Below are 72,089 nucleotides of genomic sequence, written 5' to 3' on the forward strand. Positions count from 1 at the left end.
AAATATATTTCATAATGTAAAGGGTGAATGTAACGTGCACTTTCGTTGACCCATTTTATCCCTAGACCATTTCATTTTTTGTGTACTGTATATAAATTTAGACTCAGATTATAAAGGCTAATCGTAAAGAGCCTGTTTAGAAATTTTACTTCATTGGCAACTGCGTATGAAGAAGCGCCTGAAGTGGTATTAACTTGATTCTTGTGAAATTCAAATATTAACGTCTACTTCAACAACAGTCTTCTTTTAGACGGAGTGTCTTCTTATTTGCCACGTGACAATAGTGGTTTGAATTTCCGCATCTACAGATTCGCTATTTGGGTGGATAATGTGTTAGCAGCATAGTTATTAGTGATATAAGGAGACACTGTGTAGAAGCGGCGCACGGATGCTCTAATTAAGATCTCCTGGTGTCACCGTTGACATTAGCAATCTCTAAGAATCCATGTCATGAGAGTTCGTTTTCTGATTGATCAACATTCCTATACCTGAATTTCTGGGCACGGGCTTTAACTAGCTCTGGCATTAGGAAGTGAAGTGATGTACGTGAATACACTACGAAATCAGGGTTCAGTTTACATGGAAAACTATATTAGCCTGGTACATCGTTTTAGTACATTCTATCTTCTTGGCCTGGAAATTTCTCAGAATCTGTGTTAATGCCAAATTTCAGCACGAGTCATACACAATAGTTTTAAATGAAGCAAGGGTAACTGGTAAGTCATTCTGTACTCAGCTAGTCTCCGTTTACTAGCTCCTGGTTTGGTCTACTTCAGTTATCTGCACGTTGATCACAACTCCCGTAACGCCCCATCAGAGGACCCATTACGCTGCATGTCGGAACGCACCTCTGCACACCGACATTATTAAACGTTTCTGCAGACAGCAATGCGTAAAACCGTGTTACTGCTGAAGTGTGGCCACGTCGCAGTTTGTAGGATCAGTTATCGGCGTCCTGTACCTTGCGCCCAGTGAAATATGTTCCCAGAAAAGGTCGATGAATGGTCCACTAATACCCCGTTAGAAATCCAGTGATAAAGAGGCTCACAAACGTTCGAACCAGAACTAAAATGTCAGAACTTAAACATTCGAAAGAGATCATAAATTGTTTTATTTTCTGTCTGATACAGTCACAAATTTTATAACATTCGAAAGAGATCATAAATTGTTTTATTTTCTGTCTGATACAGTCACAAATTTTATAAAAATTAACATCAAATAAAATATTGTCGTGTACTGACGACTTACTGACCTACTCATGGTTAAGCTTGAGGCTGTTAGAAGTCAGTGAACATAACGCAGGCGGCCAGCGTAAAGTATAGCGTTTAGGTTGTACTAGGGAAACTGTAACGGAAAAAACTTGCGACTCACATATGTTCTGAACAGCTGTCGCAGGGTATAAGTTCCAGTTCTGAAAATTAGCTGGTAAGTCTATGCACCGTCTACACCCTATTGTATAGTGCCACAGTGGGTGGTAGTCACAAATAAATACGCCTTTACATATGCAGCAAGCATGATCGTCGAACCTGAGAACAGAAACGTCAGTGTGTTCATACAGGTTAAAGGGCTGAAATAGCGACCCCCACTCGCGAACTGGAAGTCCAGCCTAGCAAGGCCAACATGCCCTTCAGCTAACAATTACATTGCGCTGCAGCCGCGCCTCCTTTCTCTATCACAAGTCACACACGTCCAACCATATCTGTTTTTTAAAGTTCTGTCGTTGAGCCGTACCTAGCTTTAGCCTCACACTGTTTGTAACATCATTTATTATATTGGAACTGGGTATGCATTATAAAAAAAAGGGAAAAGAGAGATTTAAACGTTGAAACAACTAGAACTAGTTGAAAGTGCGTATGTAAGAGATTATATCGTAGAACATTATGTCGACAGTTGGTGGCACTTTTCTTCTGGCGGCAGGATATTTATATTGCTGGTCATTTGCACGGTGGAATTGATGCGCCTTGGACAGGGCGCCACCGCACCTCACTGTGTGCACCAGCAAACTCTTGCACCTGGCTGCAATGGCTTGGCTGAGCAGATCGTGTAACCGTTAAAGCAGCCATTAACAGCAAATTCATTTGGCTCCCTGAGCACTCAGTCTGTTTCCTTTTCTTTCGACTTAGATATCTAGTTTTTTCAAACATAGATTCGCGTGAATTTTTATATTTTCTGCTTTGTTTCCGTTTCCTTTTCGATGTTATCTGCGCAGAGTTTCTTTCTATTAAGATTCTTATCTATCTTAGATGTGCTAAGGGTGATTATTAAAATGATTATCCACTGGAGTGGACGAGAATTATGGGAGTCTAGGTAGACGAGTTTCCGGTGGAGGAGGGCTCTTAGGATGCACGTAGGCTGTGACATAGTGAGCGAATAACCCAAACAAGATTAGGGTTTAACATCCTGTTGACAACGAGGCTATTGGCGACGGAGCCAAGCTCCTATTAGACAAGGATGGGGAAGGAAATAGGCCATGCCCTTTTAAAGAGACCATCCCGGAATTTGTCTTAAACGTAAAGCAGATGCCAGACTGAGACACATTGGAAGAATCGTAAGGAAATTCAGTCCAAAAACAAGGGAAGTAGGTTACAGTACACTTATTTATTTCAAGTTTCTGCTACCAGTCATTTTTAATTTTATACTTAATCTAATATAATGCAACGCGTTTCGAACATGTTCTGTTCATCTTCAGGCGTTTATACATACATACATACATACATAGTGAAATGTTACTTAAAAATAAACAGTCTTAAACTAGATTAATATAGAACACTTTGTGCATTTTTTTTACTGTAGCTTCTGGTGTGGCATTTGGGGGGAAGGAGGGGGCAATATACTGCTAGAAATCGAAATCAGTGATGTCTTCTGCTGGTTTTCTTCATGGTGGTTGACTATGCATATCACAGCAATTTCATCATCTTGCTGCTTCACTTGCATCACTAGTGTAATGGCGGATCTTTTGCTTGACATTGCACTATTGCGCATTATATGTTGACACTGACTGCCAACGTAATTCACTGCCCAAATTGATTCGATGTTGTGTGTTGCTGAGTATGGATGTAGATGTAGATTTACGGAAATCACGGAAAACTTAATTTGAATGGTTGGACGCGGATCTGAAACGTCGTCCTCCCGAATGCGATGCCCGTATATTAAGCACTGCTCGAGCACCTTTTTGGCCTTTTTAGTGAGTAGTTCGTCTCAAGGAATACTGGCCGCAAATTTCAAAGATTTTTGTTGGTCGCAGATTTCACTGGGCGCATATATCCCAATCATCAACATACAACGGTATTTGCGAGAAGTTAAACGAAGTCTAAATTACAGTGTCTAATGGCAGTCAATCAATTTGCTGCCTTCCGACGCGACTACCTCTATAGTATCATGTGCTGAAACTGTATTTTACTACCACTTGTGCATTTCTTTCACAAATACGAACTGCATTATGATATTCTCTAACTTCATTAATCTTGTTATTCCCCATTAAGCATATTTCATGCTACGTCTTCTTGGAAAACAAATAGTAATCACAGCAGAAAATACCATACAGTTATGGATTCAGAAACGAAACTTTTATTCCTAAATATCCCAGACGCACCTAACTAAGAGCACATCATAATCAACACTCTCTTTCTTACTATTGTGGACCAAGTGCTGTTGCAGGCTTCACTACTTATCACTATCATAAGTTTCATAAATATACAGACCATTGATAGTCACCGGGCCAAATATCTCACGAAATAAACATCAAACGAAAAAACTACAAAGAACGAAACTCGTCTACATTGGAGGGGGAGACCAGATGGCGCTATGGTTGGCCCGCTAGATGGAGCTGCCATAGGTCGAACGGATATCAACTGCGTTTTTTAAAAATAGGAACCCCCCATTTTTATTACATATTTGTGTAGTACGTAAAGAAATATGAATGTTTTAGTTGGACCACTTTTTTCGCTTTGCGACAAATGGCGCTGTAATAGTCACAAACGTATAAGTACGTGGTATCTCGTAACATTCCGCCAATGGGGACGGTATTAGCTTCGTGATACATGACCCGTATTAAAATGGGCCTCTTACCAATTCCGAAAGAGGTCGATATCGTGTTGATGTATGGCTATTGTGATCAAAATGCCCAACGGGCGTGTGCTATGTATGCTGCTCGGTATCCTGGACGACATCATCCAAGTGTCTGGACCGTTCGTTGGATACTTACATTATTTAAGGAAACAGGAAAAGTTCAGCCAAATATGAAACATCAACCATGACCTGCAACAAATGATGATGTCCAAGTAGGTGTGTTAGCTGCTGTAGCGACTAATCCGCACATGAATAGCAGACAAATTGCGCGAGAATCGGGTATCTCAAAAACGTCGGTGTAGAGAATGCTACATCAACATCGATTGTACCCGTACCACATTTCTATGCACCAGGAATTGCATGGCGACGACTTAGAACGTCGTGTACAGTTCTGTCATTGGCACAAGAGAAATTACGGGACGATGACAGATTTTTTGCACGCGTTCTATTTAGTGACGAAGCGTCATTCACCAACAGCGGTAACGTAAACCGGCATAATATGCACTACTGGGCAACGGAAAAACCACGATGGCTGCGACAAGTGGAACATCAGCGACCTTCGCGGGTTAATGTATGGTGCGGCATTATGAGAGGAAGGATAATTGGCCCACATTTTATCGATGGCAACCTAAATGGTGCAATGTGTGCTGACTTCCTACGTAATGTTCTACCGATGTTACTACAAGGTGTTTCACTGAATGACAGAATGGCGATGTATTTCCAACATGATGGATGTCTGGCACATAGCTCGCGTGCGGTTGAAGCGGTATTGAATGGCATATTTCATGACAGGTGGATTGGTCGTCGAAGCACCATAACATGGCCCGCATGCTCACCGGATCTGACGCCCCCGGTTTTCTTTCTGTGGGGAAAGTTGAAGGATATTTGCTATCGTGACCCACCGACAACGCCTGACAACATGCGTCAGCGCGTTGTGAATGCTTGTGCGAACATTAAGGAAGGCGAACTACTCGCTGTTGAGAGGAATGTCGTTACACGTATTGCCAAATGCATTGAGGTTGACGGACATCATTTTGAGCATTTATTGCATTAATGTGGTATTTACAGGTAATCACGCGGCAACAGCATGCGTTCTCAGAAATGATAAGTTCACAAAGGTAAGTGTATCACATTGGAACAACCGAAATAAAATGAACCTACGTTCTGTATTTTAAATTAAAAAACCTACCTGTTACCAACTGTTCATCTAAAATTGTGAGCCATATGTTTGTGACTATTACAGCGCCATCTATCACAAAGCGAAAAAAGTGGTCCAACTAAATCATTCATATTTCTTTACGTACTACACGAATATGTAATAAAAATGGGGGTACCTATTTTTAAAAAACGCTGTTGTTTCCCCCTTCAAGCTAGACAAGTTTCGTTCTTTGTAGTGTTTTCGTTTGACGCTTATTTCATGAGATATTTGACCCGGTCACGATTAATGAACCACCCTGTATATATGTTCCGCTTCTTTCCTTATGTCTATACTTGAATAATTCATTTTCTATGTCATTTCTTATCACGTGAGATTCCCTGTATGCACGAGTTACTGTTTCGTCCTGTGCATTGCGTCACTCTCCACCATTTTAATTTCAGTTTCATAAAAGACTCAACAAGTTTTAAAATAGATCGCACAATGGCAAGACAGAGATTTCGAAACAAGATTTTATACTACAAAACATTTCCAGGGGAAAATTGGATCCTAATCATAATTAATCGGCTATAAACTGCAGAATTAAAACAGAAGAAACTGAAGAAAGTTAGGAAACTGAGGAGAAGGAACATGGATAATTTGAGCGAACTAGAACTTTTGCGAGTTTCGGAGGGAACATTAAGTATAGACTGACTGAAACAGAGGTAAGGAACATAACAGAAAACGCTTGGTGGCCTTGAGAGACGAAATAGTGAAGGCGAAAGAGGATCAAACAGCTACAAAGACAAAGCCCATTAGAAATCCTTGGTTAACACAGGAGATACTGAATCTAATTGACATAAGGAGCAAATACAAAAATGCAGCAAATGAAGCAAACAAAAGGGCGTACAGAGTTTCAAAAATAAGATTGAGAAGAAGTGCAAAATGGAAAAGCTGAAATAGTTTGAGGCAAATATAAAGATGTAGGTACATCAACAACTAGTGGAGAAATAAATGCTGAAGGGAAATCTGTATGTTGGAAGGAATATATTTGAGAGCTATACAAGGGAAACGTACTTGAAACAATGTTATAGACAGGGAATCAGCATTCTAAAAATGTGTCTCCGGTTACTTGATACTGGGAGACTAATTTGACAGGTCACTGAAAGACAAAAGTCACAAAAATGCCCCTGGAGTAAATGACATTCCCGCAGGATTACTGGAATCCGACACAGCCAGCCATGACAAAACTATTGAACCTAGTGCTGAAGATATACAAGACTTGAGAAATACCCTCAGACTAGAAGAAAAATGTGAAAAACGCAATTCCAAAGAAGGTAGGTGCCGGGTATTATGAATATAGCCAATACATCAGTTTAATATGTCACGCTTGTAAAACAATGATACGAATTACTTACAGAAGAATGGAAGAACTATTAGAAACCGACCTCGGAGGAGATTAGTTTGGGTTCCAGAGAACGGACGGTCACAGGAGAAAATACTGACCCTTCGATGTGTATTAGAAGGCAGATTAAAGAAAGGTAAACCTGCTCTTATAGCATTTGTAGATTTAGAGAAAGGTTTCCGAAATGATGAAATCTTCTCGGGCTTCCATCGGGGTGGCTGCTTTCAAATTCCGCGACGTTTCGATGAGTTTCATCTCATTATTTTCTGTCGAAGTGAGAATGACACTTATAGAAACGTCGCGGAATATGAACGCAGTCACCCGCCTGGAGGGCAGAGAAGATTTCATCAGCAGTACACGTCATGAAAACCTAGATTCATCGTTTCGCAATGCTGACTAAAATACACTCTTTGAAATTCTGAAAGAAGCAGGGCTAAAATACAGGATCCGAAAGGCTATTTACAACTTGCACAGAAAGTAGACCGTAGTTGTAAGAGTTGAAGGACACGGAAGGGAATTTGACAAGGGAGTGGGACAGGTTTTTAGCCTTTTCTGGGTGTTATTCAATTTGTTCATCGAGAAACCAGTAAAGGAAATCAAGGAGAAATTTAGAGAAGGAATAACAATTTTGGGAGAAGAAATAAAAACTTCGATGTTTCTGATGACCTAGAAAGTCCGTCAGAGACAGCAATGGTCTTGGAAGAGCAGTTGAATGGAATAGGTGGTATGCTGAAAAGATGTGAAATGAGCATCAACACAAGTACAAGGGTAATTGAATGTAGTCGAATATAATGAGGCTATACTGAAGGAATTAGATTAGGAAATGACACACTTAAAGTAGCAATTTAGTATTACTATTTCGACAGCAAAGTAATTGATGACGATCCAGACCAAGACTATATAACCGGCAGAGTGGCTATGGCACGAAAAGCATTTCTGGAAAAGACAAACTGATTAACATTTAATACGAAATTAATGTGTCAGGTAGCACTCTCTGAAGAAATTTGTCTGGAGAGTGACCTTGTACAGAAGTGAAACGTAGCTGGTAAGCTGCTCAGACAAGAACAGTATAGAAGCTTCTGCAATGTGATTGAAGATTAGATGGGTAGACCAAGTAACTAATAAGAAGGTACTGTATCGACATAGAAAAAAAAGAAATTTCTGGCACTACTTGACTAACAGAAGATATCTTTTCATTGGACACATCCTGACACATGAAGGAATCGTCCCTTTGGTAAGGGGAGGAAGTATGCGTATGTGCGTGGGAGGGGGGGGGGGAGGGAATTATAGATGCAGGCCATGGCCGTGGTTTAAGTACAGCAAGTAAGTTAAAATGGATGTAGGTTGCTGTAGCTGTGGACATATGAAAATGCATAGATGAAGAGGTACACAAACTATCATGGTATGCATTCCCGTACCTAACTATCGTACTTCTATCATGAGTGTCCAAGACACTAGAACGTTATATTTCTCAAATTGGAATGGCAGATTGCATCTTCGCTATTCAAACGATGTGAAATGTCTGCTTTCAGTTATTACAGATCTCATTAACGCAAATGACATTGTACTGATATCTTTTCTGGTGAAGAATAAGAAAAATAAAATCATTCTTTGATTCCTTAACCACAAGCTCCGTTGCCCTGAGAATAACACACATTTAATATTTCTAAGAACATCGACAGTGATGCGACATTTTCTCCTGTAGATACAATCTATTCACCTACCGTCTTTCACCCAAGCACAAAAAAACAACAGCAAGCTGGCGATTTATTATTTCTGTTAAATCAGGTACCATCTTACAGTTTATAGATAGAAAACGGCTAGAGCCGTTGCATTGTTTAAATAACAGTTGCTGAAACATTATTAACGAACTTTGCCCAAATATCGTTTGTGTGTACATATTAAAAATTCACGCTGCTTATTAAAAGGTTCATTAAGTAACTATAGCTCCTTACTTGCTGCTGTCGTGGACAAATGACATTAAAATGTGCTGCAAAAGTACCTAGGTCTACTAGCTTAACGCGAGCAGGAAGAAGTTTGCTGGGATACGATCCATGATTTAATATGAAGCTGCGTCATGATCTGGTTGCTTCTGTGATAGAAAGGTGATAAAAAAGTGGCAAAACACTAAAGTAGATACAGTTACGCATTCCGTGACCGATAAAATGCACTGAAAAATTAATTTTCTCAACTTTTTTTTTTTTTTTTTTTTTTTTGTAAAAAATCGCTCGTTTAAAAGCATTTTGTGGAAATAAGTGAGTTTTATAGGGAAAATTATCTACCAAATAGAAAATACATCTACACTATATTGTCATAATACTTTGTAAGAAATGCCTTAGATAAAAATCCTGACTAGAAAAGAGGCAGTACTGTTACAGAGAAATCTGAAGTGAGTACCAGCAGAACTGTCAACAAGAACTGACAGTTTCCATTTAAAACACTTTTATTTAGCACATACGAAAATTTAGATAGAGATGACTGCCTGCCTCGGCAGACATTTCTCATACTTATATAGGATACAGTTTTAAACTGAAATATACCACAAGGAAATAATTCATGTTTCCTGAACTCATGTGTATTGAACGATAAAAAAAAAAAAATACTAGACGCGAGAAGCAAACTAGTACTCCCTACTGACCCCCACATCTCTCACCAGCGACTACAACCGCTACACCGTGGCAGACGACTGACAACACTTGGAGCTGTTCCCACTATGGGCAAAAAGAGACCCACCGTTACAAAATCGACTATAGCTTCCTGGATCTGATTCTGGACATTGATCCTTCGCATGATAGCGATAGTGCATCGCTTGCTGTTAGTGTTGTCATGTCCTCTTGGTCACTCCAACTTGTGAACGGAGTTCCTTCCATCGTGGTATCACAATCCTCAAGGAGTTCTTCAGGGCCATTGTACTGGAATTCCTATTGTCGATCTGCGTCTCAGGACTCTGATACGGCTTCATGAGAGGGACATGGACTATGTCTCTGCGGTTTTGTGTCCTCAATGTAGGATCATCATCCTCGAATTCATAGATGACCTCTAGCGACCACCGTAGGATTTGTAATGAGCAACAGTTGCTCAAATGGTTCAAATGGCTTTGAGCACTATCGGACTTAACATCTGAGGTCATCAGTCCTCTAGAACTTAGAACTACTTAAACCTAACTATCCTAAGGATATCACACACATCCATGCCCGAAACAGGATTCGAACCTGCGGCCGTAGCGGTCGCGTGGTTCAAGACTGAGCGCCTAGAACCGCTCAGCCACATCGACCTGCACAATTATTGCGCTTTAATAATTTTTCTGACAGCCTCACAATCGGTACATGTGTAGAAATCGATACTAAGTCACATGGGATCTAGCTTGCATGTCGATGTCTAGCGTCATTATACTCACAGACCTCATATTGGGCGGCCAAGCTCTGTATGCTTGCCATCTGTCTTGCTAATTCCTTTTTACTTGTTCTATTATGATGAAAGTTATGTAGTGCAGGATCCTACCCAAGTCTCTCTGTTCAACGTCGGCGTACATCAAGAAGAAATCTTCCATCGTCTTAGTAAAACTTTCCACGAGGTCGTTTGTCTTTGGCTGGAAAGTTGTTGTCATCCTGAAAGGCTGTTACATTAGGAAACTACTTCTGATGTTAATCTTGAATGAAACCCTTTACTGCAGTGTAATGGAGCTACTTGCTTCAGAATTATATATATCACGGTAATCCTGGGTACTTGTTTGTAGTGGATAAGGTAGTCAGTGCAACTTACTGTCCATTTATTACCATTTGCCGACTTGGGAAGCCTCCGCAAGAGGTCAGTTCTAGTCTGGTGAAATGCTGCAATTGCAGGAGGAATTGGTATCAGATGTCGTGGGGACTGCTGAGAGACCAAATTCCGACATTGGAGCTCCCTATAGTGACTTTCATAATGTCTGACAGGTCAGTAGAGACTAGTCAATGATACAATGGCACAAAAAATATTACACCCTTTTAGAGGTTTCCAATTTACTCAAGATTTATTGTCGCAACAGTGCATGTAGAGTACATGAAATAATTAAATTTTCAGATCAACAGCATTAGTGGTTCTGAGATACTAGGTATCCACTTAAGCTGAAACCTCATGTTAGTATACAGTGCAGCCTGCACCGGCGGTGATGCAGGCACTGACTCTGGCATCCAGTCGATCGTACAGATATCGCATGCTGGCCAGGGATACATTATTCCGCGTCTGATCAGCCTGTTCATGTAGTTCTGTAAGAGTTGTGGGTCGGTGAGACGCACGAGTCACTTCTCGTCTCATCGTATCCCACAGTTTCTCGGTTATTAGACAAGTTCGAAGATCGTGCTGGCAAGGGAAGTTGTTGCTCGTCTTGCAGAGCGTGTTCAGTTTCAGGTGCAGTGTGTGTGCCAGCATTATCTTGTTGGAACAACACATCAACTTTCCACAGCAAGAACGACAGAAAAAGGCTCTAAACAACATTCTGCACGTACCGAGCGCTGAATAGCGTCGCCTCAGAAACACCAAAGGTGAACGAGATTTGTAGCTTATTGCACACTAGACCATCAAGCCTAGGATAGGGCCAGTGTGTCTTGGATGAATGCACTCACCAGGTCTGCGCCGTATGTGCAAATGACCATTTCTTGCGTACAGACACAGTCTACTTTCATCGCTGAAGACAACGGTGAGCCATTCCATCTTCCAAGTGATCCTCTGATGGAACTAGTCGAGCCATGCATTTCAATGCTGTGGCATGAGTGGAAGATTGGCTAGATGTGTGCGTGACCATAGTCATGCTGCTAGTAACCTGTTCGCAACAGTTCTTGCTGATATCAGTGGGCTCACAAACTCTCTTATTTGTGGTGTGGTAGCTGTTTGATCTTCACTGCTGTCCCTGCAATAGTACGATCCTGTCGGGCGTCAGTGCTGCATGGATGTCCAGAACATCGTCTACAGGTGTGAAAATGTTCTCGTGACCACTGATACAAGCTTCGTTGCACAACTGACGCAGCACCTCCAACTCGTGTGGCAGTTCCCCGAAAGGACAATCTCGCCACTCAGAAGGCTACAATTTAACCCCCTTCAAACTTACATAGTTGGCTGTAGGAAGCACGAGTACATCTCCGTGGCATGGTTGCCATCTTGCTTCACAAGTTTGCACCACACTGAGCCTTCTGACTGTGAGCATTCTGTGCTTTCGTAACTATGTCATTACTCTATCTGTTGTCAGACGACGTTGAAATCATTATCAATGCATCTACTATCACCCAGGTGGCATGTGCTGTCATCAGATCAAAATCGACGTCATCTTTCCAGGGGTTATATTTTTTTCCAGTAGTGTGTTTCCTTAAGATCCTTTGAACTACCTCCACAAATCCCTGATGGGCTGCTGCGTGAGCATTACGAAAATATGTACATCAGTATACATAAAAAACAAGTGAACTGGTACGATGAGCAACCATTTCCACTCACTGGGTCATAACTAATTTTATAAAATGTTCCGTACAGTACTATGAATTCTCTTTTGAAGCATCTTCTCTCTCTCAGGGGCCCATGGCCTTCATCAATGGTGAATCTTCCGTTTCTTTGGCAGCAGTATCATATAGAGCAGTGATGACTGGTATATCACCAACAATCTGATGTTCCTACAACGGATTCTACTAAATGCAGTTGGCATCCTTGCGCTTATGTCCATTTTTGCACACTACTGTAACACTTTAATTCTGAAGCTTCAGTGACCTCATACCAATCTCGCTGATGAATGCTTCAAAGTTCTAAGGCAGTATAAACAGTGGTAGTCAGTTCGAAATATGAATGGCCTGCCACGTAAACAGTGTCATAAGTTAGTGATTGCTCATATACTTGCAAGGCACTCATTCTCAGTCATAGAGCAATTTTTCTCGCATATTGAGGTATAAATAATCACTCATTCAGCACCTTCCTTGATTTGTACAAGAGCTGGCCTATCCCATAACTACTATCACCAATGTGTAGCTATGTCGTCATAAAAAAGAGAAAACTAATTTCGTATCTATAAGCAAGAACTGATTTAATAGCATAAAATTTATGTATGGCAAATGTTTCTTAAATTTTCAGTAAACAAAACAACGTAAGAAGGAGTGATAAGCTCTTCAAAGAATGCATCAGCTCTGTCTGAATTAGCAAAGAAAAAAAAATCACCAAATAACTATGAAAAACTTTAAGCAAATATTGATAAATTATTACCGAACACGAATAGTGGTAACCAATAATAATCAAATGACAAACCCATGAACTGTGAAGATGTTATTATACTATCCAATACGTCAATCATCATTATAAATCTCTTGTAGTTTATAGACGTAAAAATATGTATGGAAATATTATTATAATCCACATGAAAGAAATAAGACAATTCGAAATACTCACTCCGAATTTCAGTCAATGGAAATACATTGATCAGTCAGAACATTACGTCCACCTATTTAATAGCCGATAAAACCACCTTTGGAACGGACAACAGTGGCGATACATAGTGGCGTGGAAGCAATGAGGCCTTGGCAAGTCTCTGGATGGGGTTGGCAGCGCATCTGCACACAAGTCATCTAATACACGGAAATTCCGGGGAGGGAGCCGATGAGCTGTGAAGCCACTTTCAGTCACATCTAATGTGTCTTGAGTTCATATCTGGAGAGTTGGGGGCCAGCACACCCATTGGAATTCGCCACTGTGTTCCTAGGACAGCTCCTTCATACTCCTGCCTTGTCACATGGAGCATTATCTTGTTGAAAAACGCCACTGCCGTCTCGAAACATGATAGTCATGAAGCGGCATACGTGATCTGCAACCAGTGTAAAATTACTCTTGGCCGTCATGGTGCTTTGCCCGAGCTCCATTGGGTCCATGGATGGCAACATGTATGTCCCCAAGAGCGTAGTGGAGCCGCCGCTAGCTTGTCTCCATCGCACAGTACAGGTATCAAGGAGGTGTTCCCCTGGAAGAAGACGGATTTGTGTCCTCCCATCGGTACGAAGAAGAAGGTATCGAGATTCGTCTGACAATGCAACGTTCTGCCATTGCGCCAACGTCCAATGCCGTTTCACCTTGGTTCCACCACGGGTTGAAGACGCTCACCACAGCACCCCTAGAATACGCAACAAGTGATGCAAATACCGAAGTGCTTGTGCCGAGCCTCCAGGCCATCACAATCTGCCCTCTGTCAAACTCAGATGGATCGCGCGCCTTCCCTATTCTACACACGGACAGCATGCTCGCTGATACTACATGCACCGTGCGTGTGTCTGACTAGCAGTCATTCCTCGTCAAGTGACGCTGCTATCGCCTGGACGGGTTTATATTGATATCAGGTAGATGATTATAATGTTCTGTATGATCACTGTATTTACTTATGGTGTAAAAGGAACTAACAAACATTCAGAGGATATTCTATTACGTATACCAGAATATTTAAAATCAGACAGAAAATTTTTACATGTTACATGAAACTTAATTAAGAATAACTGGACTACAAAATAAGTAAGTGTCTTGTCCAGATGTATTTATACAAACTCTCCAGATGGGATGCAAATCTTCATGATACTAAATCGGCTTTGTAATTCCAAATATTGAAGATAAGACATGTATTCAGAAAAGAAACGGAGGGTATAAGGATTATAGCCCCATTTAGATTTCTAACTTTGTCTTTATAAAAATTATTACCGGAGTTGTCCAACAATCAAGTGAGAAATATTTTTTCTAGAAGAGAAGTTAGACTGGGTTATAAGAAAGTTTTATCCCTATGATCACTAGGACATTTAACAGATATGCAAGAAATAATTTTAGTCCAAGAGTACGTTATACAGTAAACGATACACCTCTGTCGTAACTGCTAAATGTCGTAATTTTTATTCAATATGCATAATCTGCGAGATATTGACTGTTTATGTGTAAAGGTGATTCTTTAGTCTTTATGGAATGTGTTCCAATATTTCATTTCAAGTCTCTGTTGTATAATGGCTAACTATGAATCCAAAGGTCTCAGCTTAGGTTCCTGGTGATTCCCAAGATTTTCATTTGTTACTTATTACATCTTTTGCCTCTGACAATGTTTATTAATGTGAATAATGCCGCCTTGCACCTTGGTTTGGAGTTCATGTTAAATTGTATGTCCCCTATAAGCGGATGAGAAAGTCAGTTCATAGATTGTAAGAAGGCAGTGGCAAACCACGGCCACTACAACCATGCGCAGTAATGCGCTGTGATGTTCAAACTAACCTTTGGATTGATGACAGCTTCAATTTACTGTATGTATAAAATTATAAAAATTAAACAGTACACAGTATCATATGACAACAGGACAGTTTGGGACACAGTTTAAATAATCACTACCCAGCCGAACTACTGAAGATTGTGATATGATATAAAACTCTCTGACAGATTAAAACTGTGTGTCGGACAAGACTCCAAATCTCTACATTTTGACGACAAGTGCTCTACACAAGCAAGAGTCACGAACCGTCCCCACAGCTTTAGCTCCGCCAGTAACCTAAATTTCAAAAATCACAGATGCTCTTCTGCGAAACTTGCAGGACTATCGCTCTGGTGGTGGTGGTTAGTGTTTAACGTCCCGTCGACAACGAGGTCATTAGAGACGGAGCGCAAGCTCGGGTTAGGGAAGGATTGGGAAGGAAATCGGCCGTGCCCTTTCAAAGGAACCATCCCGGCATTTGCCTGCGCTCTGGAAGGAAAGGATACTGCGGAGGCATGGCTTAACCAGGGGCTAGGGGATGTTTCCAGAATGAATTTGACTCTGCAGCGGAGTCGGTGCGGTATGAAACTTCATGGCAGATTAAAACTGTGTGTCGGACCGAGACTGAAGCTCAGGATCGTTGCCTTTCGCGGGCACGAGATTTTCCGACTGAGCTTCTCAAGCACGGTTGAGGAGTCCCCCCCCCCCCCCTTCTCCCCTCCTACTTCCCGACCTTCACAAATGTTCTTGTACGGAACTTACAGGACTAGCACTCTAGGAAGAACGGAAACAGAGGAAACGTCCACCAGGTTGTGGATAAGCCATGCCTCCGGAATATGCTTTCTTCCAAGAGCGCTAGTCTTGCAAGTTTCGCAATGGAACTTGTGTGAAGTTTGGAAGGTAGGAGATAAGGTAATGGCGGAAGTAAAAGTGTGAGGAAGGTTCCGGAGTCGTGTGTGGGTAGCTCGGTCGGTAGAGCACTTGCCCGTCAAAAGCGAAGATTCCGAGTTCGAGTCTCGCTCCAGTAAACAGTTTAATCTGCCGGAAGTTTCATAGTAGCACACACTCGGCTGTACATCAATGTGACCACCTGTGAATATCATGAATAAACATGTTTTGCAGCGCCGAACGCTGCGAGACGTGCAGGAAGAGTGTCAGTGAGAGCCATGCAGACTCCAGTGCCGTGGTCAGCTACTCTAGGTTTCTCGGTTGAGGATCTATGGTGTGAACAACCCCGCTGAGGTGGAAGCACAGATTCTCTATTCCTTTTAAATCCGGGGATGGTTCAAATGGCTCTGAGCACTATGGGACTTAACATCTATGGTCATCAGTCCCCTAGAACTTAGAACTACTTAAACCTAACTAACCTAAGGACATCACACAACACCCAGCCATCACGCAGCAGAGAAAATCCCTGACCCCGCCGGGAATCGAACCCGGGATAAATCCGGGGAGTTTGATGGCCGGTCGAGTACGGTAGACTCATACAGGTGCTCTTCGAACCACGCACGTACGCTGTGAGCTATGGGACACGTTAAATTTTCCTGCTTGTAAATGCCATCGTGCCTAGGAAGAAAAAACTGCGTGTAGGGAAGTTCACGGTCCGCTAGAATAGATGCGTAGTTAGTTTGATCCACTGTGCCCTCCAGAGTGACGAGATCATCCAGTAAATGCCACGGAAACATTCCCCGCACCATAATATTTTAACAATGGGGGCACGCGAACAGTTTGCATACTTAGCCGTTTCGGAAATGAATCCACCCTTGGCTCGAAAGACAATGATCACGCCCTTTTGGACGTCAGAGAAATCGGTACGTTTCCACATTACAAAAGACGACTGCACTGTTGGCCGCGCTCTCCACGTCTACCCTCCCCTCCCGACACGGTTTATGTACCCTCCACGGCTAATGCCGTCTGTCAGTGGTTGTTGGATGTTGACTTCGAACATACGCGATGGTCACTTTAATGTGACTGGATCGTGTATACTTTAAGGGATACAAGTTTGTGAAAGATAATGATTTAAATACGGAAAGCAGTTATGTTGTATATCCTGATTAATATAATACCGTTTCACATATTTACAAAACTTTTCTTTTTCCTATTATCCATGTAATCATTGGGAGATTAAACTGGCCAGGAAATTTTGAAACATTGATGGTTATGTGAATAAAATAAGACTTTGTTTGGTTTTTCTGGGCCACAGAATCGCAAAGAGAGGCTTCACTTTACTGACTGGTTTTCAAATGTATGATACTTATGTTTGTGGTGCATACCTCGCCAGGAACGCTGACTGTAAGTTAAACACATCGAGTTTATTGAGAGAATCTCCTTCTTGAATACTTATACTGTGGTACTGTAGGATTTTCCATCGAGCAATAGTCACTTGCCACGTCTGAATTCGCTTTCCATTTTTAACTTTGTTCCGTCAGTGAGGTATCGTAATGAAGGAGCTCAAGATATTCTTCGCTCACGTCACCATAAATCAGAAGGATCACACCCAGGTGAGACTGAAATGTGCAATTACAGTTATTCATAGGAGAGCATCAGATCACAAGCAAGTTACGTTTAATTTTCTATGTTGAGTTTTTCGAGAAAATCACTGAAATATTGTTGAAGGACAGACATGAAGTTGTTTCTATGTAATTTAGTACTATTCAGACTACTATCTTGAACGACTACATTCACCCACGTGTTATTGATTGCTGAACTGCTCGTTCAGTGCAATGGAAACGTATTAACAGTGTCTCTCACTCCCTAACCCCTCCGCTTAACTACACTGCGCAACAGAATTAAATGATCTCTTTTTCGAAAGCCCGTAACTGTCTCCCACTGCGACGCTTAAGTTTGAAAAATGGCTCTGAGCACTATGCGACTTAACATCTGTGGTCATCAGTCGCCTAGAACTTAGAACTAATTAAACCTAACTAACCTAAGGACATCACACACATCCATGCCCGAGGCAGGATTCTAACCTGCGACCGTAGCAGTCGCGTGCTTAAGTTTGAAATTTGGGTTAAAGGTACCTACAGCATTCCTCTGTAATTATGCAAAAGCGTGGCTCTCTGCAACGTCACCCTCGGCATCGACGACGCTTGAAGCAGCAAGGTGTCGACACCTGCGAAAAAAGGTCAAAACAAGGATCTCATGTCACGTGTAAAGTGGGTTAATGATCTCTCATTGGCACAAAATGTCACCACAGTTATGCCCAACGCCGCCGTTGACGTGTCACACGATGGAAAGGTCGTGACACGCCGCCTAAACCACATTTCACCCGTTCTTTTGACGCCTGTGCGAAGGAGATCAGACACGCGATGCCCAGCGTTTAAATCACGTGGTTATCTTATGAATGTCGGAGGAAACCATTACAGACACTCATCGCCGCTCAGAATCGACACGAAAAGGCCTACGGGGGTGGCATAAAGAGCGTCAATGAAACCATCCATTTCCTTGGGTCGTTAATGCCCACACATTTCAGCCGGTCGGAGTGGTCGAGCGGTTCTAGGCGCTACACTCTGGAACCGCGCGACCGCTACGGTCGCATGTTCGAATCTTGCCTCGGGCATGGATGTGTGTGATGTCCTTAGGTTAGTTAGATTTAAGTAGTTCTAAATTCTAGGGGACTGATGACCATAGCTGTTAAGTCCCATAGTGCTCAGAGCCATTTTGAACCCACACATTACGCAGTCGAAAACGGCAGTCTGCAGTGTGAGAAGCATCAGGAAGACGTTTTAGACGGTTTTTGATACTGCTGATATCTCCCTGGCGCTTCAACATTCCTCTAAGGACGTCGTGGTAGCAACCCCACTGAACGCGATATCACCACTTTGGACTGCTGTGCTACAGCAGTTTTTGCTCTGATGTACGTAGAGGCACCACTAGGGACCTTCTAAGCGCGTTCGACGAAATTTTGACGTGATTCGAAGCAGCAAATGATTCTTACGTTTTTTCAGTGCTCCTGTTTCACGCCATCCATTTCGAGAACATACCTTCACCGAAGAGTCAAGCAGTATATTGCTCCCTCCTACGTATATCTCGCGAAGAGACCATGAGGATAAAATCAGAGAGATTAGAGCCCACACAGAAGCATACCGACAATCCTTCTTTCCACGTACAATACGAGACTGGAATAGAAGGGAGAACCGATAGAGGTACTCAGGGTACCCTCCGCCACACACCGTCAGGTGGCTTGCGGAGTACGGATGTAGATGTAGATGTAGATGTAGATCCTGTGGTTTGATGACGACGGCTGTGACATTGACATATGTGTAAATACAACGGCAAAGGTCCGTCTAAGACCAACCCCCGCCCCATCCCCCTCCCCAATTTACAAAAACCTAGGTGGCTAAGATAATTTAGTAAATTAATAATTTAATTTAAACTATTTCTTCTCCCACTAAAACATATCCATCACGATTTGGTCACTTGTCCCAAAAATCATTAAACGTTCTCTTTTCGACAAATTAACATGTAATAGGACCATGTCTATGTCTTACTTTAATCTACATCTGCGTCTATAAACATATTCCTCAGACCATCCTATGGAACGTCCCACAGGGAACATTGTACCACTGACTGTCATTTCCCTTACTGTTTCACTCGCAAATCGAGAGAGGGAAAAACGACTATCTATACACCTCCACACGAGCCCTGATTTTCCTTATCTTATATTCATGGTCCTTACGCTTAATGTATGTCGGTAGTCGTAGAATGGTTCTGCAGTCAGCTTCAAAAGCCGGTTCTCTAGATTTTCTCAGTAGTGTTGCTCGAAAAGAAAGTCGTCTTCCTTGTAATGATTTCCACTTGGATTCACGAAGCAGCTCCATAATACTCGCTCGTTGATCGAATCTACCGATAAAACATCTAGTGCCTGCGTCTGAATTTCTTCGATATTTTCCTTTAATCCGATGTAGTGAGTACCCCAATTCCTCGAGCAGTATTCACGAATTGGTCACACTAGGGTTCTAGTGGCCGTCTCCTTTACAGATGAACCACAGTTTCCTAAGATTCTACCAATAAACCAAAGTCGGCCATACAACAGTCAGCTTTAGCTAGTGATATGCAGTAAACACATGTCTTCGAACCGACACTCGCGACGCCCAAACAGCAACGGGTGCCTGTCCGATCTAAGTAAATGGGTGCAGAGCATTTTTATGTTGAACATATTAACATATGTCTTCAAAAGCCCCTATCTTATATGTATTGCCACATCAACAATTCGTGTGGCTCTATCAGTGCTACATGCACAACATTTTCCTTTCCAGGATGACTGTCTTTTCAGCCAACCTTTCTACGAACAGCGTTTTTACCTAGACGGCTAGCACAGGAAACAAGAGCACTACACGTATGGTACTACAATCCTTATACATGGAAGAGCCAAACAAACTTGTACACGTGCTTAATATCGTGTAGGACTCTCGCGAGCACGCAGAAGTACCGCAACAGGACGTGGTATGTATACCGATGCCTCTTCTTTAGTCTTCTTCTTGTTTCTTGCTTATCCCGGTTTCTTGAGATCTCTTGTGAAGCGACACGATACAACACGTTCTGTCAACAGATTTCGTGTAACAGTTTGTATGTGTAATGGGACTTATTACGTCGTTCTTACGAATTAATTAAACTGTATTACAGTGTTGCTAGGCAACGTGGTCAATAAGGTGATATTTGTCTCTATTAAAACAGGACCTCGATATTTTGAATAAACTTTCGGTTAATTTTGTCAGAATCAGCACTTGTCTCAAAATTAATTTCCAACTTCGTGCATTAAGTCGCGTTTTCAACTATTGTACACGATTCACAGGACATCTCGATTACGCACTAGCGTGTAACGTATTTCAAATCGACCGCGCAGGTTTCAGTTTTCCCTAATGGGCTAAACGACTCTTTTATAATAACGTGATATCTCCATATCACAAAAAGTCTAAATAAAACTGGATTTGTCTCCATTCGAGTCAAAATCACAAAAAATAAAGTTCGTCGTGCAGGTCAGCGAACTGTACACGAGCACTTCTTGCATTCTAAGTGATAACTCGTCTTAGAGTAAAAGACGCACATAAATTCACACTTTTTCATGCACACAAAATTCAAAACACCTTTATATTAAACAGATAAATTATGGTCTGCAATTACTAATTAACATTTCCCATTCTGAATAAACTTCAAGAGCTTGTATTTCATAATTAACAAAATTTTATCGCCTGAAGACACTATTAGTTTGCTAAAACGGTTTCAGATTACAGTCAACTCGTGTCTACACGATGACGTCACGAATCGATACTTGCTTGGAATGAACGAAATACCTGTACTGAAAAATACTGTCCGTTAAGTAATTTAATGACTTTTATAAAAACATTTGTTACCCTTCGCATCGCTACATCGCTACACTGCCCCCCAGTCTGTAATGTCGCGATAAGATCGAAGACCTCACAGGATTCACTGGAGCGTGCTAGGGTTGTATACTGTGCTATTATATCTTATTTCAGCCATCCCAAGATACATACTACAAGTTTTAACCTACACTTTACATCACATTTTACATGAGTAATTGTAAATGGCGGCGTAATAGAAATTTAAATGAATCTCGTAAATTGGATGAATTTGTTCGAATTTCACTTTTTGACACGATGCACTTCACTATTTGGTGATAGTCCCTTTCAACTGACTGCACAAGGCAGGGATTGCAGCAAGTTCCGACAGAAAATGGAACCTGCAACCTCCGCCGAGCCGTATACGCAGCTGTAGTCGGCTCGGTCACCTTCTTTCCTGCTCTTCCAACGCACCGCGAACAGTGTCGGGTTGAATATTATATCAGGTGGTAACCTCATCTCTGCATCTCCACCGTGTGTCTTGCGATTCTCTCTGGAGCAAATGTTGTGTCTTCGCCTGATATAGTTTTGTCAATATTTTTTAGAAGCATTAGAAATTACGAATTATTTGACACACTTAATTACGAAATCCAGGACTATTTACTATGTTTATTCTGGATTCATTAATGAAATAATAATCGAAATGAATAGAAATTCATTTGTAAAGGAAAATTGTAAATCGTTTGGAGTATGGTTATTATTATTATTATTATTATTATTATTATTATTGTTTGCTACTCGACCAGTATTTTGCTAACAAAAGTTGTTCTAACTCCGCGCATTTATTACAGTTCTCACTCGCTTCTGCAGTCCACAGTGCTGCTTCACATGTGACCTTGGGCACAATAAATTGAAGTCTATCATGTTCACACCAACTGCAAGGAAAACTACGCTTAAAATTGTTGATGAACATTTTTGGATGGATGTTATCTTTTTCAGTAGAAAAGGTAGGAAACTGTCTGCTTTTGAATATGCTTGTCTCAGCCTTTAAAGACAACAAGCACCCTCTTTGGACAAAAGTATCAATTTCATTTCCATAACTGTCACTAAATTTATCGGGTGTATTACCACAACAGTTACATTTTACTTCACTACAGGGTTTATCATTCCTAAGCCTGTCTTCGGAATAGTTGCCTTTAGTCAGTACATTTCGTAAAGACTTTTGTTCCAATTCTGACAATTTACAATTTATTTTACTTTGCCACTTAGGTAATTCTTCAATTACTTTACCTTTAATAGCCTGAAACTCACTAGTAAATAACTTGATAAGTTCATAATTTCCCATCTGTTTTTCCTTAACTACCTCAACTTGTTCCATCTCGAGAGTGGTATTGACTTTATCTTCGATTTCCTTATTTTTAACTTCTATCCACTCAGGAAGATCATTATCTAATATTTTACCTCTAACACGATCCCACTGTTCATCAAGAGTAGTGACTGGCGTATTGTGACAAGCCAATTGCTCGGCCACCATTGACCGGACGTTTTCAATTGGTGAGAGATCTGGAGAATGTGCTGACCAGGGCAGCAGTCGAACATTTTCTGTATCCAGAAGGGCCCGTACAGGACCTTCAACATGCGGTTGTGCATTATCCTGTTGAAATGTAGGGTTTCGCTTTGATAGAATGATGGGTAGAGCCACGAGTCGTAACACATCTGAAATGCAACGTCCACTGTTCAAAGTGCCGTCAATGCGAACAAGAGGTGACTGAGACTTGTAACCAATGGCACCCCATACCATCACGCCGAGTGACACGTCAGTATGGCGATGACGCTTCCAATGTGCGTTCACCGCGATGTCGCCAAACACTGATGCGACCATCATGATGTTGTAAACGGAACCTGGATTCATCCGAAAAAATTACGTTTTGCCATTCGAGCACCCAGGTTCGTCGTTGAGTACACCATCGCAGGCGCTCCTGTCTGTGATACAGCGTCAAGGGGGTAACCGCAGCCATGGTCTCCGAGCCGATAGTCCATGCTGCTGCAAACTTCGTCGAACTGAACGTGCAATTGATTGTTGTCTTGCAAACGTCCCCATCTGTTGAATCAGGGATCGATACGTGGCTGCACGATCCGTTACAGCCATGCGCGTACGATGCCTGTCATCTCGACTGCTAGTGATACGAGGCCGTTGGTATCCAGCACGGCGTTCCGTATTACCCTCCTGAACCCACCGATTCCATATTCTGATAACAGTCATTGGATCTCGACCAACGCGAGCAGCAATGTCGCGATACGATAAACCGCAATCGCGATACTCTACAATCCGACCTATATCAAAGTCGGAAACGTGATGGTACGCATTTCTCCTCCTCACACGACGCATCACAACAACGTTTCACCAGGCAACGCCGGTTAACTGCTGTTGGTGTATGAGAAATCGGTTGGAAGCTTTCCTCATGTCAGCAAGTTATAGGTGTCACCACCGGCGCCAATCTTGTGTGAAGGATATGAAAAGCTAATCATTTGCATATCACAGTATCTTCTTCCTGTCGGTTAAATTTCGCGTCTGAGCACGTCATCTTCGTGGTGTAGCAATTTTAATGGCCAGTTGTGTAATAACAGTATCATCTTTAAGCGCCGTAACATTTGATGTAAGATTCCCACATCCCTGTGTAACTTTGGTATTTATAGACTCCTGTATATTACTATTTCTACTTGTCTTGGGTCTGCATCTACTGTGACCTCCACAGCAATGATATCACTATCACTTAAATTATGTGATTGCTCTACTGCATTTATTACATTTGGGACTCTTTCACCGAGATTTTCCTCACTCAAATTATGCGATTGCTGGTCCATAATTAGTTCCTTAGTTACCTCCTCATGAGAAATATATCCACTTTTACTCCCCTCACCCGCCACTTCCAGACTCTGGGTTGCATTATCTCGCGCTCTCCTTGTTCATGTGTACAGTTTTCCTAGTATCTTTATACACAGTTAAAATATCAATATCAACGCAACACACAATTATTTGTTTATTCACAACATATATGAACAACTCCGCTCTGTTCAAAGATGATTGTTTATGATAAAGTCAAAATATACTTTCAACAGCTGTAGAACTGTTTTATACTATGTCTATCCTACTCGTACCTGCGAGTATCTCACATTAACTGTTAGTACTTATCCATTCCAGCGGGTTGACGTTCTTGCCTTGGGCCTGAAGTTGTTAGTATATCCTTTTCGAGCCCCACGTTGGGAGCCAAGTATATACCGATGCCTCTTCTTTAGTTTTCTTTTTGTTTTTTGCTTATCCCGGCTCCTTGCGATTCCTTGTGAAGAGACACGATACAACACGTTCAGTAGCGACGCGGGACAATCAATGGCGTTACACAACAGTTAATAATTTAACTTTTGAAACTGACGGTTTATTGGCATTTCTGAAAATAAAATCATTCTCATACTCTCATGCTGTCAACAGATTTCGTGTGACATTTTGTATGTGTAATGGGACTTATTATGTTGTCTTATGAATTAATTAAACTGCATTACGGTGTTGCTAGGAGACGTGGGCAACAAGGTGATATGTGTCTCAATTAAAACAGCACCTCTATATTTTGAATAATCTTTCGGTTAATTTTTGTCAAAAACTTGTCTCAATATTAATTTCCAACTTCGTGCATTAAGCCAAAGGCCGTTTGCAACAGTTACACACGATTCACTGGACAGCTCGATTACGGACTACTGTGTCCCGTATTTCAAATCGAGCACGCGGGGTTCAGTTTTCTCTAATGGGCTAAACGGCTTTTTTTATACCGTGATGTGTCTACCTCACAAAAACTCTAAATGAAACTCGATTTGTTTCCATTCGAGTCAAAATCATAAAAAATAAAATTCGTCGCGCAGGTCAGCGAACTGTACACGCTCACTTTTTGCACTCTAAGTGATAACTCGTCTCAGAGTAAAAGCCGCACATAAATTCACACTTTTTCATGCACACAATATTCAAAACACCTTTATATTAAACAGATAAATTATAGCCGGCAGTTACTAATTGACATTTCCCATTCTGAATAATCTTCAAGAGCTTGTATTTCATCATCAATAAAATTTTATCGCCTGAAAGAAACTATTAATTTGCTAAAACAGACCATGAGGACCTAAAATGTGAGAATTTCAGCTTCAAGGAGCAGACCCCTACACAAAAAGAACTAGAGCCACCTCTACATGAAAAGCTAAGTAAAGTAGACAGTTTATTATAGTCCTCGCTCCTTTCAAATTATCCATAAAAGGCTTTGCTTATTGTGGACAACAGCAGGAATTAGGAAGGATGGGGCAGATTACAGGTTGCTATTTTTGCACGTTGAACGATTCTTTTCAGTCGTCGTTGGTCCCGTTCTTGCAGGATCTTTTTCCGGACGCAGCGATGTCGGAGATTTGATGTTTTACTGGATCCGTAATTTTCACGGTTCACTCGTGTAATGGTGGTACGGGAACATCCCCACTTCATCACTACCTCGGAGATGCTGTGTCCCATCGCTCTGGCGCCGACTATAACACCAGGTTCAAACTCACTTAAATCTTGATAGCCAGACATTGTAGCAGCCGTAACCGATCTAACAACTGCGCCAGACACCTATTGTCTTCTAAAGGCAATGCCGACCGCAGCGCCGTATTCTGCCTCTTTACATATCAGTGTATTTGAATACGCATACCTATACCAGATTCTTTAGCGCTTCAGTGTAAAATGACATTGAATTTAAAATTCTCACAATCTTCCCACTGCTAACTTGCATACTCTGCACCTACCTGATCGTTTCCTGTATATTGGTAGTATAATAGGTAGTAATAAAGGGAAAATTGTTACCATTGTATAGCACTATCGCTTTGTAACTTTTCTTCCAGCCGTCCTTGAATACGGATCTTCGTTCAGGACTATGCATCATATTCAGTGCATAAGGAAGTGCTCCAGATGCTTAGTTAGTTGGAAATTTGAGGTGAATTGTGTGAGTACTTCCACCGAATCGTTTAGAGGAACCAAATAAGTCTGGAATACTTAAGACATTGCGGCATTAATGGATATGTCTGGGGGTAACACACAGTGTGTGTAGAAATTATTTTAATCCGGTTCCTTGTCTGAAAGATTCAGGGGCATAGAAAACTGCAATTACTACATAAATAATGTCAGTGAGTCATGGATTTTCTCCCTCAGTCATTACATGGCACCACAATTTTGTACCACGCTGCTCCGTAGACAAGTTGCACATTAAGCATGACTGTTACTATAAAAGTTATTTAACATTCTCGTCAAATTTTGTAAAGTGTTCTGTTTATTTGATATTGGATTTTGTGAAATTAATGTTAATAGTACACCGAAGAAGAGGAAATGCTTCAGTAAAAATTATAGACAACATATCAGATTATCAAATGTATATAACCAAGAATATTAAAATTGGTAAAGTGGCATCATTCCAGGAAGAAAAAGAAAAAGTTGAAACTATTTCAGCAGCATGCAGGGTCTTTTGTTTTCTTTTCCTTTGCAAATTAAATAATGGATAGTCAGAAGTGATCAACACTGTTAACTGATTCAAAACCAAAGATGATCAAGATATTCTTCTGAAACAGGTCCTGCAGAAGGAAAACGCATAGGAGTGAAAAATTCATAGTAACTCTCCAAAACCTCGCTCACCCTACACCGAAATACAGTACTTCGTCCATTCCCAAAGAATGACTGCTCACTGAACAGCCATAATATTATGATCACGGACCTACTATCGATATAATCCCGCCCAATCTATAGCAGTGTCACCTGGCGAGGAATGACTGCTAGTCAGACACACGCACAGTGCATGTATAGTAGTGTGTGAGGTGTTGTATGTGGACATAATGGGGAAGGTGCGCGACCTACCTGAATTTGAACGAGGGCAGATTGTGATGGCCTGGAGGCTCAGCACTAGAATTTCGGGAACTGCTTGAGTTGTTGGGTGTTCGAGGCTCGCTTTGGTGAATTACGTCAACACGTGACGAAACAAAGATGAAACCACGTCCAGATGTCATGGGAATGGGCGGTCACCTCTCGTTACACATATCAGACGCCGTTGACTGCGCAAATTGCTAGAACAGGACAGGCGTTGTTAACACCACACTATCGGCAAATTTCGGCTGGAATGGGCACGTGATCAGGTGCACTAGACGTTGGAATAGCGGCAGAGCGTTGTGTGGTCCGATGAATCTCGATACCCTCTTTATCATGTCGATGGGAGGGCGCGAATCCGTCGTCTTCCAGGGGAATATCTCCTTGACACCTGCTATGCGGGACGGAGACAGGCTGCGGCGGCCCCATTATGCTCTGCAGAACATTCACGTGGGCATCCATGGTTCCAATGGCGCTCGTGCAAGGCACCATGACTGCTGAGGAGCATCGCACACTGGTTGCATACCACATATATCCCTTCATGGCAATCATTTTTACCCGACGGCAGTGGATTTTTCAGCAAGATAATGCGCCATGTCACAAGGCTAAGAGTGCGATGGAGCGATTCGAGGAACACAATGGCGTGTTCCAATTGATGTACTGGCCCCCAAACTCGTCAGAGCTGAACCCGTCGAAGACATCTCGCCTGTGGTTCGACGTGGCGTTAGAGCTCATTACCCCCCTCCCCGGAATTTCCAGGAATTAGGTCATTTATGTGTGTAGATGAATTTCCAATTCCCTTCAGCGACCTACAGAGTACTCAACGGAGTCCACAACGCGTAGCCGCTGATATCCGTGCCAAAGTTTGATATACCGACTATGAGGTAGGTGGTCATAATGTTTTAGCTGATCAGTGTGTACAAAGTATAATTTATATGAGTGCATAATGCAATGGAAAGCAGGGTGCGACAGTTAACAGAACTGTTATTGAAAGGTTTTACCTCTCACAACAGACGGAGGAAAATATTAAGAATATTGCAGTTAGTCAAGAAATCTGCTCTCAGATTACAGATCATATTTAATCGTTTCCAAATAAGCTAACGTAATTATGGTTCTCTAATCATAAAGTTCTTAGATAGTATACTAGAGGTGAAGAAAATACATTCATATTCGTTCGGTTTTATGTGGAGTCTAATGTGAAATGTGAACAGTAAATTCAGTATTTTAGTGCATACTTCAGCTTGCAGAGTAGTCGAAGTTGACACCTGGATGAAATATGAGGAGTTCGTTACCAAATGTGGAGACTTTTATTAATAATGGTGTGTAAAAATAGTTCAAAGTTCACAATATGGGAACAAAAAAGCTGCATTTTGGGAAACTGAATAACATATAGGTATGGAACTTTCCTTTATTGGACATAAACGTTCATGACCTCGTCTACTTATGTCAAATATGGGTCAAATGCTTAAGTATCAACAGCGAAAATACTATCATATCCAAGGTTTTCTTTGCCGGCCGCTGTGGCCGGGCGGTTGTAGGTGCTTCAGTCCGGAACCGTTCTGCTGCTACGGTCGCAGGTTCCAATCCTGCCTCCGGCATGGATGTGTGTGATGTCCTTAGGTTAATTAGATTTAAGTATTTCTAAGTCTATGGGACTGATGACCTCAGATGTTAAGTCCCATAGTGCTTAAACCCATTTGAACCATTTTTTTGTGTCACGAACAGAAAGTAAAGAATGGAACTTATTATTTACCTTGTAGCATGTTAAAATAAATAAACGCATCTTTACCTCCTACTGTGGAAAACCTTTGATTTTAATCTGGTGGGTTTCCTAAACAAACCGGAAACCAGACAATGATTCGGATTTGATATGAAGCGAATGGGTGACTATGTACTGCAGGGTCTCCACTGCTTTTATGAAAATCCGATTCAGGTGTCCAGTACTAACATAGAAAATGACGTTGGTGATGATGATGTTTCTTGAATTATCGCTTTTCCAACTTTTTGTGTTGTTTACATTACAGTAGTAAATTTTCGGTATACTGCACTGCATGACATTTGATTTTATTAAAGTGTTTTCGTAAAAGTGATACAAATGTGAAGCGTTTTGTAATGCTACCATGTTTGTTTTTCACATGGGACTCTATTTTTACTTACAAAAAGAACTAGAGCTAAAATACGAAAGGGTGAGTTACTTAAGAAGGGAAAATAGCGAAAGATGTTGCAGATGTGAAGAGCGCACAAGAAAGGAAAATCTCAAATAGATCGACGCAGCTATTAAATTATAGTCGAGAGGTCTAAGACTAGTACGAACGCGACCAAATAAACAGAACTATACGAAAATGTATTCGTGAGGATTTAAGAAGATATAATGAAAATATTGTAGGAGAAACAACTGAAAATAATAAGACTCAGTAGAATACAATACAGAAAATTATGTATGTTAAACACCACATTACAACAATTAAAATGGAACACTGCATAGTAATTGATAACAGTGAGATAATAGTACATGCATTGCAAGACTTCTTTAAATACATGCATGACAAAATGAGGACGCTTTGTACTAGAAACAGTGAAGTATCAGTTTCCTTCTCGTAATGAACAAGACATGCACCAAAATTATCGGTTGCATAGAAAAGGCGTGGGAGTAAATTGGTTTTAAGACTGGATATACCGTAATGGACTATTTGTTATGTATGATTTAAACTGTAGTATTACCACTTCGGCATTCATATGGTTTGAGAAACCTTTGACACGGTTTCAATCAAGTGTTTACTGAAGGGTCTTGAGAATAGATTCAACCTAAAAGAGTGTACTGAAGGATATGTCAGTGCCACTACTTCCATTAGACGTCGCGAGGAAAGTGAAAAACTATGAATAGGAAAAGAAATCAAGCTAGAACATTGCCCTATCAGGAAAACTGCTATCACTTGCCCTAGAGGAAGTTTCCAGATCCTTGAACCAGCAAAACGAAGGAAGACATCTAGGAGAGACAAGAAAATAAGCAAATGAATCTGGTAACAGCATGGATTGGCTGACTTAATTATGACTATGCTGATGACACTATACAGTCTGCTGCTATTCAGATAAAATTTAACATCGAATGGAGGAAACTAGTAAGCGCTCATTATAACGTGCTTGTGCATTTTAAAAAAAAAGTGAACTAATCCCATCACTAGTGACATTAAAACCATGAACAGTAAAGCTATGCTGTAAGTGTAAATCTGTTGCCCTAGAGTCTGTAAGCGCAATCTGAAGCGTATGTTTAAGAGAATAGCCCCCTCTTCCTCCCACACACACACATACTTGCTTACGTTAGCACATCTAAAAATGGGGCTAGTATAGCCCTCGTCTGGTTACCAAGTAGTAGATAATGATTCATAAATGAAGTGATTCAAACCTGTGTAAGCTTACTGGTTGTAGCGCCCAGCTGCGCTGATGAGTTTTGTAATAATCGATTTTAATTGCAAAGAACATTTAAGCTATCAGAATCAAAATAGCGTTTGTGAATATCACTACACGTAACATCACTAATGCGCAAGATCACTCGGTACAATGTTTAGCAAGCAGCGACCGTCGAAGAGTGCCCGGTGGCCTGCTTATCGCCTGACTCTGTGCACAGTGAAGCTACATATTAATAATGTTTTCTGATTACAACTCAATATATGGCTACCGATACGTCTGAATATTCATGGAACGTGAGGTGAATCCGCGATATACAAAAAGATGGTAGCCAAGCAACGTGGCACTATATTACGCCTAAATGACAAAGAATGATCCGGTTCTGGATCAGAATAATTATGGAGAATATTGGTTAATAAGCAGATATAGCTGTTAATACCAAACACAAGTAAATGAGTTACAAACCCACTTACTTGTGTTTGGTATTAACAGCTGCATCTGCTTAGTAACCAATCTGTTGCGGAATTATGGACACTCAAAGCAGCATATTTAAAACTCAGTTTCATCATGAGTAAGTGGAATACTCCGTTCCCAGTACACGACCTTAAGACAAAACAATAACTCTTTCATAATTTAGGAGAGGGTGGTAATTTTTAATCTATAGCACGATGAATGAAAAGATAATATAAGCAATCAGAATCCTGTCAGTCAAGTGTGAACCCCTAAGAGTTTTCAATATATCACGCAGAAGAATACCGCCGTACTCCTAATGGCGGAGTTTTCTTTAGCAAACAGTGCCAACACAAACTAACCACAATGATAAGCTTCAACACGGCAAATAAATCAAACAGTCACACCCAATTCTTCCATCAACGTAGAATCTCCATGCCAGCATGGATCGCCACCAGACAAAGGCAGTCTTCCTCGCAAGTCAGAACACAGAATATGACACTTCAACATCGGAACACAGAACAGAAAATGGCAAATACTATCACAGACAAGGGCACCCTCTTGGCTCCTAGACCGCGAAGGCTTCCCATTGGTCGAAAAACGAAATTACTCCCCAAATTTGTCAAGTTCCCTCACAGAGACCATGCAAAGAGCTTATTCAATCAGATGACATCGATTAACCAAGGCTGCGTAAAGCAGATACGTGTAAAGTATTACCAAGATAAGTGTCGCAATCTAGTAACACCAAAATATAATGTGAAGAAACAATAATTCCGAATGAAATGGCAACTTCAAGGTATGGAAGCAGACCGCAAAACTGGTATCAAAAATACTGAAGTAATATGTAACAAACATACAGAGCAGAAGACAGCACAAACTAACAAGCTGACGATTGTACGTATTTAAGGTATTCGAAGACAACGACTACGCTGACAAGGAAACAAATATATGTGGAATAAAAAGTAAACAGGAAACGGGATCCACGAGGTACAAAAAGATTGAAAGCAACTGCTAGAAAAGTGTTTAATGGAAAAATTTCGAGGTAGGAGAGCGAAAAAATTCAGTCTGAAATGGTCAGAAGACAATGTGATAAAAAAGAGGGAAAAGGTGAAAGAGTACTGGAAGAAAAGGAAAGAACAACGGATAATGAGCTCAAATTAGCACGTCATCCTTAGTTAATCTTCGTTGCTCCATTAGTTCATCCTTAGTTGGCTCAAGGATGGATTCCCGCTCTGAGAGGACATCAAACCGAGTGGACTCTATAACACATGGAATATTAGTTCACTTTATTAAAACACAGATAAGAAGAATTACTTAACTTTGTACAATACATTTCCATAGGAATGTCAATGAGTATTTATAACTGTTTTTGATCATTAACGTATCACTTCACACATAGAGAACACAAGTCCCTTCACCTGAAGAAGAACTGATACAACTTTATTTGTAGTTCTGCCTAAGACACAGATACTAGAAAACAATGTTGTCGCCTAAGTCGATGGACATAGCTGTCCTGTACTAGGCTATAAGTAGACGAGCGGATGCGGCGGCATCGCGATTCGTGGGTACTGGATGATTAACAGTTGCAATTCACTGTGGTGTGTAGATCGGCCGCCAGAGTGCATTAGTGCTGTTCATGGTTAGTGTTGTTAGCAGGCGTGTAAGGGTATATAAGGGATGTGAACAGCGTCCGACGTTAAGTAATCACTGTGTAGGACACGTAGAGGCTGCACACTCATTTGAACCAGCGTTATCAACACCTGGCAGATTTTGCAAGGGATTTCGTCATGGGTTTCCTTTTGGCTAGCTGGTCGACTCGTGGAATATCCATGTTTCTTGGGTATTCAGATGTGACAGTGGTCCGACGTTAGACTGTATTGGATTGTGGGGCAGATATAATCGTTGTCAAGGTTCTGGTCGATCCTGTATCACTACCACAAGAGGGTATTGCTGTATTCAGCACCAAATACGTCGTAATCCCCTCACATCTTCACCTGCCATCCGCGAACAAGTGGTAGAATCCTCGGAACATTATTTTATGCCCGCCATTGTTCGGAAACTAGCAGCAGCCTGACTAGGGAATTACCGTCCCATCCTTAGGCCGCCAGTAACATCACAATACAAACGGTTGCGTTTGGAGTGGTTACGAGAGCGGTGACCATGGACTGCACATGAATGGGGTCGTATTGTACTCAGAGATGAATAAATGTTATGCACTATCCTGCATGAGCATCGTCGGCGACTATGGCGGCGACCTGGTGAGATGTCTCATTCCTTCAATGATTTGGATAGCCACAGCGGCGTTACTCCTGGCTTCATGATGAGAAGACCCATCGATTATGACTTCAGGTCACGGTTGGTAGCGACTGAGAGTCCTCTGATGGCACACGTCAGGTTGTAGTGCCATTTCTCAACATGACAGTGCTCTTCCACAAGTGACACGAGTTTCTACGAACTTTCTGCGTGACGCTGCAGCATTTTCGTGGGCAACAAGATCTCCAGATCTGTTCCCGATTGAACATGAGTAGGACCAACCTGCACGTCAACTCCGTCTCAGTTCCAGAATCCACGATTTCGTGCACTAGTTACAACAGTTGTGGCGGAGCTTGCCTCAGAAGAGGATACAGCGGCTTTGTGAAACCATTCCCAATTGATTCAGTGCGTGAATCCTGGCTAGTATAACGTTATACTGATAAGTTGGCTCATGCTGGAAAGTTTTTTGTAAATTATCTCGATATTGTAATCACTGAAATAATGTCGCATTCATTTCAACCCGTTAACTTTCATTCCGTTTCCTGCTTCCTTTCAGGCTGCTTCACTTGTTTTGTCAGGCACTGTAAATAAGTTTTTCCAGAGTAAATTTCCCGTGTGTCTGAAAAGGGAAGTGCAACAAAATGGCTCTGAGCACTATGGGACTTAACATCTGAGGTCATCAGTCCCCTAGAACTTAGAACTAATTAAATCTAACTAACCTAAGGACATCACAGACATCCATGCCCGAGGCAGGATTCGAACCTGCGACCGTAGCGGTCGCGCGGTTCCAGACTGAAGCGCCTAGAAGGGAAGTGCACAGTCAGCATGTATATCAAGTTTTCACATACATCTGTGAGACCTGTGCTTTAACTACGAAAACAATTTAAAAAACTTATTGGTACCCAATGTGAACTGGTGAGTTGCCTGTCGGCAACTATTAGGAGAGAGAGGAAAATAATCAAATGGATAGGGAAATCGCCTGGAGAGAATCACGTTATTAAATCCATAATAAAAGGGACATGAAGTTGGTTGAGACATCTAGTAAGTCGAAAGGATGGTAGATGCACCAAGAGAAGGTTGGTAAATGGCAGTAGAAACCATGCAAAACCCATAGTTGGGCAAAATTTATTGTAATGACGAATAACAAATACAGATAAAAACATTATTCGTTATTCGTGAATAACAAATAAAAATATTTATACGAAACAGTATTCATTTGTGTGAATGAAAATGATTATTCGTCATCTGCTAATAAGATCCGTTATGAACAATAGACAAATCTGAAATCCAATGACATTTATTGCTCCAATTTCCTGTCACTTATGAAACAAATGTACTTTTTGTTGTTTTTAAATGAGTTTTCAGAACAGCTCTTTTTTCAAGCATCCCATCAGAAAGCTTACTTTATTTCCAACGATATGCCATTGTGACGCACTGAAGAAAATACATTCTTAACATACAAAGAGGGTATTGGTGTGTTATATCCTCTGAAATGGTCTTTACTTCAGGATAACAATATAAGACTTAGAAATTAAAATCTTCTACAGCAAAAATTGAGGAATCTTTATTTCCGATGTAGGTTTTGGCAAAGAACTTTGTTGTAGTTGCACGTGAGCATCACTTCCCAAATCACGTTCAAAATAAATTTTCTTTTCATGCCACATCATCTGAAACTCATGACTCGATTTCTTCGGAATTTCTTTGGCTTGTATCTTTTGCAGTTTGTTGTAATCCTTCCTTCGTTATGGACAGGAATACAGGTGAGCTATTCGTAATTTAAATCGTTCGTAAGGCATTACTGTAACTATTATAATTGGTGTAGAAAGGCAAAAACTGTCTACCTATCGCCTCTTGACACTTTCTCGATAACAATGTCAGTATACAACATTAATGTGAAATTATTTATTGCGCATTTTTCAATTATGTAACATCATATATGCATGTCGGTTCGAAAAAAAATCCCTCTTCTAATGGAAAGCAAACTGAGTTAGTCCTAAAACACTTTCGACTGACTTCGGAGGTCCATCAGCATTCCACGGCCGTTTCATGAGACTTTAGAGGTAAAGTCTGTTGATAACCTGAGTCGGAATTTTCCTTATTGTTAGAGAGAAAACAAGCGATACGCAGCAGAAAGAAATTGTAGGACCAACAGGTATTGAACCTCAAACTTCTAGCGTTATACTTCGGAACTTAAACCAGTGGGCCAACGAGGCACGTTAATAAGGTACTTACCAAATAGACACTGCACTGGTCGAAGAAAGCAAACACTAGTTATAGAATTGTGTACAAGAAGTAAACAAATGAAATGCCTGTCATTCTACGATATTCATTATTTAAGCAAAGAATAATAAATAACAAATAATTATTTATATTCGTAGAGAGGAATAAACCATTTATTCGCGAATAATTCATGTGCGAATAAATTTGAATTATTTACTTATGCGAATAATTATCTAGAAAGAAATTTATTCAAATAATGCCGATCTCTGCCGGCCGGAATGGCCGAGCGGTTCTAGGCGCTACAGCCTGGAACCGCGCGACCGCTACGGTCGCCGGTTCGACTCCTGCTTTGGGCATGGGTGTGTGTGATGTCCTTAGGTTAGTTAGGTTTAAGTAGTGCCAAGTTCTATGGGACTGACGACCTCTGAAGTTAAGCCCCATAGTGCGCAGAGCCATTTGAAACATTTGAGCCGATCTCTGACTGGAACCCACATGGATATGTATAGCTGAGAATCGTCATTAATGAGTTATTCTAAGGGAGACCTTTATCTAGCAGTGGATTTAAGGTGACTGACGGCGACGACGATGACGATGACGATTATCGTTATGATTATGATTATGATCATCATCATGATGATTATGTTGGTAGATATTTCTCAGTGGAAACCCATTTTCAGATTTATAGAGTTATTTAGGTGCTTTTCAGTAGTCTGACAAAGCAAGTTTTTGGAACCTATTTTTGTAATGTCTGTTTCACAGTTTGGTCACCAATTCCGGCACGGCGTTCCACTTCTTACAGAGGAAGTATTTTCGTTTGTCACTTCGCAATAATTATTGTGTGTGTATGAAAAATGTAGTGTGGGTTGACAGTTAAATAGACTTGATGGAAGCATAAGCGATACAACCATTCCGCCATACAGGACGGAGCATCTGAAATAAAGCTGTAGAATCTGTAGCAGAAATTCCTCTCCAAGAGCCGCGATAATTATAATGAACACGTATTGCAGACAGTTATACTGATAGGTTACTAATAGCGAATCTCTTCCACTTTCAAGTGGCGCTAGTATAGAGACGTGGCAGTATGTTAGTATAATTGAATTAGCAGCAGCTTCCCTGATGGTACGTAAGCGTGTCACGTTTCCTGGCAGATGTTTGGAGACGAGATAAATGCGTCATTCTGTTGTCCCAATCTGTAACAGTAGAGATAGAATGACTGTAGTCACGTATGACGAATAGTCGTGTAATTGCGTGCATAATCACATACAATTCAAACCGCACTCTGGTACAGAGGTAAAACGGATGCGCGGCGTATCCATTAAGCAGCATCGCGGAATCAATGGCAGCTAAAGCAGAGCATTAGTGCGGTCGGCGCACTCTGCGCTTAGCCTGCTGCTCTCGAAAATTTCACTGCCCCGCGCTCTGCCACTTTACTCTAGCTTTCTTTCCGTACGAAATTCGTTTGCATATACGACACTTTTAATTGCAGTGTACACTGTATCTGAAGTTGTTTTTCACCCATAAAACGGTTCTCCTGAATTGTTCTCTCGTTCATGTTGCACCATTAGATGTGACGAAGTTTCTATGGCAATATGTAATGCTCACATACACTCGAGCCATTTTCTAATGTAACTGTTGTGTAGAACTTGTAGCAAAATAAAATAATGAGATAATATCAATCTTTTACTCAAAACATTTTTAGTTCCGTTCTAACGCCATCACTGTTCTGACACTGAAACACCGTTTCGTAGAAATCAACAACTGCAACGCGGACTTTCTATGTTTCTGTTCCTGTATTTACATATCAATCTTCATCAAAATCACCGTCTCTACTACGTAACCCATCTTATGGTGTATAACATTTTGATGCTTTTCTTTTCCATTTGCGTATGGTGTTAGGGGAGGATTACTAGCAGACCAACGTCTGAGCTCGAATGTTCTGCGTTTTTTCTTTTTCAGCTTAACCATTACGTGAGATGTTTATGCATTGAATCTTCTTGGAACATATTCTCTCAGAATGTTATAATTAAACCGGTCGTATCGTCGTAGCACGAGGTCCAGTGGCACAGTTGGTACCTCGCGACGGAGCGGCAAGCAAGCACAATCGCTGCCAGGCGCAACGACGCATGAGAGACGTCGGCATAGACACACCCTCAAGCATTCCATACGCTACTGCTGCAGAACGCCGAGACCCATGAGAAAGACATACCGTGGCACATACGTCACAACACGTGACACTGCAGGTCTTAAGAGTGCCAGCAAGCGTCTCTTGTGGGGAGCGAGTAACTACTTCACAGGAGTTTAATAACTCTCGATTGCGTGTTTAAATGCATGCAAGTTCTCGACAGCACACTACAAAGTTATGACCTTTAGTGGGTACCGTTTCAATCACATACTGATTTCCCATGGACGCTACACGGAGTCGAGCGTTCTCGAAGTGTGGCGGACAGGCCGACAAGTGTTCGTCACAAGTCCGTTGCGGGACCCGTATTTCTCTTGGATCCCAGCAGAATGCTTATTTACGTCAAAGCGGCGTCCTGCTCACCCCACTTTACAGTCATCGCTGAAAACGACAACATCGTCTCACTACAGCCAGCAGTGCAGGAGTTTTGTTAGACAGAACTTTGTGGTAAAGTTAATAGTCTGTTGTACTATGAGAGAAGAGACTATTATCTTGCGCTGCATCAAGTGATGCGTTAGCGTTCAGTGACAGTAATAAATACACGTAACATTCCTGTGGTTATGGATTGTTACAAAGTAAAGAACTTCATCTTGTTCGAGTATTAGTAGATTGATCTAATAGTTTGTGTGTGTTGTATTATATATTCTGCCTCCTCCAGAAGTAAATCTAAGAACCCACCTCTGTGCTGACGAGGTTATGGCGTCCGGTACAACAAAACCTATCCTCTATGAGTGACGCCTCTGTTGCAGTGCCTGGCGCTGGAAACTAGTTAGCAATGCCTCTAAGTTATGTCACTAGTGGTATATGTGATGAAACACGTCGCTCTTCTTTGGATCGTCTCTGTCTCCCTTTAATCCTACCAAGTAAGGGTCCCACATTGACGACCATTGCATAATAATGGGATCGAAAAATGGTTCAAATGGCTGTAAGCACTGTGGGACTTAACATCTGAGGTCATCAGTCCCCTAGACTTAGAACTGCTTAAACCTAACTAACCTAAGGGCATCACAAACATTCATGCCCGAGGCGGTAGCGCGGTTCCAGACTGAAGCGCCTAGAACCGTTCGGTCACATCGGCTGGCAACTGAGAGTGGTTTCAGACCCCGAGTGACAGACGTCGTTGATGTCAGCGTGACCGTTGTTTACACTTAATCTCATTCTGTGTTGTGCGTTGTTCCTGATATGGCCTTTCCACCAACCAGATAACGGTTTCCGGGATGCACAACGAATACAGGAGAAACAGAATGAAAGAACAATGCACCACGAAGGAATTATCCGAGTGTAACTGTAATCGTCGCATGTGATGTACAGCATAATAAATGATTACCGTTTCAGAAAAATTGTGATTTATTGAAGAGAAAGGTTTTCACAAACGGAAAAAATCAGTAAAGCGTTGGTCGACCTGTGGCCTTATGCAAGCAGTTACACGGCATGGCACTGATTGTTAGAGCTGTTGGATGTCTTCCTGAGGAGTACCGCGCCAAATTCATCCAGTTGGCGCGTTAGATTGTAAAAATCTCGAACTGTGTGGAAGGACCTATGCATAATGCTCCAAACGTTGGAGAGACCTGGTTACCTTGTTGGCCAAGGTAGGGTTTGGCAAGCACGAAGCCAAGCAGCACAAACTCTTGCGTGTTCAAAAAGGCGTTATTTTGCTGAAATGTAAGCCCAGGACGGCTTGCCACGAAGGACAGCAAAACGGGGTGTAGAATAACGTTGACGTAGACGTATCGCTGTGCTCTAAAGGTGTGTGAATGACAACCAAAGGGCCAGGGAAAAGAAATGGCAACCCAGACCATCACTCCAGGTTATCCAGGCCATATACCGGGTGACTGGTCACTTACAAAATTCTCTCAAGGCATTAGCTGACAGCCTAGAACACAAGCTGGTACAAAGATAAGTGAATACCAAGCAGACTTCAGAAATCAAAGATGCTGTACTGAACGGATTTGGAGCCAGTGGACTCAAAGAAGATCTACGATTCCATAGACAGGCAGACTCTCTTTGAGACTCCAGAAGAATGTAGACTAGTCAGGAAATCTAGGGTACTCGTACAACAGACACTCACAGGCACCACATGGAAAATAAAATTTATCCTAGGAATCGTAGAACTATTCGAGAATATACACAGTGGTCGCACAATGAGATGAGCTCTCGCTGCTCTTATTCAACATGCTCTTGAACGAAGTTACCAAACAATGGGAAGAAAAATGAAGGACATTCAGTTAGGAAGAACCTGTGCCAACAAGAAAATCATTAAATGTCTGTCATGTGTACATGGCCTAGCAGTACTCAGCAACAATTGACAAGCATCACAGGAAACAGTGGAATACTTACATGAAGTCTCTGCCTAAAAGGTTTATAGATATCACATGAGAAAATGCAGTATACAGAAAGGAAGAACAAGAACGTGCCAGCCATAGACGCAAAACAGGAAAAGGTTAACGGAGTGGAAAAGTTCAAGTATCTAGGGGAATATGCACAAATAGTTGGATTCAACAAAACATCCAGCATAGAAAGAATAGAAAAAGATGGGAATGCTTGCAAACTCACATGGACCTACTACATGAAGAAGACAAAGAAACACGAAGACAGGCCAGACTCAGACACTACAATACAGTTGTACTGCCGGAACCACAGACTGCATCAGAAACAACCACAATCCAAGCATCAGGCATCACAGAGACACAAAAAATATGACTTAAAATCCTCAGAAAAATTTATGGAAGAATAGAAATAATTCCGATAACAGGTGGTAAGACTTTTGTTTATTAAATCACTACCGGTTTCGCGGCCTAAAGTCGCATCATCAGGTGCAACCTACGTGGTGAAAATCAGAGCACAGTGTCACCACACATAAATAATCTACGATCTTCATTAACAGCGCAGTTACGCGAAGAGGGGCAAAGCATCACAAGCCCTTCAACCAATTTAAAAATACTTTATGAAAAAGAAAGCAGCCTGTTTTAAATATATTAGAAACAGTAGACATTTTTAGATGTAAAAAAGAAAGTGCACAGTTCACGTTGAATAACAAATTAGAATTAAAGTACCATAGCGTTCTAGATAATTTTTATTGTTTATACCACTAGGTATTAGCACGTACTAAAATTATATATTATTATCGCTTCTAAAGGAAGCGATCCAGCGCTCGTAATCATGGATATATGACGTCACACCCTCCACATGGATAGCTTCCGTTCCACCACCCAGCTTCTTTGTCGGTCGTGCGGGCTGCTTTTACTTTGCCCTGTCGTCACACCGGTACTTGACACATTATATATAGTAATTTACATAGTGACTCGACTAACCATGTTAGCAGTGACAATTGTTATCGCCAGTCTGACCCCTTTAAGAACTTTTAGCGTCCTCTCACTATAAAATATTTTCCTTTTTTTCTTCTTAGATGCAGGCAAATTTTAAAACAAGCTTCATCTATGAGCAATTCGTCGTAAATGAATGGAGCACATCTTCGTTACCTTACGTTGGCCGTAGTATTGACAATATTCACTGAATAGTTAATTTCACCTAGGAGCGATGGGTACGCCTATGATATTTTAACGCTGTGGGTATATTGTAGATATTCCTTTATTAATTACAATAGCGTCAAAATGTGATGACACTCTACTTTGGGTTTAACCATGTAGGTTGCACCTGATGATGGGCTTTAGGCCTCGAAACCGGTTGTGTTATAATAAACAAAAATTTTACCAGGTGTTAGCGGAATTCTTCCCAACATCACGCCTTTCAACAGCTACGGATGTCCATAATATAAAATGGATTGGAATACACAAAGAATTTTAAGAACACACAGACAGACTCACAGACATGATTAGAAAACGCCCACCACTGTTCTGTGGACACATACGTCATAGATTGAACAACAACAAATTCCCGAACAATATTTTTGATGAAGTAAACACTTCAGTCCAAAAAATCCAATTTGCTTAAAAAAATAGAAGACAATCTGAACCAAGCAGGAATCACTAAGGAAATAGTAAGTGAAAGAGACAAATTGTGGAACAAAATTGGTGAAAACGAAATGGGAAGTAAAAAAGGGAGAAAATAGGAAAAATATGGACAACGAAGGAAACAGGAACACAGTCAAAGACTGTAGGGACTTTTTGAAGAGAAAAAGAAATAGAAAATCAGAAAACATGAATAATCATGTAACGTTCAGATTCAAACATTGTATTAAGGGAAAAAGTACTAATAATAACAATAATAATAAGGCACATATGTATGAATTCTATTACACGACTCCAAGGCACAGCTTAGCGACTCAAGTACCCGTAAAACCATTAGTAACTTCCCACCAATTTGCCGACAGAAATGGAGCCAGAGTCATTAGGTTGTGCAACAAAAGAATTTGAAAATCACATCAATCACCATGAGCAAAAGTTTTAAAAAGGAAAAGACTAGGAGGTAGCCCATACAATAGCTAGATGACGATCAAAACCATCACTTTGCTATCACGCACCGTTCTCAGAAAGAAGTTCACAATGTTCAGTTCCGAATAGGTTCAAACGTGGATGCAGATACCTATTTTGTGCCCATCAAAGTTAAATTTATCCCAAAAGTTCTCACAGCAACAGTAAGTACTTTCAGAAAATTGAGGCAAAAATGATCTGAGAAATTAATATAAAGAGGAAATGGGGAAAGAATAGGCCGTCACCTCGGAACATGTCCAAACTAATATCGTACAGAAAGCCGAGAAGCTACCCCGCAGAAGGGGAACAAAATCCTATCTTGGTGGGCCTTAGCATGTGAAGACACTTTGGAAGAAACAAAGTGAGCCTTCCAGAAAATATATCAGTAAGTAGTCACCCGAGACTAAAAACGACACTTTTTCGAGGGCAGTAAACACTGCAACATTAATCATACAGACGAAGAGGAGACACCTGAGAGAACAATATTAAATTATTGAAAATTACTTTATGAAACACAACACACTTAATTTTTAGAGGAGGTTCGGTGGGTACATCCGCGAATTCACACAACAGAATCTATGTTTCTGAAAGCACGAGGATAAACTCGCTCTGACAAATCACGACAACTACACTATGCGTTCAAAAGTATGCGGACACCTGGCTGAAAATGACTTACAAGTTAGTGGCGTCCTCCATCGGTAATACTGGAATTCAATATGGTGTTGGCTCACTCTTAGCTTGATGACAGCTTCCACTCTCGCAGCCATACGTTCAATCAGGTACTGGAAGGTTTCTTGGGGAATGGCAGAGGAACCGATGTTGGTCGGTGAGGCCTGGCACGAAATCGGCGTTCCAAAACAACCCAAGAGTGATCTGTATGAATCAGGTCAGGACTCTGTACAAGCCAGTCCATTACAGGGATGTTATTGCCGTGTAACCACTCCGCCACAGGCCATGCACTATGAACAGGTGCTCGATCGTGTTGAAAGATGCAATCGCCATCCCCGAATTGCTCTTCAACAGTGGGAAGCAAGAAGGTGCTTAAAACATCAATGTAGGCCTGTGCTGTGACAGTGCCACGCAAAACAACAAAGGGTGCAAGCTTCCTCCATGAAAAACATGACCATACCATAACACCAGGGCCTCCGAATTTTGCTGTTGGCACTACACACACTGGCAGATGACGTTCACAGGGCATTCGTCATACCCACACTCTGCTATCGGATTGACACTCCACACAACGTGTTACCACTGTTCAATCGTCCAAAGTGGACGCTCCTTACACCAAGCGAGGCTTCGTTTGGCATCTCCAGGCGTGATGTGTGGCTTACGAGCAGCGGCTCGACCGTGAAATCCAAGTTTTCTTACCTCCCGCCTAACTGTCATAGTGCTTGCAGTGGATCCTGATGCAATTTGGAATTCCTGCGTGATGGTCTGGATAGATGTCTGCCTATTACACATTACAACCCCCTTCAACTTCAAAATGGTTCAAATGGCTCTGAGCACTATGCGACTTAACTTCTGAGGTCATCAGTCGCCTAGAACGTAGAACTAATTAAACCTAACTAACCTAAGGACATTACACATCCATGCCAGAGGCAGGATTCGAACCTGCGACCGTAGCGGTCGCCCGGCTCCAGACTGTAGCGCCTAGAACCGCACGGACACTACGGCCGGCCCCCTTCAACCAGTCGGCGGTCTCTGTGCGTCAGCAGACGAGAGCGGCGTGTACGCTTTTGTGCTGTATGTGTCCCTTCGCGTTTCCATTTCACTATGACATCGGAAACAGTGGACCTAGGGATGTTCAGGAGTGTGTAAATATCACTTACAGGCGTAAGACACAAGTGACACCCAATCATCTGACCACGTTCGAAATGCGGAAGTTCCGCGGAGCGCCCCATTCTGCTCTCTCACCATGTCTAATAACTACTGAGGTACCTGATATGGAGTACCTGGCAGTAGGTGGCAGCACAATCCAATGTTCACATAGTGTATACGTAGCAATTTCGATACTATTCTAAACTTGGCAACTTTCCAGATCCACCTTTAGATTTTCCCGGGATTCTCCTGCATACACACTCCCATAATCTCAATCACCTATCAAAGATTTAATCTACACTCCTGGAAATTGAAATAAGAACACCGTGAATTCATTGTCCCAGGAAGGGGAAACTTTATTGACACATTCCTGGGGTCAGATACATCACATGATCACACTGACAGAACCACAGGCACATAGACACAGGCAACAGAGCATGCACAATGTCGGCACTAGTACAGTGTATATCCACCTTTCGCAGCAATGCAGGCTGCTATTCTCCCATGGAGACGATCGTAGAGATGCTGGATGTAGTCCTGTGGCACGGCTTGCCATGGCATTTCCACCTGGCGCCTCAGGTGGACCAGCGTTCGTGCTGGACGTGCATACCGCGTGAGACGACGCTTCATCCAGTCCCAAACATGCTCAATGGGGGACAGATCCGGAGATCTTGCCGGCCAGGGTAGTTGACTTACACCTTCTAGAGCACGTTGGGTGGCACGGGATACATGCGGACGTGCATTGTCCTGTTGGAACAGCAAGTTCCCTTGCCGGTCTAGGAATGGTAGAACGATGGGTTCGATGACGGTTTGGATGTACCGTGCACTATTCAGTGTCTCCTCGACGATCACCAGAGGTGTACGGCCAGTGTAGGAGATCGCTCCCCACACCATGATGCCGGGTGTTGGCCCTGTGTGCCTCGGTCGTATGCAGCCCTGATTGTGGCGCTCACCTGCACAGAGCCAAACACGCATACGACCATCATTGGCACCAAGGCAGAAGCGACTCTCATCGCTGAAGACGACACGTCTCCATTCGTCCCTCCATTCACGCCTGTCGCGACACAACTGGAGGCGGGCTGCACGATTTTGGGGCATGAGCGGAAGACGGCCTAACGGTGTGCGGGACCGTAGCCCAGCTTCATGGAGACGTTTGCGAATGGTCCTCGCCGATACCCCAGGAGCAACAGTGTCCCTAATTTGCTGGGAAGTGGCGGTGCGGTCCCCTACGGCACTGCGTAGGATCCTACGGTCTTGGCGTGCATCCGTGCGTCGCTGCGGTCCGGTCCCAGGTCGACGGGCACGTGCACCTTCCGCCGACCACTGGCGACGAAATCGATGTACTGTGGAGAACTCACGCCCCACGTGTTGAGCAATTCGTCGGTACGTCCACCCGGCCTCTCGCATGCCCATTATACGCCCTCGCTCAAAGTCCGTCAACTGCACATACGGTTCACGTCCACGCTGTGGCGGCATGCTACCAGTGTTAAAGACTGCGATGGAGCTCCGTATGCCACGGCAAACTGGCTGACACTGACGGCGGCGGTGCACAAATGCTGCGCAGCTAGCGCCATTCGACGGCCAACACCGCGGTTCCTGGTGTGTCCACTGTGCCGTGCGTGTGATCATTGCTTGTACAGCCCTCTCGCAGTGTCCGGAGCAAGTATGGTGGGTCTGACACACCGGTGTCAATGTGTTCTTTTTTCCATTTCCGGGAGTGTACAAATATGTTCTTAGACTCACAAACAACAGGAGATCTGCGGAAGATGGCGGCGTCATTGCATATTCATTGAAGCACACTTTAGAAACTTACAGAAATCACAGATATTTGGTACACGGGAAAACTGTCAGGGGATTCGAAGGACACACCCATCCACCCCCTCAACAAGAAAGGTGACAGAACAGACGTAAATAACTACAGAGGGAGCTACTCAGACGCAAGATATTCTCTTTATATGTACTGCAAAGAACACAAGGATAGCGAAAACAGAGACTCTGTTGATATCCTAGAAGGACAAGTACTAGACTCAAAGACAGTAAGCCTTATTAACCAAAGACTCGTGGACACAAAGTTAAATTTACGTCGGATGTATCAGAACCCTTTGAAATTAAACAAGTGTTCGCCAGGGAGAACGATTGTACCAACTTATCTCAAATATTCTCTTAGATAAAGTTCTCAGGCAACAGAAAAATTAAATTAAAAAAATCACGTTCTCTGGAAACCTTTTTGGTGGGACGAATACCGATGACATTAATATCTCTTGCTTTGCTTTGGCAGACGATTTAACGATACTAGCGGACAGTAAAATCACAGCAGTAAGACAGAAATGCTCAACGAATGCGATACAAAGGCTAGGCTACAACTTGATTTGTGGCAGTCTGTTGCCGGACTGACATGTCTCATGTTTTATAATCATAATGTATTTTAATCCATTTGTTTTGAGTTCAGTTGAGGCTAGCTGATGTGTGCTCACGTCAGTTAACATCTTACTTCTCTATTTACATACTGGTAATTGCATATCAATCTTTCCGTAGCTATCGTGAGTGTTGAATCTGAGACCGAGAAACCCCCTGCGGATCTTGGACAGCAAAGAAAAGTTCTGCATAGCACTCAGAAGCGACCACTACTCTTTCGGGTTAAGACTCAGGTACGGTTAGGTCCAGTGCGGCCCAGCGGCTAAGCTGCGCGCTCCCGGCACTGTTCTGAGCCTTACGTGTCGCGTGGTTGAAACTCGGAGCGGTTATCTTTCTTTATTTCGCACTAGGTGTGGTCTTGGAGACTTCCCTGGAAATCAGATAATGGAGCAGCAGAACACTTGAATTCTGCCGAATCGTCGAGCTTAGCGAGCCGGCACAGCCAGGCGTAACTGTTTTACAATGGCAGTTAATTTTCAAATTGGAAAGTCCATATTAGAAGTCATTGGTGTGTGGTTAGGAGGCACTTCGCAGAACAATGAGAAATGGAGAGGTCCAAGTCTTCACACAGAACAACCCGGACAGTTTGCCGAAAACTTAGAACAAGACTCCTTACTGGTTAACACTAACAATTTAGCAGAGAGGAGGAGCTTATCATTGGCTTCCCAAGAGTCCAGTATGTGGAGCCAGCGAACTGACTAGAGTGGGGTCGTCAGGGAGACTTCTTCAGAACTGAGCCTTTCCATAGGTTAACACTGCAAACTCGGACATCGTTAATTTGCTTATGGCCATGCCACTGAGCAGAGTTTTCTAAAATCGTCTCATTGGCCCACAGAAAGGCGTAAAGACGCAGAAGCGAGAGTCTGCAGGATGAGCGAAACTGTCTTCTTCACAGGGCGCCTAATAGGGCTACGACCTTAGCACTGCAGACTTATCCACCAGCAGCACTTAACAGCAGCTCATGATTTCTGCACCACGACATAAAGAGTTCGGTAGATGAAGCAAGTTAGGCAAACGGGTGTGGAGACTCATTGGTAGGCATTACGTTAGGAATGAGCAATAGTTTCGATTCTGTTATTTCACGGAGAGTTTGTGGGCACATTCAGTTTATTTCTTGAAGTAGTATGCATACTTTAGATAACCATCCCATCGGCATAACCGAGCAATCACTGACGGGGTACCACGAGGTCGTATTTCTACGGACGATTTGTGAAATAATAACACCACACATTCTCCTTATACTCCGGTATTTTCCAAGATTTTAGTAGCATTCACATTCAATAATAATTCAGCCTGAGGACTTGACGTTTATGATCCTCAACCAAACTGTATGCTTAAATTCATATCAATCTTCTCTGACAGAAATTTGAAATAAATTAATTTGATTTAGAATCCTATTTAATTTAGCAACGAGATCTCTTCATGTCACTGATTAAATGTGTTACTAGATGTTCAACCCAAGCCTCATGTTTCATTAGAGTCAGTCCATTTAAATCAATTTGACCAGTTACACACAGTTCAGTTAAGTCACACGAGGCTATGGAAGTTTAGACTTCATAACACAACTGCCCACTAGTGAAATCTCTTTAAAACACTGAACTGATCTTTAGTAAATTTAACATGAAATTAAAATGAGCAATGGAAAATCAAAAGAAACAGACACTGCAATTATTTCAGTGAGATCATAGAACAAACGAGATTAGTAAAGGGATCACTAAGAGTTCCATTACAAAAACTCGGGAGCGCTGGCTGGGGAACGCATGTCATCTACAACCAGAAGCACACATCTAAGCACACAGAGATGAGGCATTAAAACGCAGTGAACACCCCTTATACTCTCTAACTGAGCGCAGTTCTAATTCTTAACAGAAAAGGCTATTTGGAAAACATTCTGATGGAAGAACAAAGAACTATAAGGAAAATTCTTGGCCCTGACAAAAGGGAGGACTGAAATCACGGTAAGAAACAGAGAAATTCTCAGACCTGACAGAAGACATTAGAAAACGAGGAATTACGTTTTGGGGGCAAGTTCAAATACTCCAACCAAGGAGGCTCACACACAAGTTTATGGAACATTTTGAAAAGTTGAAGACTGTACCACTGATCTAGTAAATTAAAAAGGACCACGAGAAAGCCCAGGTGGAAACCGTGTAAATAGTAGACAGTAATCTGTTCAGTCAAAAATTCGAACCAAGTCAAGGGAAGAAAGAAGAATAGTCTATGGAGAGAGGATGAGAGCCATATGGAAGATCAAGAAAATGAATCTAAAAGCACTGCGTGATCCAACTGAGTTCGAACACAATAACAATAATAATAATCATATTACCATATATAGACGAGCTGTAGTTGTACGTTGTAACGAAATATCTTGAAAAGCTTTTTGAGCAGTTTTCTTCAATTTTTTACACGATACTCTAATAAACGTTCGGACGGACGTGCGCTACACATTTTTAAATGTATCTCGTATATAAATACATACATGGTAAGAAAGCAGCATCAACGCTTATTACGTTGTACGAGAAGACAGACTGATCAGCTTTCAAGAAGGAACCCATATTCGGAAACGCCCGGCAAGGGTGCTGGAGAGCGTCGAAGTCAGAACGAAGTGCTGTGATGCTTTGTTGCTATCCTTTTTGATGTCAGAACACGGAATGTATGCAACGATTTAGCCATCTGTGTACTGCGTATGGAGGACCTGAGCCTAATGACATTCCTACACATGCGCCTCATTCCTCCACCACAGCCTTGTTCGCATTCTTCTGCGGACCATGTGTGGTCTGCGAATTCAGTAACGTCGCTAACAGCAGTGAGACATGTACCAGTACGCAAATGCGAAAATTACAGAATTGGCATTTGCATACGGTAAAGCGAATTGCAATGGGAGAGCTGCTGTAAGATTTTACTTGGAACGTTTTCCAAACAGACGTACCCCACATCATTCCACTTTCGTGGCCATCGAGAGACGCCTCAGAGAAGCCGGAAAGTTGCACCTATGTATTTTCTGCCGAAGGGGTGTCCATTGTACAGTAAAGTATTTGAGAATATTATTTCTAGTCTTTTGTTTGTCCTCTGGTAGGTGTCGAAACTTGATGTGAGTCTTCCACGCTCAGCTCGAACACTACAGTTGGAGTAACATGTGCTGAAAATTTTCGAAGAGGACTCAGCCACCCAAAGCATACTCCAGCTACAATTCCCGAACTTCGTGCTGTTCACAGATGAATTCATGTTTACTAGAGACGGCAGAGTAAACTTTCACAACATGCATGTTTGGGCTGAAGAAAATCCCGTGGTTCAAAATCACCAACATAGGTTCGATGTTAACATCTGGGCACGGATAATTGGTGATCATATCATTGGACGATATCCGCTGCCAAACAAGCTAGCAGGACCGATCTACCTCAGATGTTTTGCCTATCCTATTGGATATAGTGAAAGCAAATGTTCGGATGGGCGTGTCGGTGCAATAAGGTGGAGCTCCAGCAAACTTTGATGTCATTTTGCAGAATCACTTCAACTCGCATATCCCAGTCGATGGATTGGTACAGCTGGACCAGTTACATGGAGAGCATGGTAGCCGGATATGACACTTCTTGACTATTTTCTGTGCCGTAGTATTAAGAGTATGGTGTATGGCACACCTGTAACGTCAGCAGAGGTTCTTACTGCTCGAGTCTACGGAATGACTGGAAAACGTCCTACATCAGGACGTATTGGCTCTTGTGCGTGAGGCTCAGCATCTTCGATGTAGGCTTTGTCGTTGACGCAGGGGGTACGCAGATCATAGCCAGTTTGTAATGTAGAAAGCCTTTAGTGGCGTAATATGGGACGGTCTCCAGAAACCAAGCTGTGTGTTTCCGGATATGGATTCCTTCTTGGAAACTGATCAGTGTGCCTTTCCGCACAACATAGTAAGCGCTTTCGGTACCCTGTACATACTACATAAAATGGAAAGGTATTTAGGAAAAATCTCGGGAATTTCTTGCCCGATTTTCTCAAAATTTTTACGCGATAGTACAATAAAGATTCAGACAGGCATAAATATATTTAGTATACTGGGTTAATCATCTAAAACTTGCACCGAAAACATTGTGGAAATGGAACTTGCTATTGATGTGCAGTTTTCGCAGAATTGTCAGTAGCTCGTATGTTAGCCAATAAACAGATTTTAGCAATACTTAAAAATGTGCTTTTTACGCAGACAAACACATTTTTAATGGAACAGTGCCAATTGACATTAACAAAGTAAAAGTAGGATAGATCTGAATGTCAGTGGTGTTTGCTGCAGGATTCTAGTGCGAGTCGTTTACGAGATATCGCATTTTGAAAAATTTCCACATCGACACCTTGTTGTGCCAATCACCCTGGGTAACTGCTAAGTCGGATGTTGTTATTTTAACTCATAGCGAACCTATGTGTTCCTTGAGTGCATTGCGACTTCATAGTCAGTCAGTGTGTGACAGTCCAGACAATACGTCGAGTGTGGGTCATGGGATTTACCAACGCAGAAAATGTCGACGTGCTCATTGTGTATGGAGTGTATAGGACGAGTGCAGTTCGTTCTTGTACGCTGTATGCTGCAATATATCTCAATAGACGTCAACTAATTCGGCAGTTATTTGTGAACTTTTCAACTAGTACCTGAAAGTGGTAGTGTAAAAACCTGGACAACGTAACAGAAGGAAACAAGTAACGGCAGAAAAGGGGTAATTGACGCTCTTGCTGCTGTTTAGTTGATCCGCCCATTAGCTCACTCGCAGTAGCACGACGAAGTGGCTTAAGTCGGCAAGTGTTCTAAGCATTAACCACCGACATAAGTTCTATCCGTATCACATCTCTCTCCATCGAAAGGTGCATGAAAACGATTATGAGAATCGTGTTAACTTCTGTGCATGGTAGTTTAGACAGGATACTCTGCATGTATAATGTATCTTCTTCAGTGACGAAGCTACATTTACCAATCATGATCAGGTAAACTACGGGAACATGCACTATTGGTCTCTTGACAATCCCTGATGGCTTTTTCAGGAGGAACATCAGCGTCCATGGAGTGTAAACGTGTGGTGTGGGATAGTGAACCATCAGTTGACAGTTCATAGACGGAACACGGAACGTGTACAATTATCGTAATCTTCTAACAGACCGTCTTCCACGGATATTAGAAGACGTTCCTCTGCAGACAAGGAGGAACGTGTGGTACCAACATGACGGCTGTCCTGAATGCACAGCATGTCTTCATGAATTGTTTCGAAATCGCTTGATTGGACGCAGACAACCGGTGCCTTCGCCGGCGTGTTCCCAGGATTTGACACATGTAGACTTTTTTCTGTGGGGAAAGCTGAAAGACGCTGTCTACGAGGACATATCAACTACACCCGATGATATACAACGACGTATTATTGCAGCCTGCTTGGATATCTCCCCTGAAATGCTAGTACGTGTGCAACAGTCGTTCCATACCAAACTGGAAGCGTGTATTGCCGCTGCTGGTCATCATTCTGGACACAACGTGTGAGTGTCAGTTGTTTCGTTTCAGAATATGTGTAACTAGTGTATGCACTGGTGCTGTTCTTTAGTGTGTGCTACCACACGTATTGTACAATTGTCTTTGCGGGAACTTTTCAAAATGCGATATCTCGTGAACGACTCGCACTAGAATGCTGTAACAAACACCACAGACGTTCAAATTCACTCTAATTTTCTTTTGTTAACGTCAATAGGCATTGTTCCACTTAAAAAAGTGTATGTTTGCACAAAAAAGTAGGACCCTCTGACTACCAATCTGTTCCGTGAAAATCGCATTCCAATAGAACTTACCATTTCCACAATATCTGCAGTGCATGTTTTAGGTGATTCATCATGTATGCATAAATATTATATCAAGCGAAAACGTAGGTAACAAAAACTCGGAACATTCCTGACCAATTTGCTTGAGATTTTTACCCGACTCTCTAATGAACGCTCAGACGGATACAGGCTACATTATTTTTTAATATGTATGGTATATAAACATATGTATAATTTGTAAACAGGAAATGGTTTTAACAAAAATTTCTGAAAATTCTTGATTGATGTACTTCAAATTTTTACACGATATTCCAATAAAAATTAGGGCACATAAGCAGCATACACATTAATATATACGTTACATAAATCTGTACTATTACTTAGAGACAAATAGTTGTTTAAGGTTCTTACAAATGAACTTGGGAATTTCTTGATCGATTTACTTGCAGTATTTATATGATGCTCCTATGTACATTAGGGTGAAATTTGGAAATGTTGTTAGGCTAAATCTCGAAAATTTCTTGACCAGTTTATTTCACGTTTTCACGCAATACTCCAACAAACCTTTGGAAAAATACATCTATATATTTTTAAATATGTATAAATACATAGACCTATAAGTGCTTACTATATATAGATAAATTGTTGATTAATGTTGTTCCCAATCCCGAAAAGTTATTGGCCGATTTACTTCAAATTCTTCATGATACTCTAATAAACGTTCAAAAGGAGGTAGCTACATATTTTTTAATATATATGGTTTATAAACATGTATCTAATGGTCCCCCATGAACCATGGACCTTACTGTTGGTGGGATGGCTTGCATACCTCAGCTATACAAGGTAGACGTAGCCGTACCGTAGGAGCAGCCACACCAGAGGGGTGTCTGTTGAGAGACCAGACAAACGTGTGGTTTCTGGAGAGGGCAGCAGCCTTTATAGTAGTAGCAGGGGCAACAGCCTGGATGACTAACTGATCTGGCCTTGTAACATCAACCAAAAAGACCTTACGATGCTGGTGCTGCGAAGGGCTAAAAGTAAGGGGAAACTATTTTCGTAATTTTGCCCGATGACATGCAGCTCTATTGTCTGATTAAGTGATGATGACATCCTCTTGGGTAAAATAGTCTTCCATTGGGATATACGGGATGGGACTACTCACGAGGATGTCGTCATCTGGAAAAACAAAACTGCCGTTCTGATATCGGAGCGTTGAATGTTAGATCCCTTAGTCGGGCAGGTAGGTCATACAATTTAAAGAGGGAAATGGATAGATTGATGTTACATATAGTAAGAATTATTGAAGTTCGGTGACAGCAAGAACAAGAATTCTGGTGAAGTGGTGAATTCAGGTCGATAAATGAAAATTCTAATAGATGTATTGCAGGAGTAGGTTTAAAAATTAATAAGAAAACAGAACTACGGGTAAGCTACTATGAGCAGCATAGTGAACGCATTATTGTAGCTAAGACAGACACAAAGCCTACAACCACCACAGTGGTACAAGATAATTTGCCAACTAGTTCTGCGGATGATCAAGAGAATGATGAAATGAATGATGATATAAAACAAATAACTAAAATACTTCAGTAGATGAAAATTTAATGGTGATGGGGGACTAGAATTCGATAGCAGGGAAAGGAAGAGGAGCAAAACTTGTGGGTAAGTATGGACTGGGGAAAAGAATGAAAGAGAAAGCCGTCTGGTAGAATTTTTCACAGAGCATAGCTTAATCACCAGTAATACGTGGTGTAAGAGTTATGAAACAATTATGTAGATGTGGAAGAGACCTGGAGGCACCGGAGGTTTTCACATTGATTATGTATGGGTAATGCAAAGAATTCGGAACCAGATTTTAAGTTGTAAAGCATTTCCAGGGGCAGATGTGGACTCTGACTACAATCTATTGGTTATTAAGTGTACATTAAAAATTAAGAAATTGTTAAGTGGTAGGAAATTAAGGAGATAGGACTGGGATAAGTTGAAAGAACCAGAAGTTGTTGCGAGTTTCGGAGGGAGCACTAGGCAACGACTGACTAGACTAGGGCAAAAGGATGTAGTAGAAGACGAATAGATAGCTTTAAAAGATGAAACTGTGAAGGCAGCAGAGGATCAAGTAGGTAAAAAGTCAAGGCATAGCAAAAATTCTTGGATAACACAGGTGATAATAAATGTAGCTGATGAAAGGAGAAAGATAAAAATGCAGCAAATAAAGCAGGCGCAAGGGAATGCAAACATATAAAAAATGAGATTGACAGGATGTGCAGAGCTGCTAAGCGGGAATGGCTAGAGGACAAATGTAAAGATATAGAAGCAGATATCATTTAGTTCAAAGATAGACACTGCCTACAGGAGAATTAAAGAGAATTTTGGAGAGAAGAGGAGCAGCTATATGAATAACAAGAGCTCAGATGGAAATCCAGTGGTAAGCAAATACGGGAAAGCTGAAAGGTGGAAGGAGTATATAGAGGTTCCATGCAAGTAAGATGAACTTGCACACAGTATTATAGAAATGGAAGAGGATGTAGCTGAAGAGGATATGGTAGAGATGATACTGCGAGAAGAATTTAACCGTGTAGTGACAAAAACTAAGTCGAAACTGGGCTCCGTGAGTAGACGACATTCCGTCAGATCTACTGTAGCCTTGACAGAGCCAGCTATGATAAAACTCCTCCGTCTGGTGTGCAAGACTTGAAGAAGAATGTGGTAGTTGCAATTCCAAAGAAAGCAGGCGCTGACATGTCAATATTACCGAACGATCAGTTTAATATGTCATGTCGAAGGGTTTGAAAAGAAAACACTGATTGAGAAAGGAGTGAGACGGGGTTGTACACTATCCCAGACGTTATTCAATCTGTATGTTGAGCAAACAGTAAAGAAGAATTTGGAGAAGAAGTTAAAGTTCAGCAAGAATAAATAAAATATTGAGATTTGTCGAAGACATTTTAATTCTGTCAGAGACGGCAAAGGACTTGGGCAGTTTCTTGAAACAACAAAAGCAAAAGAAGGCTAATGGAATGTTGTCATATTAAATCAGGTGATGCTGAGGGAATTAGATTAGGAAACGAGACTCTGAAAGTAGTGAGTTTTGGTATTTGAGCACTGAAATAAGTGACGGTGGCCGAAGTAGAGAGGATATAAAATATAGACTGGTAATGGCAAAAAAAAGCGTTTCTGGGAAAAAGACATTTGTTAACATCGAGTATAGATATAAGTTTTAGGAAGTTTTTATAGAAAGTATTTGTATGGAGGTAGCAATGTATGGAAGTGAAACATACATGTTAAACAGTTTAGACACGAAGAGAACAGAGGTTTTTGAAATGTGGTGCTGCAGAAGAATACAGAAGATTAGCTGGTTAGGTCACATAACTAATGAGGTAAAATGTTAATAAATTATTCCGTTGTTCCTTGATAGCTCAATTTCTTGTTTAAGGGTAAATATCAAGTTATTATCTCCTGAACGAATGTTAGTGGAACACAATGCCATTTGTTTGTTTATTCATCATTAAAAAGCTAAACGTTGAGGTTATTATTCATTGCGGACATGGGATTTTTACTCAGGTGCAGGGTTCATTTAAAATGGTATTACAAACGCGACGGTAGTGAAAATTACGCAAATTGAAGTACACTAATATGAAAGCTAACTCATCACGAATTATTTATTGTCCGATTCCTACGTGTATTTTGTATTTTAATGTAAGGCGCGCTATGATTTGATTCGAAACCACAATTTGTATCTAGTTTTTACGCTTCACATGCATGTGGAAGGCGACCTTTATTTCGTATTTGTCTTTTAACTAAACCTGCGGGCGAACGTATGTTAGTTACTGAAATTTTCCCATAGGAGTTACAGCTACCGTATTATAGATTTATCAAGTAATTTCCGAAACAAATATTGTACAGTTTTAGTTGGTAATGAAACCGAGCAGATATGAGTCTGCTCTGCAGTTGGCAGATGTGCTGGTACGGCGAACGTCTGTCTGGCATTTCTTGCTTTCCTGGCAGTCTTAGTCTTGACATTTCGTTGACATTTTTACTCGTTGCGGCGTTTCTTCAGATGTCAACAAACAGTTTAATGCATTCTGCTACGTTGTCCTTTCTTGTTAGGTCAACGAATGAATATGTAATACAACCCCGCCCGGAGAGATATGTGGGTTAATGCGCCACTTCCAGAAAGGCGGTCTGCCGACCCCCTATCGAATCTGCCCGGCAAATTAATAACGAGGGTTAGTGTTCCAGCTTGGCTGGGGTTGTTAAGCGGTTTCATACACCCCACTAGGTTAGTGTTTCCCAACTCTTCTTAGACCATTACCCCTGAGTGGATCAGATATTATCCAGGAACCCCGCACACCCCACCGCCAACAATATTAGCGTCTAAAATAAACTTTGTCACGACAGAGAATTTTCTTTGGACACTATCGTTTTTTAAAATGACGAAAGACTTAGGGTTTTTATTAAACCACGAGATAATGAGTCAATCACAGAATTAGTACTGCTTATTTGTAAAAATATATTTTTATAGATTGATGAAGCACCGCGTTTGCGCCTTACAAGTCCTTCTCAGGAAAGAAAGCTTACCATCCACATAGAGGGCAGTAACGTGTTGAAAACAAGCTACTCTACACCACTCTCCTCCGACTCCTCTCCCTAGCAACAATTGTTTCACCCACACCTTACACACACATTTAAAGGCAACCAAATTAAAATCTGTGCTCTGTCATTAGTCTATGTAACTCACTTGCTTACTGAACGTCTTAATTTTGAACGGATAGAAATTGGAAGACTTCAGGCTGTCAATGCTTTATGTCTGACCACTGCTACTAATAATAATAACAATAATAATAGTAATAGATTTAATAATACAGTATAGGTCTTGCAGCAGTGTAGTAGCCATTACGTAGAGCTATGATGTCAGTTTCTTCGCTTATTGTTGTGAAGTAAATACTGAAGCAATTTATCTACTGCGGGAACTACCTACAACTTGGGGAAGGCAGTTTCATGAGACATCTAAGGGTATGTGAGAGATATATCTCTGTTTTACTATCATAGGTACATGGTATGAAGTACACAGTAAGAGTGTAGTGGGTGAACTATATGATGAAGATGGTCATACATGCGTTTCACAAGCTAAAACATTAATTTATCCGTTTTACTTGTTGTCGAGATCCGTGGCTGCGGGTTGTTACATTACTTTAAGGAATACAGCAACCAGACACTTTTTTATGTATTTATCTTTATACCAGTACATGTTTACGGCTTTCACCCATCTTAGTTTGTCATAATACATATTTAACCTGATGTTAATACGTCGCTAAAAAAGTCGATTTCAGTTTCAGTGTTGCAGCTGTCCCGTGCAAAGTAATAATTTGTTTAACCGTTACTCTCCGCGAGTTTTATATGTGCGCATATTTACTAATTAGATGTAAAAACTGGAGCAACAACAAGTAGAATAGAAAGTAAGTACAGCTAACAAGTAATATACCTTAAATATACAGCTTGGAAAGAATAGTAGTTAAACAAATTGTTAATTTGCAAGGGGCAGCTGCAGCATCGCAACTGTAGCCGATGTTTTTAGCGATATACTAACTGAAAATTAAATACGTCTCACACCAACTGAATGTTGGTGAAAGCCCTAAACGCTTATTGAAATAAATAAAAATTCGCGTAAAAGTGACTGATTGCTGTGTTTCTTAGAATTAATAAAAAAAAACAAGAAATAACCTCCACCACATTATGACACACGTTAATGCTAGTATTGGAAAAAAATGTAGTTGTTGGTGACTTATGTGATCAGTGTTACAGTCTTACGAAATAATGATAACAGTAATGATCTTTAGAAAAAAAACTTGATTTAATGGTCGAAACACAGTTGAACCGTTCAGTTTTTACTCCAACGAAAATTTGTTTTACCCATGCTGGGAACCACTGCACTAGTGGAATACTGTGTTGTACCCAAGTCCCGCCTCAGTTTCACGATTCGCAAACATTTAGACTACTTTTTCTCACTTTCACATGAATAACGCTGCATGCAGGCTATTGAGGTACATATATTCCGCCCAGCTGAGGGTTAACGGGGTGGCGACCCCTTAAAATGACCATGCCAAGACCTTAAATATCAATGCTGACCCTGCGCCGATGTGAGATAAAGGCACAAGAAAAAGAAAAAGAAAGAGAAAAAATAATAAGTCATATAACAAGTGACAAACTGTTTCTGTGAAACGTAGGGCATTCCTTGATATCGACATTGTGTAGACAGAGACTATCTAGACGGATAATTTTATCGTTTTCCTGAGCAGAATAATTACTGGAGGACTCTACTTTTAGTAATATTTAACCGTTGTAATGTAAACGTTGCTGGTTTCCAGTGCAGTGTAGGTAGCCTATTGTAATTCGCGTCATGCCATGAACAGTGGAAATTCTGTTCCCTTCCTTGCATAAAACCGTCGACAGCAAAAAGATATTCACTGCTTCGCTTTTCATTTCAAGGATACGTCTGTATTTTTATCGTGTGAGTCTTTGTTTAGAGAACTAGTCGTTAATTTGACACATGGGGCTATTATTTCATGAAATGAGAGAAACTGCAGTAAGCTGTTTTAAGACAACGTATGTATTCTGATTTCAGCAAGAACTGAAAACATGAAATTAAATAGGTTACCCTCATGTGGTATCTAATAGATTATTAACGTTATTAGGCTTTGTTCACAGACGAAATTAATTTGGAGCCATGTAGAAAGACTTGTCCCAGTTAAGCTGGAACAGTCCTTAATTACAAATTAAACGTAACACATTTACCACCGAAAGATTACACATTGTCTGTACCGTGGATTATCAGTAAGGGTGATTGTTGCATCTAAAGGACAAAGTGCCTAGCAACACATGATATATTTTAGTCGTTACTTCAGTCTAGTGACTGATTTTAGAATCACGTGTAGGAATGAGCGCTGTAGAGACCACCATAAGCAATGTCCGCCATTTTTCACAGTTTTTATTGTCCCTAGATATCAGCTTGCGTTTAGTGCAGCATTTTCATGTATGTAGAATTCTACATATTTAAGCCCTGTATAATATATTAATGCTATTTGGAATATACTGTCAATTCCTCAGTTATAGAATTTTATGGCAATAAAAGTTTATATACGCTATGTGATCAAAAGTAACCGGACACCTGGCTGAGGAAGACTTACAAGTTCGTGGCACCCTTGATCAGTAATTCTGGAATTCAATATGGCGTTGGCCCAAACTTAGCCTTGATGACAACTTCCAGGCTTGCAGCCATACGTTCAATCATGTGCTGCAAGGTTTCTTGGGGAATGGCAGCACAATCTTCACAGAGTGCTGCACTGAGGAAAGGTATCGATGTTGGCTGGTGAGGCCTGGAACGAAGACGGTGTTCCAAAACATCCCAAAGGTGTTTTGTGGGATGTAGGTCAGGACTCTGTATAGGCCAGTCCACTACAGAGATATTATTGTCGTGTAACCACTCCGCCACAAGCCGTGTATTACGAACAGGTGCCCGATCGTGTTGAAAGATGCAGTCGCCACCCCCGAATCGCTCTTGAACAGTGGGAAGCACGAAGGTGCTCAAAACATTAATATGGGCCTGTGCCATGATAGTGCCACGCAAGACAACAAAGGGTACAAGCTCCCTCCATGAAAAACACGAGCACACCATAACACCACCGCCTCCGAATTTTACTGTTGGCACTACACACGCTGGCAGTGACGTTCACCTGGAATTTGCCATACCCACACCCTACCATATGATCGCCACATTGTGTACCGTGATTCGCCACCCCTCACAACGTTTTTCCACTGTTCAGTAGTCCACAGTTTACGCTCCTTACACCAGGCAAGGCGTCGTTTGGTATTTGCCGGCGTGATGAGTGGCTTACGAGCAGCTAGTCGACCATGAAATCCAAGTTTTCTCACCTCCCGTCTATCTGTCATACTACTTGCAGTGGATCTTGATGCAGTTTAGAATTCCTGTGTGATGGTCTGGATAGATGTCTGCCTATTACACATTACGACCCTCTTCAACTGTCGGCGGTCTCTGTCAGTAAACAGACGAGGTCGGCGTGTACGCTTTTGTGCTGTATGTGTCCCCTCACGTTTCCTCTTTACTATCACATCGGAAACAGTGGACCTAGGGATGTTTAGGATTGTGGAAATCTCGCATACAGACGTATGACACAAGTGACTCCCAATTACCTGACCACGTTCCAAGTCCGTGAGTTCCGCAGAGCGCCTCATTCTGCTTTCTCAGCGATATCTAATGACTATTGAAGTGTCTGATACGGAGTACCTGGCAGTAGGTGACAGCATAACGCACCAAATATGAAAAACATATGTTTTTGGGGCTGTCCGGATACTTTTTACCACATAGTGTATATTTAAAGCTAGTTGTACCAAGTGTGGTCGGTTAAGCCATACTTCGTCGGTTGTTACCACAGAACGTGTGGTATATTACAAATCAGCAGTTTTACCTGAGATGAAAACGAAAATTTGTGTAAGTTTTCAGTAGGCTCTATTTCAAAATGTCTTTAACTAGTTATTGGTTTTTGATAATTTGTCTGCTTAATTTAGTAAGTTATACAGCATCAAAAAATCTCAAAGAATAAAGGTCTCTGCTAAGTGACAGCTTGGAGTGCAAAATATTTTTGCAATAGATAACTGTAAGACTGCAACTACTGATTACTGGTGGGTAGCAGGGTAATAATGTAACTGAAAGATGACCATATACAGTGTTTCAAGATTCCCCCGATTGCAGCGCTTTTATATTTCAATCGAATATTTGTTCCTAGGTACATGGCCATGTTATACCTTGAAGCACGTTTTCATCCTTGGGAAAACCTTAACTATCGGGAGTGATTTTTGTAATATTAGAAGAAGACTGCAGCACATAAAAAATGAATATCCACTTTTAAAACTATTAGAAAATCTAATAAACTTCTATTAAAGGCCTTGTTAGAGGCGAAAGTCTGAAAAATGTATGAGGATACTCACTCCCCACTTCTCTTTATTAATTTTGGCTTCAGTGAGATATCCGCGATAGGTCAGCAGAAGACACATTTTCTACGGTGTTTATTTTGCTATGCCCAGACTGTGACTATATTTCTACAGTTAACTGAATGACCCTGGGATAGCTTGCAACATTATGGCAAATTTAGATTGATGATAAGTATAATGTTATTTCAAAATATTTACTGTAACCATGTTTTAAGGCAATAAATGTTCAAGATTTGTTTACTTGAGTGTCCTTAGGCAACATTCCTCCGGATACTATTGGTAGGAACAGTTCATGTCTGTAACGAGTTAACAAAGTATACAGGATGTCCCGTGGAGGAATAGTCCATATTCAGGGATATGAAAGGAACGAGCTTTCGGAGCAAAAAAAAGTCTAGTAAACATGTGCTCTAAAATACATACCCTAAGAGTTATAAGAATTTCTTCATCTTCGATACTTTGAAATAAATTTATTCCTCAACAAGTTACTTGCTTCCCATATTTTAGGGGGAGATAGTATGCACCAAAGGAATAAAAAATTGTGCAGTAAACATCGATCCTAAAATGAAAACCTCAAGGGCTATTATCGTTTTTTTCTGTAAAAGTGACGTTTCACAGTAGTGAAGATGAACATGTGTTCATAGCTCTTAATGTATGCATTTAGAGCCTATGTTTCCTTTTTGTTTGGAGTGATCGTTCTTGTTATATCCCTGAAAATTACCGTAGACTCGATGCTCCGAGACTGGTAGAGACTTGAAATAGACTGGAGACTGGAACATAGTCTGTGAACTGTGCTAAGCATTCACCGTCGTTCTGCGATGACATGGACTTCGAGTTTCATCCTTATCCACCAGTGCTAATTGGATTAATATTTATAATCGCGGTCATTACTAGGTCTGTGATTCCAGTCTAATGATTCATTCTGTGGAACTTATTATCTTTGGTGTGTTTGTACACAGAGAGTAAGTAATCTTATGGTTTCACAAATTGTTAACTGTGGTAGTGGTCACCTGTACTGAATTTAGACAGTTCGTCAAGAAGTACAGTTTAGTAGTATTTCGTGTATTTGTGATGAAATGAAAATAAACGTTCATTGCAAACGTCCGTGGACAATCCTCTATTGATGTGTGCAACCACTTAGGACACATAACAATTCATCCACGTCATGGACGTTGTTTATTGCTGCACTGCACTTCGTGTTTACATCCCTGTACTTGTGCTTCCCGAGTGCTGTCCGTCCGTCAATCTCCGTGTTTGTTCAGTTCCTTCCTTGCGATCTGGTCGCTCTTTCTGGTCGTGCCGCTGCTAATTGTAATTTCCGTTGTTTAAACGAAATTTCGTTGCTGGATTAACATGGCTACAAACCTCAGGAAGAATACTCTGGTATTTGCTTTTGACAGGGAATTCCGTCCTGTTCAGCCGACATCCCTGGAAATAGATGACTGGATTACACAGGTAATCTGAAAACGTCCATACCTGGCAAGTGGATCAGGAAAAGTACTGCTTTTTAGTCAAGTTAATCAGTGCTGCGACTGTTGACAAAGTGTTACGAAAGTGGGCTATGAATTAGATTTTGTGCATAGGAATGGATATAAAAGTAAGGGTTCCATCTATAGAGCTGACATTGAATACAAAACCGTTGGTGTCTTGAACCTACCCATTGAAATTGAAAATGATGAGATTAAGGACGCTCTTTCAAACTACGGGGTCGTTAAAGTAATTGCGATTGAAAGATGTCGCCTCGCTTTAAACTGCAATGTTTCAATGGGGTCAGCTGTGTAGAGATGGACGTTAACACAAATATTCCGTCTCACATAACTGTTTGTTGCAAGAAACAACAGGTGAAGTAGCTGATTGCAAAGATCAGCGGCTATATGTTACTAAACAAATTCAGGGAGAGGTTGCAAACCTGCCGTGATATTAATAAAGAACAAAGACCTGGTGGCCAAAATGAAATCACGGTAAACAGTGCAGGGCATGCGCCAGCAACAGAAATTGCGAAAACGTCTACTGCTGCTCCAGATGAGCCACGAAGTAAAATAAATACGCAACCAATTGTGAATGTAGCTCGTAACCAAGGGAAGGTAAAATCCGGAAAGGGCGACCCAAACCCAAAGAACGTTCTGTACAAAACGGTCCTACACGAATCACTGGAGGAACAATCAGAAAGTTTACAAGGAAATCAGTCTGTCAGTGATACAAGAGGAAATCTCAGAATCAGAAAAAAAGGACAGTAACTAATAAACTGATTAAAGTGTTATTCCATGTACAGCCTGTCGAGAAAACTGTTAATAGTTTAACTGAATCCTGAACCACACGAAAATTAGTTCATCAAAACTACTACATAGTGACAGCGCAATGAGGCAATTTCATTCTGTCACCACTATAAACATAAATAAAATAACATCCGGTTTGAAGTTATCGACACTCAAGGAATTTTTGTGCGAAAGCGCTACTGATATTACCCTCGTTACAAGGAGTTCGAATGTCGGATTTAGTAATTCCCGGTTATGTCAGTTATATAAATGTGTCTCACGAAACATGTGTTGGAACAGCTGTTTTGGTGAGGGAAGGGATTCCAGTAAGTAAGGTGGAACGACTGGAATCCGGAAGGGGAATAGGACTAAATATCTGTGATGTGACTATCATCAACTTGTATGCCCTTTCAGGACGTTCTCACCGAGCTGACAGTGCATGATTCTTCAAAGAACTAATAGACTTCTTAAGGAAAAATCCAAGGTAGTTATTACTTGGAAGTGATTTTAATTTGTTTTAAATCGAAAAGTTCAGTTACCTATATCCGGGCCGGTGAGACATGTCATTTGACAGCTCGCGTGTGGTTGGCTACACTGCGATTGCGAGGTTGCAATTCCTGCCACCGCACACGCCCACAACTCCGAAGTATGTTTTGTAAATGTAAGCTACAATCAACGTTTATACGTAAGTGCAACAAAGTACGTTTTCCTAACAATGGAGAGAACGACGACGGAGACTAAGCGTTTGATGGTAAGTGAAATCAGAAAATAAAAACACCCGCAGTTAATGACAATATCTAAGAAAAGTCGTTCCAAATTGTTACAGTAAAGCTGCATGTAAAACGTCGTATAATAATGTAAATCTAAGCATACCAAATAACACCCTATCCACACTCACAGAAAGAAATAAAGCAAACCATGCATAGCCTACCCGATTGCAGAGAGAAAAAGAATTAATTCTGTATACATTTACACTCACCAATTTACGATGTCAATGGGGCAATTACATCCAGTTCTCCTTCACTATCATCGGGATCGGCGCCAAAACTGTTGTCTTTGTCGTCATCATCATCATCATTAAGAGAAATAATTAATTGTTCGTTTTCATTTATAATACCATCTATAGTCTGTGCTTCTCTTATCAGTTTAGCAACAGGTCTACTTTTTTCCTCCATGAGGTAGCGTCTGCAGTAGCAAGACCTTCACGTAGTAGTCTTTCCACTTCTGTTATAGTAAAAGTCTTGTTGTTGCTTCTAATGTACGCCTTCACTTCACTCCAAACCAATTCAATTGGATTAAAGTGGCAGTGATAAGGCGGTAGCCTAATTACCAAGGGACCCTGTTCGCTGGCAAATTCATCTACAACGTATTTTGGTGTCACAGGCTTATTTTGTTTCACGAGCGAGTATAACAGTAGCTTTGTCATACACATGACCGCAGCAATGTCTCTCGTGTGCAACCACTGCACCATAGTTTCTTTACGGTCACTAGTGGTCAGAGTTTTATCTAAAATCACGGAATGGTAAGGTGCATTGTCCATCACAAAAACTGTCGGAACACTAAACTGTAGCAACAAATTTTTAAACCACTGTAGAAACCGTGGGTGGTCCATATCTTCATGTTAGTCACCGATTTTTTTCGATCGAAAAACTAGAAGTCCTTCAGGCACAAAGCCGTTTGAAGATCCTGCATGGGCCACAATTAATCATGATCCTCTTCCTGTTGGCTGATGATTGCTGCTACTCGGAGTATCATCTGTCCAGCATTTGTCAACTGATTCTCCAGCGTTGACCCAGGTTTCGTCTAGCCATATGACTGAGTGCATGTCCTTTCCTACAATTTTGTGTAAGAAAATAGTACGAGCTGCAACGTCATGAGCTTTTCCTGGTAACAGTTTTCGTCCATCTAACTTTTAGAACGGAAGCCAATACTTTTTAATATTATCTTAAGTGACGTTTGCCGCCCTGAGAACAGTTCACTTTCTTTTAAAGAAACTAGCAACTTCGCTATTGTGGGGTATTCGAATGGTTCGAATGGCTCTGAGCACTATGGGACTTAACATCTGTGGTCATCAGTCCCCTAGAACTTAGAACTACTTAAACCTAACTAACCTAAGGACATCACACACATCCATGCCCGAGGCAGGATTCGAACCTGCGACCGTAGCAGTCACGCGGTCCGGACTGAGCGCCTAGAACCGCTAGACTATTGTGGGGTATTCTTTCCTTTTATAGTATCTGTATATGTGCCGACGAATTGTATCTGACTAGAAAGAATCAATATCTGTAACAGGACGAGGCTGCTTTCTTTTTCTTGCCCGGAGTACTTAAAAACACACTGTTTCTTCCACGGGGGCTTTCTTCCACACTCTTTACTTCACTGTCTTGTAAGTGTTGAAGTAGCACCCCTTTCCTTACAACTGTTCTTCCACTGAGTCCTAGAGTTTTCGAGGTACGCTCTAAAACTTTATTGGCAGGAATCGACGCATGCCCCGGAACAGAAACAAATTCTTCTTCTTGCTCATAAAACTCACGCGTCCTCCGTCACAGTTCCAAAGCCAGACTATTTAATGTCACTGCACGGCGCAACGGATTGTCGCTTGGTGATAAACAAAAACTGTAATCCAGGCGGTAACACAACACAACAGCAGGCGTTCGCGCACTAACATATAATGTGTACACGGAAGCCGGCAATGTGGTAGCGTCGACGCCGGAACCGGCTTTTGTTAGGTGCTGTTATTGGTTCAGAAGACACGGCGCCTCACGTTCCTCACTTGTTTGTATTACTACCAACCCTACGGCGCTTGGGGAGTGACCTTAAAGTGACATGTTTCAGCGGCCCGGGTATAATTTTAATTTCTTAAGTGAACTAAAACAACTAGTTATTGGTTCAATATTAAAGGATATATGAGAAATTAAATACCCCTCCATTGTTGAGTTCACTTATGTCACGGCAACATCTCGTAGCAGGATTAATAGATTATATGTTTCTAAAGATCTAGAAACTTCATCACAAAAGTAGAAATCATTCCTATGAACTTTCTTTTCAGACCTTTCAAGTGTCTTAGCTTGCATAAATAAAGACAGCCAAGACAACCAGTTCGCCGATTCAAGGATCAGTGGAACTTGAACATTTCCCTGTTAGTAAATCATGGTTTAGAAGACCTGATTGAAGAACCATGGGCAATATGCCTAGGTGTTTGTATTAGGTTTGCCACTGCTATCGACTGGTGGGTTAAAATGGCGAAGCCAGAATTGAGGAAGGTTCTTATTCAATACAGTGCCCAGAGCGCAAGAGAAATGAAATGCACTATAGAATATTACCATTTCGTTTTGAGAGATTTATATGATCAGGTCTCATCAGGTTCCTCACTTCGCATAGGGTACATCAAAAAAGTCAAAGCCAAGTTACTTAATACCAAGAGTACTCAAATGGAAGGGTTGACAATAAAATCGAAGGTAAATTCGGTATCAGAAGACGAAATTACTTCCCTGTATCATTTAGTGGAGCATACGAAAAACGGTAGAAGGACTTTTATTGATGAAATTCGAACAAAAAACGGTACGACTCTCAGAACCCACCAGGCTATCATGTACGAGTTTTATCGCTACTACTGCGAGCTGTATTCTGTAAATCAAAGTAGGGATGCTTTCTTGGAAGAATTCCTTGACAGCCTAGTCCCACAGCTGACAGAAGACGACAACGAAAATTTTATCGAGGTAGTCAGTGAAGAGGACGTGTATAAGGCTCTGTGCACCTCGCCACAAAAAAATCCCCAGGACTGGACGGTCTGCCAGCATAGTTTCACATCTGTTATTGGCCAATAGTGGGTGTGAAAATTACGGACGTTGTATATGTGGTTATTCAGAGTAAAATGATTCAGGCTGAGTTTAGATAATTTTCGTCCAATTTCACTGCTGAATTCTGATTATAAATTAATAGCTAGAATAGTAAACAAGAGAATTTCAATCCTTGCAGATAAAATTATTAGTAAACATCAGAACTGTGTCTAAGGCAGAACCATTCTTCAAAATCTAGCAGAATTCAGGGATACAATTGCAATAACTTCTGTAACGAACATAAAGTGTGCTTTATTTTTTTTTTTTTAGATTTTTATAAAGCCTTCGGTGTAGTAAATCATGAATATGTTCTACATACGTTGAAGAAAATAGATTTCAACCACAGGGTCATACAGTGACAAAGAACATAGCAACTGAAATAAGTGCAAAAATAGCGGTGAGTTCTCAACAATCCAGGCCGATACAAATAAAACGAGACGTTCCTCAAGGAAGTCCTCTGTCCACGTCGCTCTTCGCCTTTTCACTGGAACCTTTCCTTCGACATGTCCATGCTAGATTAAAAGGATTAACATTATCAGGAAGTAAAACAGTTATAAGAGCTTATGCTGACGACATAGGGTCATTATAATGAATAATGAAGAGGTGACCTTGCTGTTGTTGTTGTGTGATCTCCAGTCATGAGACTGGTTTTATGCAGCTCTCCATGCTACTCTATCCTGTGCAAGCTTCTTCATCTCCCAGTACCTACTGCAACCTATATACTTCTGAATCTGCTTAGTGTATTCATCTGTTGGTCTCCCTCTACGATTTTTACCCTCCACGCTGCCCTCTAATACTAAATTGGTGATCCCTTGATGCCTCAGAACACGCCCTACCAGCCGATCCCTTCTTCCTGTCAAGTTGTGCCACAAACTCCTCCCCAATTCTATTCAATACCTCCTGATTAGTTATGTGATCTACCCATCTAATCTTGAGCATTCTTCTGTAGCACCATATTTCGAAAGCTAACCACGCTAGCAACAGTGATTAATGCTTACTGTAGAGCATCTGGAGCCAATGCAAACGAAAAAAAAGTAAGAGTGGGCAAAATTAGTCCGACAACATAAAACACTTGGGATCACCCTAACAGCATGCCCCATGAAAATTACGTCTTTAAATTGGAAAGTTGCAGCAGATAAAGTGCAAGGAGTCATTACAGAGAATTTAACTCGATATATGAGCCAAGTTCAAAGAACAAAGTATACCAACTCTTGTATCCTTGCTAAAGCTTATTATACTGCCCGGCTGTATCCAGTATCGAGAATGATAGCGAGGAGAATAACGTCCAAAATCACAAACGTTTTGTGCAAAGGTGAAGTGTTCAGAGTACCCGCTAAAGTAGGCACTAGATCCCAGAAATGGTGGACTAGGATTAACTGATATAACAAATACAGCCTCAGCACTTTCTGTCAAAAGGCAAGTTAATTTAATGAGAGTCGCGAGAGAGCATAACCAGCCAACTTTTAGAGATAATTACACCTCGAAGCCTGTTTTCCCCGATTGACGTGCAAAATATCAACAGTCTTTTACAGTATGTGAGAGGTTTTATGTTGAGTTCAGTTATGTAGGTGCCGAAATCAGACAATCACGACACTTAACATCAAGAGCCATAATGCGGGAACGAAAGGAAAGCGAAGGAAAGAAGAAATTAAAACGACAGTTTCCAAACATTGATTGGATTGATATTTGGAAAATATTAGTTCTAATGTGCTCACGTATAATATAAAAACGTCATCGTGCAAGACAGTTAACAACATAGTTAGCACCAATGGAAGACTGTACGCAATCGTATTCTGTGCAACAAATTTATGTCAACGATGCCATCTAATTCATACAATATTTCATAGATACACTTGCAGCGGTCACATGAATTGTTAGAAGTGGATCCGAGAGCAAATAGCTCTGATTACAAGGACATCCCCTGAGAGTATATTGCTGCCATTGATGCACAGGCCCGAAGCACGCTAATTCCCAGAGGCAAGAAATAACGAAGTGTACTGGTTGCTGGGAAATTTTGTTAATTACGTCATTAACAAACTATCATCCGACAGTCCATAGAATGCTGTGTGAATGTCACAAAATTAGAACGTATTGGAGTCACAAGAAAAAGTTTGGTAATATGTTAAAAATTATATAAGAAAGAATGGGCATTGGTTAATATAAAAAAGAAGACTGTGTTGACGGTGATGTACTGTATTTATTTTAAGGACGTTATTTAAATTATTACTGTAAATTTTTGGTTTATGCTTTTCAACTTCAGAAACTAGTTTTGGAAATGTGACAGTCAGGCTGTGTGTCTAATAGTGTCAAATCACAAAACTTTAAAGCTGAGTTTTTATGGAAATGTCTTTATTGATTGGTGAAAACCATAAGGTTGTATCTGATATCATTTACTGTCCAATGGCTGGCAAATTGCCCTGTTGATTTTTGCACTCTGATGTGTAAGTCAGTTTCCAGTGAAAGATCTATTATATAGGTCTGATCACTTCAGAAAATAAACGTTTCATTAATGTGCAGAAAGTGTAGGTGGAAGCGTAGTCAACTTTGTAACATCCTTTTTTCGCCATTCTCAAGTATTTAAGAGATTGTCTAATATGATTATTAAATTGTTATGTGCGATGGGCATAAATATTCCATATTCCATATGAGATTTGGTGACTTCCATACAACTGTGTGAAATGCTCATTGCTAGTCTGACTGAGCTGAGAAGGTTAAAGATCAGTTTCTAACGTTAAACTGTCTCTCATGGAGAAATTTTTGGAAATCTGTGGTAAGTTCCTATTTGACCAAACTGCTAAGGTCATCGGTCCGTAGGTTTACACACTACTTAGTATAAGTTAAACTAACTTACGCTAAGAACAACACACACGCCCATGCCCAAGGGAGGACTCGAACCGCCGACCGTGGCAAGGCGCCTTAGACCGCAATGGCTACCCCGCGCGGCTCACTCACGGACACGATTTCCTTGTGTACATTAATATATTAAAAATTATCCCAAAAATTTGATGATAGCTTTCATAAAGTGCTATTCACGCTTCAGTAAAGATTGGAGCACATTTAATTCAAAGTGCAATTTTTTATTTATTTATGTTTGAACACGTTCGAATGACTTTAAATTTTTTCAAATTAATTCTTTCTGGTAATTTAGTTAGTAACACAATTTTCTGTTTTATTTATTTAAGACCAGCATAATTGCAATGATCAAACTGTATTTGTTTAAATCATTTCATGTATAACATGTGTGCATGGTTAGTAAACGTACTTAGTATGTATTTGGTATGTGTAACATTGTTCCTTACATAAATGTTTTTTTTTTTTTTTAAATAAAGATGCTATAGCACTTGCCGGCGAAAGGCAAAGGCCCCGTGTTCGAGTCTCGGTTCGGCACACAGTTTTAATCTGTCAGGAAGTTTCGTATCAGCGCACACTCCGCTGCATAGTGAAAATTTCATTCTGGAAGCATCCTCCAGGCTGTGGCAAAGCCATGTCTCCGCATTATCCTTTCTTTAAGGGGTGCTAGTTCTGCAATATTCGCAGGAGAGCTTCTGTGAAGTTTGGGAGTTAGGAGACGGGGTACTGGTGGAACTGAAGCTGTGAGGGCGGGGCGTGAGTCGTGATTGGGTAGCTCAGATGGTTCTGTAATAAAAAAACTGAGTCAACGGCTCAACACTGAACTTAAACGGGTGTCATGGGACATCCGCACCGAACAAATGCAAGGAACAAAGTCGAACAAAATGAAAACAATAAAAAATATAGTAGAACACTTGCTTGCAAAAGGCAAAGGTTTCTAGTCCGAGTCTCGTTCCGGCACACAATTTTAATCTGCCAGAAAGTTTCATATTAGCGCACACTCAGCTACAGACTGAAAATTTCATTCTGCAGTCGGATGTTTAATCGAAACGTTTTTCCCCTTAAGAGGTCACACAAAACAATTTGTGTCACAGTGTTAACGGCGTTGAATGTATCTCACGTGATGTGGATTTCGACGTTTGTGCTTTTCGGGTGATTAATTTTTTTATTTTAATCGAAATAATTTGCCATTGAAACAGTTTGGGAGAGGGTTTATTTCTCCTTATCCCCTTTAGTAAAAATCACGTGTATCTTGTTTAAAATCTCACAAAGTATCATTAGAATTAGCTATGCTATGTCAATTATATCAAATAAAAAGTGTGAGTGTTACCACGTGGTTAATATCGAAGAGATCAGTCATTATTAGTACACGGGATGAAACGTCTGATCTCGATGCGCTGGATAACGGAGTCATTATGACCAGTCAGGTTGAGTTCCCACTGCCATGAGAAGAGACATATGTCGAGAATGAAATAGCGAATAATGCGAGTGATCTGCGAGATGTAGCAGACGAGGTGAATACGTTTGCAGCAGTTCCAGCTCTGACATCAGAACGTCAGGATGTATGTGTGGAACCAGAAACAGAAGCCATTAGTGTTGCAACGCTGCTCACTATTGTATCCAATAACATGAAACCTATTTACGTGCAGTTAGATTTTAGCATGCTTCGGAATTTCCTGCAGCAGCAATTTGAAATGCAAAATATGAAGTTCTAGAAACAGGAAGAGCAACGAGAAAGGAATTTCGAGGGCAGAATAAGAGGTTTCATAAGGTGGGAACTACACTAGATTCTATAACTGTGGAAAGCCACAGTGGTGTGGAATCTAGTCGTCAAGAAGTGGTTAAAGTCAGATTAGAAGTAGAGATGACAAATTAGTGGATGAAGAAGTAGTTTTAGGACAAAAAGTGGATTGATAAGAAGTTCAATTAGTTCGATGCAGCACTCCGTAAGAATGATAAACAAGTGGAGGAGTATAATCAGAGACGTGAGAAAATGTTAAAATCCAGCCAAGTAATTCAGCATCTACGACCACAGTAAGCAGAATCTATTCAAAAGAAAGTTGCGGAGAGTATATTGGAGAAAATGATAACACAACTCAGGAATGTAATAGATGCACTTGGTAACCTGTTGAACAAACCT

Source organism: Schistocerca gregaria, chromosome X (assembly GCF_023897955.1).
Source record: "Schistocerca gregaria isolate iqSchGreg1 chromosome X, iqSchGreg1.2, whole genome shotgun sequence".
In the NCBI taxonomy this organism is placed as follows: domain Eukaryota; kingdom Metazoa; phylum Arthropoda; class Insecta; order Orthoptera; family Acrididae; genus Schistocerca; species Schistocerca gregaria.